Raw genomic sequence first — 72,089 nt, 5'->3', positions numbered from 1 at the left:
CTCTCTCCTGCCATTCATCATCTTCCAAAACATCACAAAAATGAGCGTCATGTCCAGTACGGAAAGTTAGTCGAGGAGGAATTTTTCACATGATTTTCTGCAGCATCCATTAAACCTTCCAGCAGCCTGTAATTCCTCTTCCCACCTGAAACAGCTCTGTAAAGAAACAGAAACCTCCTCAGTCACCAACAAAATGTGTCTAATGTTAATCTATAAATAGTAGAGAGGGAGAAGGAGAGGAGGGGGATGCAGCTGCAGCTTCTCTTTCTCTCCCTAGGAAGAACAGTGATGTCCAAAAGTGATGGGTCGGGGTACCTGGGGAGGACTGGTGATGTCATTGTCAATGTCAAGTCCCAGACTCTGTAAACTCTTCTGCTCTCGCTCGCTCTATATCATTTCATTTTTCAATGCAAACTCTTCTGCTTTGGAAAGATGTGCATGAGAGTCGGGTCAAGTCCATTGAAGACTTAATGCAGAAATGAAACACAACAGAATACTAATTGATTGAATAAAAAATGACTGAAAACGAGGGAGGAGGAGAGGAGGGAGATGCTGCTGCATCTTCTCTTTTATTCCCTAAGGAGGATGTCGATATCCAAGAGTTATGGACCTGGTGTTACCTGGGGAGGACTGGTGATCTCATTGTCTATGTCAAGTCCCAAACGGTTGACTCTGTTGAGAGCAGTGTAGACTCTTCTGCTCGCTTTCTCTCTCTCAATCTCTCTCTTCAATGTAAGCTTTTCTGCACTCTTTTTTTCCTCTCTCGTCAGTGAAAAACTCTTCTGCTTTGTAACAGAATACCAAATAAATGAATATAAAATTACAGAAAATATTCCTGAAAAATATTCCATGCACGGGGAACACGTAGCCTTTTAAAATTAGATAAAATTAAAAAAAAAGGAGAAAAACGTTGAGACCCCAAATGGTAAAATCTCCAGGGTCCCGTCCTACTGAGAGGGTCGGGGTCTCCTAGGCTCCCATTGACTGCCCTCCGTATTTACCAGAAGTGATGTCATAGATTGTAAGCTCATGTGAGCGGGGCCCTCTCTGTAATGTCTGACTTTGTTAGTACATGTACCCTGTGAATTGTCAAGCGTTGCGGAATATGTGGTGTTATATAAAAATTATAATAGAAGATATTGTTATGAGATTTATGGGCCTGGGAATGATGAGATCCAATACAGTGAAGATACAGGCAACCAGAGGTGGGAGGACTGAGCTTGTCCTGTGCCTCGTGCCTCAGTGTAGGTTATACATGACGGACATGAAACCCCATGGTGGCGTATTTACGATGGAATTCACCTCCGAGATTGCGCACGTTTTATCCTCCACCTCTAGACTGCTTTTAGATCGCTCAACATAAATAGAACATTCGCCTTCGTTGTAGAAGATGCGGTTATTTCGAGCCACAGAAAACTTCCAATCAAAACACAAAAACTTTTTTCTCATTACAGTCATCAAGGTGGAAGATGTTAACGCGTTTCGCCGCATAACTCCTGACAGCTTCTCTTCATTCACTTCTATTTATTCAAAGCTTTTTACTTATGTTCCAGCCACATTTCTGTCTGGCTGCACACGAAACCTGACAGAGAAGAAGTGAGACGCCGAGGCCGGGGGAAGGGTCTACATTGATTTTCTCACTTTTTGTATCCTTTTAAATGCATCTAACACTGCATACTGCTGATGTACACAACGATGACATCCGCATAATAAAACCGACGAGATATTGCAGCTTTTATTCTAGCGACGCATCTTACCCTTGTATTGTTTCCAAACTGACAGCTGGTAAAATAAAAATAAAAACATGTCACCGCGTAGGGGGCGGCGTGTAGACAAAGAACGTCAAATATCATAAGACGTATTATTGAAGTACGGAATTCACTCGCTAACTAGTAAATGACTGGAAAATAACGCAATAATGTGTGTCCATTATAGAGCGCGAGAACAAAGGAGAGAGGACTGATCCCAGAACCTAGGTAATTATATTCTTGTATATAGGGGGCAGTATTATAGTAGTTATATTCTTGTATATAGGGAGCAGTATTATAGTAGTTATATTCTTGTATATAGGGGGCAGTATTATAGTAGTGATATTCTTGTATATAGGGGGCAGTATTATAGTAGTTATATTCTTGTATATAGGGGCAGTATTATAGTAGTAATATTATTGTATATAGGAGCAGTATTATAGTAGGTATATTCTTGTATATAGGAGCAGTATTATAGTAGTTATATTCTTGTATATAGGGGCAGTATTATAGTAGTTATATTCTTGTATATAGGGGGCAGTAATATAGTAGTTATATTCCTGTATATAGGGGGCAGTATTATAGTAGTTATATTCTTGTATATAGGAGCAGTATTATAGTATTTATATTCTTGTATATAGGGGGCAGTATTATAGTAGTTATATTCTTGTATATAGGAGCAGTATTATAGTAGTTATATTCTTGTATATAGGGGCACAGTATTATAGTAGTTATAGTCTTGTATATAGGGGGCAGTATTATAGTAGTTATATTCTTGTATATATGAGGCAGTATTATAGTAGTTATATTCTTGTATATAGGGGCAGTATTATAGTAGTTATATTCTTGTATATAGGGGGCAGTATTATAGTAGTTATATTCTTGTATATAGGGAGCAGTATTATAGTAGTTATATTCTTGTATATGGGGAGCAGCATTATAGGAGTTATATTCTTGTATATAGGAGCAGTATTATAGTAGTTATATTCTTGTATATAGGAGCAGTATTATAGTAGTTATATTCTTGTATATAGGGGCAGTATTATAGTAGTTGTCACGATGCGGGGTGTGGACCCACTGGGCCGTACCGCGTAGCGGGGATGGCAGCTGGCCAAACCGGAAAGTACAAGTTCACTGTTTCAGCGAGAGAACCTGAGGCAATCGTAGGCAGTGGCGAGGCGGACACGTCCAGAACCAGGCGGTGGGAAGTCGTTCGGTGAGGCATAGCAGGGTAGCGTAGACTGTAGCACAGCACGGTAGGTAGCACAGTACGGCAATAGCACGAGTAGCACGGAAACGGGATACGGAATACAGGAGCAAGGTACACTGGGAGGCTGGAAGACACTGGGAGACCATAAGCAAGACGAACAACGGGAAAACTAACAACGCTCTGGCAAAGGGCAAGAGGGCAGAGCCCTTTTTATAGCCCAGGGCATCCTGGGCCAGATTACAGTTTTTACAAAAATGCGCGCACTGGCCCTTTAAGGCCGCGGGCGCGCGCACCCGCCGGAGACACTCGGAATCCGGAAGAGAGTGCCGGCGCCTGACTGGGGGACGACAATGCAGGCAGGTAAGCTGTCCATGGCCACGGCCGTCGGGGTTAACGACCGATCGACGGGCCGTGGCCATAGACGTTACAGTAGTTATATTCTTGTACATAGGAGCAGTATTATAGTAGTTATATTCTTGTATATGGGGAGCAGTAGTATAGCAGTTATATTATTGTATATAGGAGCAGTATTATAGTAGTTATATTCTTGTATATAGGAGCAGTAGTATAGTGGTTATATTCTTGTATATAGGAGCAGTATTATAGTAGTTATATTCTTGTATATAGGAGCAGTAGTATAGCAGTTATATTCTTGTATATAGGAGCAGTATTATAGCAGTTATATTCTTGTATATAGGAGCAGTATTATAGTAGTTATATTCTTGTATACAGGAGCAGTATTGTAGTAGTTATATTCTTGTATATAGGAGCAGTATTATAGTAGTTATATTCTTGTATATAGGAGCAGTATTATAGTAGTTCTATTCTTGTATATAGAGGCAGTATTATAGTAGTTCTATTCTTGTATATAGGGGGCTGTATTATAGTAGTTCTATTCTTGTATATAGGGGGCAGTATTATAGTAGTTATATTCTTGTATATGAGAGCAGTATTATAGTAGTTATATTCTTGTATATAGAGGGCACTATTATAGTAGTTATATTCTTGTATATAGGGGGCTGTATTATAGTAGTTATATTCTTGTATATAGGGGCAGTATTATAGTAGTTATATTCTTGTATATAGGAGCAGTATTATAGTAGTTATATTCTTGTATATAGGGGCAGTATTATAGCAGTTATATTCTTGTATATAGGAGCAGTATTATAGTAGTTATATTCTTGTATATAGGGGCAGTATTATAGTAGTTATATTCTTGTATATAGGGGCAGTATTATAGTAGTTATATTCTTGTAGATAGGGTGCAGTATTATAGTAGTTATATTCTTGTATATAGGGGCAGTATCATAGTAGTTATATTCTTGTATATAGGAGCAGTATTATAGTAGTTATATTCTTGTATATAGGAGCAGTATTATAGTAGTTATATTCTTGTATATAGTGGCAGTATTATAGTAGTTATATTCTGGTATATAGGGGCAGTATTATAGTAGTTATATTCTTGTATATAGGGGGCAGTATTATAGTAGATATATTCTTGTATATAGGGGCAGTATTATAGTAGTTATATTCTTGTATATAGGGGCAGTATTATAATAGTTATATTCTTGTATATAGGGGCAGTATTATAGCAGTTATATTCTTGTATATAGGGGCAGTATTATAGTAGTTATATTCTTGTAGATAGGGTGCAGTATTATAGTAGTTATATTCTTGTATATAGGGGCAGTATCATAGTAGTTCTATTCTTTTATATAGGGGCAGTATTATAGTAGTTATATCCTTTTAGATAGGGTGCAGTATTATAGTAGTTATATTCTTGTATATAGGGGCAGTATTATAGTAGTTATATTCTTGTATATAGGGGCAGTATTATAGTAGTTATATTCTTGTATATAGGGGCAGTATTATAGTAGTTATATTCTTGTATATAGGAGCAGTATTATAGTAGTTATATTCTTGTATATAGGGGCAGTATTATAGTAGTTATATTCTTGTATATAGGGGCAGTATTATAGTAGTTATATTCTTGTATATAGGGGCAGTATTATAGTAGTTATATTCTTGTATATAGGGGCAGTATTATAGTAGTTATATTCTTGTATACAGGAGCAGTATTATAGTAGTTATATTCTTGTATATAGGGGGCAGTATTATAGTAGTTATATTCTTGTATATAGGGGCAGTATTATAGCAGATATATTCTTGTATATAAGGGGCAGTATTATAGTAGTTATATTCTTGTATATAGGGGCAGTATTATAGTAGTTATATTCTTGTATATAGGAGCAGTATTATAGTAGTTATATTCTTGTATATAGGGGCAGTATTATAGTAGTTATATTCTTGTATATAGGGGCAGTATTATAGTAGTTATATTCTTGTATATAGGGGGCAGTATTATAGTAGTTATATTCTTGTATATAGGGAGCAGTATTATAGTAGTTATATTCTTGTATATAGGGGCAGTATTATAGTAGTTATATTCTTGTATATAGGGAGCAGTATTATAGTAGTTATATTCTTGTATATAGGGGCAGTATTATAGTAGTTATATTCTTGTATATAGGGGGCAGTATTATAGTAGTTATATTCTTGTATATAGGAGCAGTATTATAGTAGTTATATTCTTGTATATAGGCGGCAGTATTATAGTAGTTATATTCTTGTATATAGGGGGCAGTATTATAGTAGTTATATTCTTGTATATAGGAGCAGTATTATAGTAGTTATATTCTTGTATATAGGGGCAGTATTATAGTAGTTATATTCTTGTATATAGGGGCAGTATAATAGTAGTTATATTCTTGTATATAGGGGGCAGTATTATAGTAGTTATATTCTTGTATATAGGGGCAGTATTATAGTAGTTATATTCTTGTATATAGGAGCAGTATTATAGTAGTTATATTCTTGTATATAGGGGCAGTATTATAGTAGTTATATTCTTGTATATAGGGGCAGTATTATAGTAGTTATATTCTTGTATATAGGGGCAGTATTATAGTAGTTATATTCTTGTATACAGGAGCAGTATTATAGTAGTTATATTCTTGTATATAGGGGGCAGTATTATAGTAGTTATATTCTTGTATATAGGAGCAGTATTATAGTAGTTATATTCTTGTATATAGGAGCAGTATTATAGTAGTTATATTCTTCTATATAGGGGGCAGTATTATAGTAGTTATATTCTTGTATATAGGGGCAGTATTATAGTAGTTATATTCTTGTATATAGGAGCAGTATTATAGTAGTTATATTCTTGTATATAGGAGCAGTATTATAGTAGTTATATTCTTGTATATAGGAGCAGTATTATAGTAGTTATATTCTTGTATATAGGGGCAGTATTATAGTAGTTATATTCTTGTATATGAAAGCAGTATTATAGTAGTTATATTCTTGTATATAGAGGGCACTATTATAGTAGTTATATTCTTGTATATAGGGGCATTATAATAGTTATATTCTTGTATATAGGAGCAGTATTATAGTAGTTATATTCTTGTATATAGGGGCAGTATTATAGCAGTTATATTCTTGTATATAGGAGCAGTATTATAGTAGTTATATTCTTGTATATAGGGGCAGTATTATAGTAGTTATATTCTTGTATATAGGGGCAGTATTATAGTAGTTATATTCTTGTATATAGGGGCAGTATCATAGTAGTTATATTCTTGTATATAGGAGCAGTATCATAGTAGTTATATTCTTGTATATAGGAGCAGTATTATAGTAGTTATATTCTTGTATATAGGAGCAGTATTATAGTAGTTATATTCTTGTATATAGTGGCAGTATTATAGTAGTTATATTCTGGTATATAGGGGCAGTATTATAGTAGTTATATTCTTGTATATAGGGGCAGTATTATAGCAGTTATATTCTTGTATATAGGGGCAGTATTATAGCAGATATATTCTTGTATATAAGGGGCAGTATTATAGTAGTTATATTCTTGTATATAGGGGCAGTATTATAGCAGTTATATTCTTGTATATAGAGGCAGTATTATAGTAGTTATATTCTTGTATATAAGGGGCAGTATTATAGTAGTTATATTCTTGTATATAGGGGCAGTATTATAGTAGTTATATTCTTGTATATAGGGAGCAGTATTATAGTAGTTATATTCTTGTATATAGGGGCAGTATTATAGTAGTTATATTCTTGTATATAGGGAGCAGTATTATAGTAGTTATATTCTTGTATATAGGGGGCAGTATTATAGTAGTTATATTCTTGTATATAGGAGCAGTATTATAGTAGTTATATTCTTGTATATAGGCGGCAGTATTATAGTAGTTATATTCTTGTATATAGGGGGCAGTATTATAGTAGTTATATTCTTGTATATAGGAGCAGTATTATAGTAGTTATATTCTTGTATATAGGGGCAGTATTATAGTAGTTATATTCTTGTATATAGGGGCAGTATTATAGTAGTTATATTCTTGTATATAGGGGGCAGTATTATAGTAGTTATATTCTTGTATATAGGGGCAGTATTATAGTAGTTATATTCTTGTATATAGGAGCAGTATTATAGTAGTTATATTCTTGTATATAGGGGCAGTATTATAGTAGTTATATTCTTGTATATAGGGGCAGTATTATAGTAGTATTAAAGGGCAGTAATGATCACAGGGTAAAGAGAGTATGAAGTCTTTGCTCCTTTCTGGTGCATGATGGGTTGAATATTTTATTTAAAAAATGAACTAGCAAAACCTCTTTGTTGGTATCAATATTAATTGTGATTCTGATTGTTCTTAGCGTTTCTTCTATTAACTCACATTTTTCTCTCTCTGGTATTTGACCTTCTTTATCCCTTCACATCGTAATTTGAATTATGATCTTGTAACACAGGGGTTAATTTCGTCTTCATGGGCCGCAGCACATGGAGTGGAGATGACAGCGCAGAACACGTGAGAATTAACATTTTGGAACGGCGCATATTGTAATTATGAAGTACAGTGATTTTCACTTAGAATAAGCGCAGTGGCTCGTACAATGCAATTTTTCCTGCATGAATTATATTTGTGAAAGATTTCATCAGTTTCGCCGCGATTCCCCCGGAAACCACATTGCTACCATTTATGAAGCTTTCTTCTTCATTGAGACGTCGCGGAGATATTTAGCAGAGAGGAAACTAGGCCAAGAATTCCCAAATGATGGAATTTGCTGATTTTGGATTTTTTTGCGGTTTCTGGACTTAACTCTTTATTGCCCTCTGGCTCATTAACTAGATATTGGGGGAATGTTATGTTCTCATAAATACACTATATGGCCAAAAGTATTGTGGTTGTGTATCTTAGTTTTAAAGTATCATGCCAACGTTTACCCAAATTCCTCTTTATTAAAAATGACCATCACAAACACTGCATGACCAGAAGTATGAGCCCCCTCGAACGTCATCTCCTCGTGGTGTTGTTGATCATCTCATTCCACAACCATGGGTATTGATATGGAGCTGGTCCTGTAGGAGCCTCCTTTTTTTAAGGAAGATTTTCTACCAGACTTTAGAACATGGCTATCGGGATTTACTGGGCGTTTGTCGATTTCTATATCTCAAAGACTTGTTACCTGCGGCCTTCATACAACTCCTCCATTCTCTTTGGGGAATAATAAAAGAAGGAAATACCCTTTTAACCAATGATAAGTGGGGAGAGTGAATTAAGAATCCTAAGGAACCACTACGGGATAAGTTAAGTATCAACCACAACTAAATACACCTCCTACCGTATAGTGTATACAGCTCCACTGCAGACCTTTGTGTCCATGGTTATAGAGTACAAATAGACCCGGTGAAATCTGTGCCTGCAGTCATATGCAACTCCAGTGTCAGGCTGGAGTACCTTGGGTCCACCAGAGGAAATTATTCTTGGGGCCCACCCGTCAGCTATATCGCATAATGCAACCACTCATAATTGTGTAGTAAACCAAAGACCAATATTACCACCACATAGTGACCATATAGCGTTAAACACCAGTCCTACACAAGTGCTCTACAGACCATATAACTTGAAGCAGTTTTCCCATCTTAGACATTTATGAGATATCCACAGGAAATGCCAAAAATGTCTGATAGATGCGTAAATGTCTAAGGTGGGAAACCGCCTTTAATACAATAGAGTGAAATCCAGTGACTCACCAGTGACGTCTTCTCAGATTGGAGTCGCTCACTTTTTCTTTTCTTCTTCATCCGGCCCAAATTGCCCTGACGCCTTCTCCCAACTACAAATCGCCTCTGCAGTATTTGAAAACACAAACATCTTTGGCTTCTCGCTTCACACTCTACAAAACCCTCACCATTTATAGTGCCCAGATGGAAATAATGCCCCCTCGGTACCACACACACACTATAATAGTAACCCCTTTAGGCCTCACAATAATAATAGTGCCACACAGACAGCCCCCCTCTTGTAGATAGTGCCCCACACTGCCCCTCTCTTGTGGATAGTGGCACACACTGCCCCCCTCTTGTGGATAGTGGCACACACTGCCCCCCTCTTGTGGATAGTGGCACACACTGCCCCCCTCTTGTGGATAGGGCCACACAGTCCCGCAAACACAAAACCTTTTTTACTTGCCTAGTCCCATTACCACAATGAACGGAGCTGCTCCACAGCTTTGTGACGCCGAGACGGGACCCTAGCGTAGGCCAGCATGATGTAGTAATGTCATCACGTCAGCCTGCACAGGGATTCTTCCCAGCGCTTTATAGTCTGCAGTACAATTGAATGTGGCAGTAGCGACGCCACCAGGTATGAGGCAGCTAGTGCCACCCGGCCCTTAAATGTTATGTGCCAAGAGGCCCTGTCTAGATTGGTAAGCAGCGGGGCAGGGAGACCATTTCTCTCTGCTTCGCTGCCGGATAAAAGCAGCTCGCTGCCTGGGCTCATCCGAGGATCCTCCAGTGGGCCAGTCCGATGCTGTGTAACTCCACTTCCTCCTCTTCTACCGTCTGTGAGTTATCAAAAGGAAGAAGAGGAAGTGGAGTAACAGGACTGCAGGATCAGACTACGCAAGGTTTGTTTGTAGTCTGTAACCATGGAGATACATAGCTTTATATAAGAGCTGTAGACACAAAATGATGGGAGATTTTTAATTAAAACCATTTGCAAAGTTATTTGACCTTCTTTTTTTTATTAGATTACAATACAAATATTGGTTGCAAAAGTCTACAAACCCTTTAATGGTTATTCATGGTTTTCTAGCAAGTTCTTTTATTTTTCTAACACAGACAGCAGATGTACCCAGGTCAGAATGTTTTTTTTATATACAGGGAAACCTTAAAGCAAATTTTTGTGATAAAATTTTAACAAAATCTGTTCATTTCCTTTTAATAATAGAACCGCCATGAATCCCCCCCCCTCCCCCTCCATTTACATTAAAAAAGGATTTGATATCATTCATTTTGCAGCTCGGAGATAATAAAGACGCCTCATTTAGAAGTGCTGAGACTAACACGAGTATCGGGGGCTCTCCTGGACTCTGATTGGTCGCCCGGCGCCTGCTCTCGAGGGCCCAACTATAGCATTTTCTCTGTGGCATGAGAACATTGTATGAAGAGTGATCGACTCCGCTGACTAACGATCGTTAAACACGGCACAGAATGGAACAGAACGTCGGGAAGAGAGAAAATTACATTTTTGAATTTTTTGCTTTATTGTTCTATAAAAAAAAAAATCATTTTATACAAATCTAAAATTGGCATTTTGCATAAAAGACGCTTCAAGTTACCGAAGAATTTCTGCCATAAAAAGTCACCAGGAGTCAGGATTTAATGAGAAGGTGAATGTCACGGGCGACACAACCGGGAAGATTTTTGAAAAAGGAAAAATAAATAAGATTGTATGTAGTTGAATAAATACAATAAAATAATTGCATTCTTTCTGACTTCTCCTGGATCTATACGGGGTTATTGGTGGCGTTATGCTCCTTGACCTGCATATTCAGCGGTGAAGACGTTAAGCAATAATTGGGGGTTGTCCCCTTTAAAAATGGGAGGTCTAGTATCATTAGATCTTCTGAATGTTTCTTTAAGATTTAAAGTGGCCACAGAAGAAAACCCAGATATAGGGAAAAAACAAAACAAAAACAATTGACAGAAGAGGTTGGTTTAGATGGTGGCAAAATTAGCTATTGCCCAGGCCCCCCATTTCCAAGGGGGGCCTAAGGATGGGCCACCAGAAGCAACCTGAATTTACAATTGACCTCGTCATTGCCCTATACCACCATTTTCAATAAACCAGCCGGTCGGACAGATGACAGGACCGGCCCATGGCTTCTCATCGCTGCAGTATTTCAGTGTAAGAATATCATATTTTTTAACTTTATTGTGTCGTTCACCCCGGAATGTTCCTCAGGAGGGACTGGGAAATTTATTGGGTGAAGGTTGTTCCTGAACAAAGATATACAGAAATGATGTGTGTTTAGAAGGAACAATTCACTACTTGTCACCTGGTGTCTAAGACGCTGTCAGGGAAGTCAGCACGGAAGACACGACATTTAGGAGAAACACTACAGAAAGTGACAAGACGCGGCGTCCAAGAACAAACCAGAACCATTGTTCCAGTAATCATCCAGCACCAGCGAGGTCACAGGTAAGAGCGGAGGAGGGGAATCCCCCACATGGGAGAAACATGTCCGTCTATCTATCTATCTATCTATCTATCTCTCATATCTATCTATATCTATCTATCTATCTCATATCTATCAATCTATCTATCTATCTATCTCATATCTATCTATCTATCTCATCTCTATCTATCTCATCTCTATCTATCTATCTATCTATCTCATCTCTATCTATCTATCTATCTCTCATATCTATCTATCTATCTATCTCATATCTATCTATCTATCTATCTATCTCTCATATCTATCTATCTATCTCATATCTATCTATCTATCTATCTATCTATCTATCTATCTATCTATCTATCTATCTATCTATCTCATATCTATCTATCTATCTATCTCATATCTATCTATCTCATATCTATCTCATATCTATCTATCTATCTATCTATCAAAGAAGCTTTATTGGCAGGACCAAATACATATTAGCATTGCCAAAGCAAGTAAGAAGTAAGGGAATGAGGGATAGGGACTGAGGGATTGGGGGATAGGGACACATCTAGGGTCGGGGTTATACAAGTCCATGGCATATCATGTCTCTCTCAGTTTATGGCATGCAGTGACATATTGTGCCGCTGTGCCCACTGTGGTTTCCTCTTCACCCAGCAGGATGTAGAGTTTCTCTTGCTCTTCCATGGAGCTGAAGTCCGGTAAGAGATCAGAGAGTTTCCTGAAGTGAGTGTCCCTTACTGCTGAGTATTTGGAGCAGTGTAGCAGGAAGTGGGCCTCATCCTCCACGGCCTCCTGGTGGCACTGTTGGCACAGTCGGCTCTCCCTGGGCTTGTAGGTCTGTCTGTGGCGCCCGGATTCGATGAGCAGGTTGTGGGCGCTCAGTCTGTAGCGGCTCAGGATCTGTCTGTCTCTGGGGTTTGGCAGTTTCTCCAGATATGGCGCCAGTTTATATTCCCGCTGTAGACTCCGGTATATTGTCAGTTTCTGGGATGTCTTTATGTCGTTCCTCCAGTCACTGATATACTCCTCTTGGTTCTCGTTTATTGTCTTCTTGATTTCGGCTTTTGTGAGGCCGCGCTGAGTGACATTTTCTTCAGCCCGGGTCAGGGTGAGATGTTCTGGGGGGCCTGGCTTACCTGGGACCCCTTGGTGTAGCAAGGTTTTATGGTGATAGGAACTTTGCCTGCTGCTGTGTAGATGGGCCCAGAATGATAGCGCCCTCTTCTGGATTGTGAGGTGCAGTGGGAATCTGCCCAGATCGGCTCGACAGGCCATCTCATATGTATCTATCTATCTATCTATCTCATATCTATCTATCTATCTATCTATCTCATATCTATCTATCTCTCTCATATCTATCTATCTCTCATATCTATCTATCTATCTATCTCTCTCATATCTATCTATCTATCTATCTATCTATCTCTCATATCTATCTATCTATCTATCTCTCTCATATCTATCTCTCTCATATCTATCCATCCATCCATCCATCCATCCATCTAATGACAAGCAGTCTTCTTCCGAAAGTCAATGGTGTATTGGAACTTCTTCAAATCCAAATCAATCTCTCAATGTGAAGTTCAATGCAGGTCTACATATAATAAGTAACTTTAAAGATCTGTCCGGAGGCCCCCCATATATTGATAGTAGTAGTGTACTCTCCACACTATAATATTTGGCCCAAATTTTTAGTTGACTTAAGTCTCAGACTCCAGGATATAAGCGGCCCGGACTCCACGGTATTTGCCGGGTTTTGAAGGTAAGAAGAGTTACAAACTAGCAGCTAAAGGTCTTCAATTCTTCACTGTTAAAACATTTATTTCATTTATTAAACACAATGTTTCTCTAAAAAGTCATCAAAGAACAAATTAACCAATTACAATTTCCACAAAGAATTTTTGTAATTACTGAAAATATTCGGCTTTTTAGGCTGGAGCTCACATTTGCTCGGAAGAAATATTAGACAATGTAAATTCTACAGGCGCCTCCATTGTTGACCTTTGATCAGGATTATGAATGTCATGTACAGTGAATAGAAGCAAAGGCAATAATACAAAAATACAGAAAAGCGGCGTTAACACGCAAACCAGTTCCATTCATTTCTCTTTCTAGGGAAAATAATGTTATTTGTTTAAACGGGACCTATAACTAGTCCGGGCGCCATGGTTTTACCACTACAGCCATATGTATACTCTCTCCTACTAAAACATTCACAGGGCAAACCAGAGTAAACTGAGAATGTACTTGGTCATGGATTGGGACTGATGATGTCACCACATACGAGCAGTGACATCATCAAGGTAAGAGACTATCTAATTGACGAGTTAAGGGTCAAAATCTTTTTACTTGACATCTTCAGGAGAGGGTCTAGATGCGATGGTTCTCCAAAGCTAAAACTGATGACATCACAATGTCCAAGCAGAAGGGGGTGGAGCCCCCAGGTGCTCAGTGTCGGGGAAGGAGTACTAAGTCTTCTTTGCATTTAGAAACAGAGCTAAGGCAGCAAGCTGTATCTTTGCCCGGGGTGAAGTAAAGTCTAGCTATGACTCTTCACATTGTATTATGCCTAGTGCAGGGTCTAGGGGGGCGGGGTATCCATGGGTCATGCCCCACCCCTGAAAGGCCTGCACTAGGCATGACAGCGTTTCAGTTTTGGCAAGAGTAAGACAGCTGGTTAAGTCACCTACTGAGTGCCAAAAGCAGCCGGTGGAACATAATCTGATTATCTAACATCTTCAGGAGAGAGTCTGAGTGCCACGGCACCCATAGTGCCTGATGACATCATCACAACTAGCTGGTGACATCACTTATAGTAACAGAGCCAGCTTAGTAATCATTTTAGTGTGGTACCAATAAAGCATTTCAGCTGCCTCTGTTACCAGTCTCCCATCTTTCAACACACCTTAAGTGGCACATAAATCTGCTTTTTTTTATGTAGACATTCCCCACTCTCTCTCTTCAACCTTTTTTGACTATGTGTCAGTCTTCACCGTAGTTCTGGCATTCTATTCAGGAAATTAGATATATTAGAATGAACAGTGCTGCACTGCATGGAGTGGTGAGAGAATACAGAAAACAAGTGAATTTTAATATTAATAAAATTAAATCTATGAGCATCCTCCTCAGTAAGGGAGTCTCTGTCCTCCTGGCTACAATAGACCGGCCGCATGGAGTAGATCTTTAATTGAAAGCATTTTGTAAATCTTCCAGCGTGAGATATGGTGACAGAAGCTGTAATGCAAAGTTAAAGAGTCTTATGGAAAAAAATATTCTGCGCTAGACAAGTGGATTTTACAACGTTTATAAAGTTATAAGTCACGAGTGTGCGGCGCTCACATAGCGATTTACGACACAAAATTCACCGGTAATAGTTATAGGAAGCCACAAAATACAAACACCGAGGGCTTTGTCTTGTGTGAAAAATGGTCTTATATTAAATGTGTTTTCAAAAGTAGCGTGCTGTCGGCGGCGACGCTGCAAACCATAACGGACGGCATGGACGATTATCAATCGGAGAAATCACGTCCTTTAATGTATTTGTGCTTAACATTCTGATCAAGTCGTTAAGATCATTATATACATTTTCTGAATTGCTCTGTTGTGTTAAGTACAAGAAGTAATTACTTTCTATCACAGAAGTTTTTAGAATCCCGGCTCGGGATTTTCTCTCGACACTGTTTCTTTTTTTATTATTGAGGTAACACGTAAAAGGACGGCGCAGGCGAAAATCAAACTCTCTGGTTCCTTCAACCTTTTCTAACAGTCATTAGTTTCTTTGCTTGAAAGATTTTGTTCAGCAACAACATATTAAGAGAGTCAAACAGAAAACGGATATAACGCTGCATGTGTGAAAATATGTTGTTTTTGATGTACGAGAATATAACTACCATAATAGTGCCCCTATATACAAGAATATGACTACTATAATACTGCCCCCTATATACAAGAATATAACTACTATAATACTGCTCCTATATATAAGAATATAACTACTATAATACTGCCCCCTATATACAAGAATATAACTACTATAATACTGCCCCCTATATACAAGAATATAACTACTATAATACTGCCCCCTATATACAAGAATATAACTACTATAATACTGCCCCCTATATACAAGAATATAACTACTATAATACTGCCCCCTATATACAAGAATATAACTACTATAATACTGCCCCCTATATACAAGAATATAACTACTATAATACTGCTCCTATATACAAGAATATAACTACTATAATACTGCCTCTATATACAAGAATATAACTACTATAATACTGCCCCCTGTGTACAAGAATATAACTACTATAATACTGCCTCCTATATACAAGAATATAACTACTATAATACTGCCCCTATATACAAGAATATAACTACTATAATACTGCCCCCTATATACAAGAATATAACTACTATAATACTGCTCCTATATACAAGAATATAACTACTATAATACTGCCTCCTATATACAAGAATATAACTACTATAATACTGCCCCTATATACAAGAATATAACTACTATAATACTGCCCCCTATATACAAGAATATAACTACTATAATACTGCCCCTATATACAAGAATATGACTACTATAATACTGCCCCTATATACAAGAATATAACTACTATAATACTGCTCCCTATATACAAGAATATAACTACTATAATACTCCCCCTATATACAAGAATATAACTACTATAATACTGCTCCTATATACAAGAATACAACTACTATAATACTGCTCCTATATACAAGAATATAACTACTATAATACTGCCCCTATATACAAGAATATAACTACTATAATACTGCCTCCTATATACAAGAATATAACTACTATAATGCTGCTCCTATATACAAGAATATAACTACTATAATACTGCTCCTATATACAAGAATATAACTACTATAATACTGCTCCCTATATACAAAGAATATAACTACTATAATACTTCTCCTATATACAAGAATATAACTACTATTAGGGCATGACCACACATGGCGGAATTCCTCCGCAACTGTCCGCATCAATGCCGCACAGAATCTGCGTTGCAGATTCTGCAGCGGATCTGCACAAAATGTGCAGAAAATTGATGCGGACTGGCCGCTGCGGACTGCAGGAAAAGTGCTTCTCTTCTCCCTATTCAGTGCAGGATAGAGAGAAGGGACAGCACTTTCCCTAGTGAAAGTCAAAGAAATTCATACTTACCGCCCGTTGTCTTGGTGACGCGTCCCTCTTTCGGCATCCGGCCCGACCTCCCTGGATGACGCTCCAGTCCATGTGACCGCTGCAGCCTGTGCTTGGCCTGTGATTGGCTGCAGCCGTCACTTACACTGAAACGTCATCCTGGGAGGCCGGACTGGAGACAGACGCAGGGAGTTCTCGGTAAGTATGAACTTATATTTTTTTTTACAGATACATGTATATTGAGATCGGTAGTCACTGTCCCGGGTGCAGAAACAGTTACTGCCGATCGCGTAACTCTTTCAGCACCCTGGACAGTGACTATTTACAGACGTCTCCTAGCAACGCTCCCGTCATTACGGGAGCCCCATTGACTTCCTCAGTCTGGCTGTAGACCTAGAAATACATAGGTCCAGCCAGAATGAAGAAATGTCATGGTAGTAAAAACAATACGCTCCGCAGCACACATAAGATCTGCGGACTTCATTGCGGAATTTTGACTCTCCATTGAAGTCAATGGAGAAATTCCGCCATGAGTCCGCAACCAGTCCGCCACTGCTCCGCAACAGACAGAGCATGCTGCGGACACCAAATTCCGCTCCGCAGCCTATGCTCCGCAGCGGAATTGTACGCATCGTGTAAACGAACACTGCTAAATTAAAGTGAAAGTCAATGGAGAAACGGCTCCGCTGCGGATTAACGCTGCGGAGTGTCCGCAGCGGAATTTAAGTGAAATTCCGCTATGTGTGAACCCGCCCTAATACTGCTCCCTATATACAAGAATATAACTACTATAATACTTCTCCTATATACAAGAATATAACTACTATAATACTGCCCCTATATACAAGAATATGACTACTATAATACTGCCCCCTATATACAAGAATATAACTACTATAATACTGCCTCCTATATACACGAATATAACTACTATAATACTACTCCTATATACAAGAATATAACTACTATAATACTGCCTCCTATATACAGGAATATAACTACTATAATACTGCCCCTATATACAAGAATATAACTACTATAATACTGCTCCTATATACAAGAATATAACTACTATAATACTGCCTCCTATATACAAGAATATAACTACTATAATACTGCCCCCTATATACAAGAATATAACTACTATAATACTGCCCCCTATATACACAAATATAACTACTATAATACTACTCCTATATACAAGAATATAACTACTATAATACTGCCTCCTATATACAGGAATATAACTACTATAATACTGCCCCTATATACAAGAATATTACTACTATAATACTGCTCCTATATACAAGAATATAACTACTATAATACTGCCTCCTATATACAAGAATATAACTACTATCATACTGCCCCCTATATACAAGAATATAACTACTATAATACTGCCCCCTATATACAAGAATATAACTACTATAATACTGCCCCCTATATACAAGAATATAACTGCTATAATACTGCTCCTATATACAAGAATATAACTAATATAATACTGCTCCTATATACAAGAATATAACTACTATAATACTGCTCCTATATACAAGAATATAACTACTATAATACTGCCCCCTATATACAAGAATATAACTACTATAATACTGACCCCTATATACAAGAATATAACTACTATAATACTGCTCCTATATACAAGAATATAACTACTATAATACTGCCCCCTATATACAAGAATATAACTACTATAATACTGACCCCTATATACAAGAATATAACTACTATAATACTGTCCCTATATACAAGAATATAACTACTATAATACTGCTCGCTATATACAAGAATATAACTACTATAATACTGCCCCTATATACAAGAATATAACTACTATAATACTGCTCCTATATACAAGAATATAACTACTATAATACTGCTCCTATATACAAGAATATAACTACTATAATACTGCTCCTATATACAGGAATATAACTACTATAATACTGCTCCTATATACAAGAATATAACTACTATAATACTGCCCCTATATACAAGAATATAACTACTATAATACTGCCCCCTATATACAAGAATATAACTACTATAATACTGCCCCCTATATACAAGAATATAACTACTATAATACTGCCCCTATATACAAGAATATAACTACTATAATACTGCTCCTATATACAAGAATATAACTACTATAATACTGCCCCCTATATACAAGAATATAACTACTATTATACTGCTCCCTATATACAAGAATATAACTACTATAATACTGCCTCCTATATACAAGAATATAACTACTATAATACTGCCCCTATATACAAGAATATAACTACTATAATACTGCTCCTATATACAAGAATATAACTACTATAATACTGCCCCCTATATACAAGAATATAACTACTATAATACTGCCCCTATATACAAGAATATAACTACTATAATACTGCTCCTATATACAAGAATATAACTACTATAATACTGCCCCCTATATACAAGAATATAACTACTATAATACTGCCCCCTATATACAAGAATATAACTACTATAATACTGCTCCTATATACAAGACTATAACTACTATAATACTGCCCCTATATACAAGAATATAACTACTATAATACTGCTCCTATATACAAGAATATAACTACTATAATACTGCTCCTATATACAAGAATATAACTACTATAATACTGCCTCCTATATACAAGAATATAACTACTATAATACTGCTCCTATATACAAGAATATAACTACTATTTCCTATATTGCAGGAACGTCTTTGATTGGCTTTATTTTCTGTAGATGTGACATGTGAATGTTTTGCTCTCTATTTCTCTTGCAGGTTTTATTTTCCAGTTGCAGACAAATAATTGGAATCTTGCAGCGGTTTCCCTCGTCCCGTCCTCGCAGGTGACTGATAGTTGTCGCAGGTGTTTCTGATGATTTGGTAGCTGGAGTTGTGCAGTTTGCTGTCACGTCGCTCTGCGCAGGTGGATGAAAGATGCCGCAGAACAGAAGTAAAGTCTATTGTGTAAGTGAAATGTGTCACTTCGGAGAAGCGAACAGAAAAAATAACAAGAATTTACGTTTTGGCTGTAATGTAAATATGCGCCACGTTAAATGACTATTTTTCAATGTAAGTAAATTCAACAGCTGTATCTACTTAGGGGGATTGTAGACTCATCCTCTCAGTATATACATGCAGGAAGCGCTGCTTATGAAGAACCCCCGTAAACATGTTATATCAGGGCATATTTATGTGATATGCCCAATGGTTGTGTCTGGTATTGCAGCGTGGCTCTATTAGGGTATGTGCACACACACTAATTACGTCCGTAATTGACGGACGTATTTCGGCCGCAAGTCCCGGACTGAACACAGTACTTATGTACGATGCTAGGGGTCCCTGCCTCGCTGCAGGACAACTGTCCCGTACTGTAATCATGTTTTCATTACGGGACAGTTGTCCTGCAGCGAGGCAGGGACTCCTAGCATCGTACATAAGTATGATGCTAGGAGCCCGGCTCCCTGCACTGTGTTCGGTCCGGTACTTGCGGCCGAAATACGTCCGTCAATTACGGACGTAATTAGTGTGTGTGAACATACCCTTACAGTGAATGGGGCTGAGCTGCAATACCACACACAACCTGTGTATAGGTGTGGCACTGTTTCTAGCAGTCATATTTTTCTAATCCCGCATAAACCCTTTAAGAAAATTACCATCTAATCAGTATCAAATTTTATTAGAGCCTGAAGCAGCGCTCCCCAATAATGGGACCAATGGCCGTCCAGGACCCCACACTGGGGCAGCAGTGATACCAGAGCTATTATGGCATTTCTGAACATTTCTTCTAATTACTAACTGGTTAAAAATATCATAATATGATCTTGGCGATTTCACTAAAAAATAACAAAATCTTTTTGTATTGGAAACTTAAAAGGGGTCGTTTATTTAGCAGAATACTTTTAATTTGAAGGGGGTCTCTGACGATAAATTCATCACATGGTATCTGCTCCGACTCCCTGTGATCAGCTGCAATCTGCATGGTAAGCCAGCAGCAAGTGTTACATTTCCCTGCAGTGCCACTTCAGGGGAAAGAAAGTATTACACAGTCCCTACTGAAGTCAGTATACGGTCATTGCCATACACGGAGACGCTGGATCCTCCAGAGGAAGAAACGCTCTTTGCACCTACGCTCTGACCCAGTGATGAGGATCCTGAACAGCGGACCCCCCTCTATTAACTCAGGATTCCCTAATAGGGTGTAGGACAATGAGTTTTCTAAAGTAGACAATTCCTTTAAATGTGGCTTTACATTACTTCTATTGCTTGAATGTTCGTAAATCTCCATAGCGGAGCACATACAAGAGGAATTCCAGGCCAACATTAAAGGAGCATTTTACTACTTGGCTCACATCTAAATAAAAATTGTAATTTTTTAATTTTTTAAAATTTTTTGGGAACCCATAACAATATATTACAGTATCATGTGATTAATAAAAAGATCTTATTTCCTTTTTTTTATATAAAATGAAAAAAGCTCAAAGCATCTAATGTTCAAATTTACTCAAGGTGAAGGGAATTTTTCGTTTTTCGCTCCAATACCAGGCGAGAATTTGGCACCAGATTAGTCATCCGTAATTAAAGCTGAACCGCCGGACCCTCAGGACTCCTTTCCACAAGTGTATACTGGGTATGATGAGTAAATGCTTGATAGATGTGAAACCGCTGTAAACCATTGATTTATAGGAAGTTGTCTGCGGTAAAGATTCTTTCGTGACTTTTTGAAAAATTTAACAAAAACTTACTGCCGTGTTCTGGATTATTGTATTGTTCAAGAACGGATGTAAAATGAAGTGTGTAAATACGTGCGTGCCAACTATTGAAAAGGGAAATCAGGAAGCATCGCAGGAAGCGGCGTGCACGGCAATATTATTCCCCTTATGCCCCGCCCACATATATAGGACACGCCCACAAACGACAGCATTTTGATCACAAATAGTGCATTTGATCCCATATTTCACCCTAAAATTAATTCAGATCCTAAACAATGACCCTCCAAACACAGACATCAGACCCCATAAAAAATACCTACCCCAGAACAGACCAACTAAATACAGACCCCAAAATACAGAGACAAGACCCCTGACATAAATAAATACAGAGCCTTTGCCAGTAAATAGTGCATTGTAGGAGCGGAGATTAAAGGAACGCTAATCCACAACTGCTAGTGACGTGTGACAATGTGGAGGAGCTAAACTATCGTCCGGCAACCAACAGAGCGAAGACTGCAGCTCTGGATGTGAATGGAGTAAATGACATCAAATAAATAACTAACTCAAAATTGGTGCAAAAAAAAGTTTAGCAAATAATTTGCAAAGTTACTTAACTTTTTATATAGATTTTAAACGGAAATGTCGCGGAAAGTGTAATTACACTTTAAGTTTGTTGCGTCAATATATGTCCCCTGAGGTCACAAGTGAGACGTCATTTTCTGCATTTGTGAAGGAGCATCTGCATGAGAGCGGAGAGGTGACGTCCACCCAGGGGGCTAATAGCACAGCACCCATGACATGCACCGCCATGGTCATCTCTCAGGTAAGAGTTACAGGGGGCGCTTTTTGGGTTAAAAATTGTATTATATTTGTAATAATGGACTGGTCTTTAAAAAGTTTATAATATTTCTTAACATATCTTTATACAAGTGCTCTATTTTTTATACAGAGCTTCAAATCTCCTGCACAGAGTTACATTAAATTTGGAATTTCTACAGCCACCACTAGGGGGAGCTCTGGTGCTGACTGCATACTGTTCATACATTGAGCACAGCAATAACACAGTATGCAGTGAACTCCCCATAGTGGTGGCTGCAGGCAGTGAGAATTGATCATGTATCTCTTTGTCAGTGGATTTGGAGCTTTGTATTGGAAAAATCTGATCGCTATGGAGGTAAAAGAAGTAATTAATCAGCCCAGAAGGCTAGCTTTATAAACCAGCATGGTCTTAAAAGGTTAAAGCAATGACATTGACTAGCTAATGGATAGATGATAGCTTCGAGGGCTTCTCCAGCAGTAGCATGGGATGGAGGCGAGTCCTGTCTGCGGTTTGGGTCACGCAGTCTACAGGATCGTTGGCAAAATATGACTGGGAAATACTGATCGAAGCCAGCCGCATGGAAGGGTCCAGGACTTTGGATGACGGCTCTGATGGACAAAGACTGTATTGAGTAGTTAAAGAAGAAACCCATTCTTATCTATCTCCTGGAAAGTCATTGAGACATGTGAGAAGATATTAGGGGTTGTCCCTGGGCTTTTAACCTGCCAACTAGTGACCATGGCACCCCATAGTGCACCAACTGGGCACACATTTCTACAACACCATATTTTTGTACACGGTTTGTTTGGAAGTGGCGCGCTGGGCTGGAGAGTCACAGTTCTGTCTCCTGAACATGGCAGAGGGCACGGAGCCTGTATGGCAGCCCATGGAGTCCCTACGATTCCCTACTATAGAAACATGTGCTGCAAGATGGCACCTCTCGGGGTCCATGCCACAATTTTTATCTGTCCTACGGTATATAGGATTCATTTATAACAATATAGGGGTGTGCAGGGGGTCCATTACCGAGCCTTGTGCCCCCTTTGCTCTGTAAACCAGGGGGGCTACCAGTATATGGGCCCCATCATGAATAACCATTAATTCTTGGAGAGGAATATCCAACTTAAAGAATTTTTACCAAATTGGGTCTCATGTTCTGGACTGATAATTTCATGGCTATTGTTCTCCCGTCTGCCGTCTCCAATTACGGCTATTTATGACCCGCGGCTCTGAATACTTGACGGACGACTGGATTAATGGAGTATTTTTCCTACTTTTGGCTGCTAATGCTGCGATGTAAATTAGTCTTTTGCTGTCTACTTCATCATTTGCGCTGTCAGGTGTTCTCCAAAATTCGGCTCAGTACCGTCTCCCAAGAAAAGGCCTTCTTTGTATTCGAGTCAATAGCTCTGGCTTGGATATCCATCAATCTATTCCATTTATATTATATAATGCATTGAGTTCTACGAAAAGAAAATGACTGGTATGGTTCAATGTCGGGTATTTATTAGTATGCAATGAGTTTCTGCGGCATGGAGAGTGTACGAGCCGCAGTTATAAAGGTAAAGACGAGAGCCCAGAGCCGCGATATCCTCCGCTGCTCTACTACACTGGACAAAGAATAATGGATTCCGGAAATTAACCCCCTCCTAATACCAACCCCCCCTCCTGTCCTATTCATGAGGCAGTGAAACGCGTGGGCTCCATTCCATTTAGGATTAAAATGAACATTAAGCGAAATTTCTGCAGTGTTATTGTGAAACAGAAAATATATCGTCAGTGAAATGCAAAGAATAGACTGAGAAAAATAATAAGATTACTCCCTGGTAGAATGGGAATTAGGGGGAGTTGCGGTTATCTGCGGCTTTGAGCGGTGTAGAGTTGCATTGCTAAAAAGTTTGTATGCTGTGGTGTGGCCGGGGATAGCAATAGGTGGAGGGACCTCGTAGGGTGTAATATGTGAGGTGTACACATATCAATGCAGCTCGAATGTCACAAGAAGCAATGCATAAAAGAAGGGAGCGGCTGTCACATGAGTGTTGCTCCAGATCTTATTTTCTTTAATGGATCCTCCTTCTCCGGGGAGAGAGCTGGGCAAGAACAGCTGCCAAACAATGACAACCCCATTATAATAGTGCTCATGGGCTTTCCTAGTGGCCCATTTATAAGGGTTATCTTATGACTAATAGGACATATGAATGTCATATAGGGGATACTTGGGAACCTCTATATTAACCACTATGGATTCATTTAGTTCAAATGGGGGCTTGTAATCCTACACTGCTCCTGCGGAGATAATGGCTGTTCAACGGGCGTTTCAGAAGCCAAATCCGTATAGATCAGGTGAATTCTGGCCCAGCTTCAATTTAAGAAGGGCCCAAATAGGACGTATGGATTTGGGATCTCTTTCTATTAGCTAGACTGGAGAGCTGCAGCCAAAATTTGTGCCCCCTGCCACAGACCTCGAGCATCAGTTATACAAGGACATCTAGTGATGTCACTGGGCGCTGAGTGGTACCTCACTCTACAGGGGAAATGAGGACCTGCCGCTCCTGTTTGTCCTGCTTGGGTAAAACTTGCCGTATACAATGGATGGATGTAGATTAACGCACATTCAATTTATGATTGAGGCGGAAAGATAAGCGGCTGCTGGCCATGTTTAGTGCCACTGTCTTGGGATGCAACCAAACGTCAGATGTGTAAAGTTTTGTAAACACCCAACTAGTTCTATCCTTGTTTCCGCTGACAGCAGATGTTGGGGGAGAGTCTGAAGACCTCCATCAACACTAACTTGTCACTGGATTCCATCAATATTAGTGGGTTCCACTAACGAGAGCCGTAACGTGAAGATCCAGAAGCAGAATCGGCAACTGGGCCCCCACGTACCATATGCCATTTAGAATAGTGGTGTCTTCTTATGTGTCAGAGGGGCATTTGGCCCCCTCTGACACCAGAACCTGGGTTTGATACATGGGGCCCTGGGCAATTAATGATTTAGAAAACCCACATAACCTATTTGTAGCCCTTCCTTGGTGTCTAGACCTGGAAAAGGGTTAATAGTAAAGTCCCCGGTGGTCCGGGGCAGTGAAGGTTTACATGTGCCACTCTTAGGTTGCTCCTGGCGTCTAGTAGGTGGTGATCCCATAAGAAATGGGGGTCCTGGGCAATCACCCAGTTTAACACCCCCTATAGCTACACCCCTGCTTCGGAGTAAAGTCTAACATCTATGAGCAGTTTCGCTGTCAGTCTTTTGCTGTTCGGGTCTAGAGACAATGTTTCTATATATTTGTATACAATGTTGCGATATATTTGCCTATAAGGGTTCAATATATTTGCCTACAATGTTGCGATATATTTGTATACAATGTTTCTCAAGAATAAATGTAACAATTTCTCCAGATAATCCTTATGTCGGTCGTATCTCAATAAGTGTATATCGAGCTCCGGCCCCTTAGCCTTGAGATGTTTTCTTTTCCCCTCGTAGTCCCGCCAGAATGCATTGATTAGATACAGTTGGCTACACCCGCAGTCCCTTTCTACATTATGTCTTTCTTGCTTTACATTCTATGATCATCGTGTTTCGGTGATTGTTTTTGAAATTGTCAGGTGAGACGTTTATTACGGCGGGTTGAGCAGGAGGATATTAGGGCGAGGACTGGATTACCCCGGTTGAGCGCATCTCTCGACCACCTCTCGTTTCCCCTCAATTAGACGAGCGCAGGAGATTGCTGCTCAGCAGGTTAAGGCGGCGAGATCCGGGCACGATACAAGTGTTGGCAGCTGGCAGAAGACCTGTTGTAATTTGTAGGAACAGATGCAGGAACACCAGATGTTCCTCGTCCTCGGTGTTCTGAAGCTTCCAGGGAACACAAGGGAACAGGATATTAATATAAACATGAAGATCTCAAAGTAATTCCACCTTAAAGAACTGGAAATGAACACATTTTTCTGTTATTACACCTGACGCATTTCGAGGCCTGTTAAGTGTCAGATATAAGAATTACGTCTAAAGGTCAATAATAATCTTAGTGGGATAAATCAGGACCATGTTGAAGACGTGCTGGCGCAGAAAATAGGACAATTATAGTGGAAATGTCCAATGTAGAACAGAGTGGCCTCAATGCATAGAACCTGCCAGACGTAGTAACACGAGTATAAATATAACCACAGCAAAGAAAAAAAAAAAGACTAAAAATTACTAAAAAACGAAAACAACAAATACTAACATTTTTCTACAGTCATAAATGTATCAATAGACACTAGATATCAATTTAAAGTTGAATTTAAAGACACATCCTCTGTACCCGCCTTACGGTATGTCCACATACAAGAAACTTTGTTTTCTAGTGTTCTGTTATCAACACAAAACAAACTTATATACCAGCTGTACAGATATAATTATATACAGAAGATACCCAGGTTATACCAGCATGCTCCATATCACTGTATACAAGAAGATGTATAACTTATACCAGCTGTACAGATATAATTATATACAGAAGATACCCAGGTTATACCAGCATGCTCCATATCACTATATACAGGAAGATGTATAACTTATACCAGCTGTACATATATAATTATATACAGAAGATACCCATGTTATACCAGCATGCGCCATATCACTATATACAAGAAGATGTATAACTTATACCAGCTGTACATATATAATTATATACAGGAGACACCCAGGTTATACCAGCATGCTCCATATCACTATATACAAGAAGATGTAAAACTTATACCAGCTGTACATATATAATTATATACAGAAGATACCCAGGTTATACCAGCATGCTCCATATCACTGTATACAAGAAGATGTATAACTTATACCAGCTGTACAGATATAATTATATACAGAAGATACCCAGGTTATACCAGCATGCTCCATATCACTATATACAGGAAGATGTATAACTTATACCAGCTGTACATATATAATTATATACAGAAGATACCCATGTTATACCAGCATGCGCCATATCACTATATACAAGAAGATGTATAACTTATACCAGCTGTACATATATAATTATATACAGGAGACACCCAGGTTATACCAGCATGCTCCATATCACTATATACAAGAAGATGTAAAACTTATACCAGCTGTACATATATAATTATATACAGAAGATACCCAGGTTATACCAGCATGCTCCATATCACTATATACAGAAGATGTATAACTTATACCAGCTGTACATATATAATTATATACAGGAGATACCCAGGTTATACCAGCATGCTCCATATCACTATATACAAGAAGATGTATAACTTATACCAGCTGTACATATATAATTATATACAGAAGATGCCCAGGTTATACCAGTATGCTCCATATCACTATATACAGGAAGATGTATAACTTATACCAGCTGTACATATATAATTATATACAGGAGATACCCAGGTTATACCAGCATGCTCCATATCACTATATACAGGAAGATGTATAACTTATACCAGCTGTACATATATAATTATATACAGGAGATACCCAGGTTATACCAGCATGCTCCATATCACTATATACAAGAAGATGTATAACTTATACCAGCTGTACATATATAATTATACACAGAAGATACCGAGGTTATACCAGCATGCTCCATATCACTATATACAAGAAGATGTATAACTTATACCAGCTGTACATATATAATTATATACAGAAGATGCCCAGGTTATACCAGCATGCTCCATATCACTATATACAAGAAGATGTATAACTTATACCAGCTGTACATATATAATTATATACAGAAGATACCCAGGTTATACCAGCATGCTCCATATCACTATATACAAGAAGATGTATAACTTATACCAGCTGTACATATATAATTACATACAGAAGATACCCGGGTTATACCAGCATGATCCATATCACTATATACAAGAAGATGTATAACTTATACCAGCTGTACATATATAATTATATACAGAAGATACCCAGGTTATACCAGCATGCTCCATATCACTATATACAAGAAGATGTATAACTTATACCAGCTGTACATATATAATTATATACAGGAGACACCCAGGTTATACCAGCATGCTCCATATCACTATATACCAGAAGATGTATAACTTATACCAGCTGTACATATATAATTATATACAGAAGATACCCAGGTTATACCAGCATGCTCCATATCACTATATACAAGAAGATGTATAACTTATACCAGCTGTACATATATAATTATATACAGAAGATACCCAGGTTATACCAGCATGCTCCATATCACTATATACAAGAAGATGTATAACTTATACCAGCGGTACATATATAATTATATACAGAAGATACCCAGGTTATACCAGCACGCTCCATATCACTATATACAAGAAGATGTATAACTTATACCAGCTATACATATATAATTATATACAGAAGATACCCAGGTTATACCAGCATGCTCCATGTCACTATATACAAGAAGATGTATAACTTATACCAGCTGTACATATATAATTATATACAGAAGATGCCCAGGTTATACCAGCATGCTCCATATCACTATATACAAGAAGATGTGTAACTTATACCAGCTGTACATATATAATTATATACAGAAGATACCCAGGTTATATCAGCATGCTCCATATCACTATATACAAGAAGATGTATAACTTATACCAGCTGTACATATATAATTATATACAGAAGATACCCAGGTTACACCAGCATGCGCCATATCACTATATACAGGAAGATGTATAACTTATACCAGCTGTACATATATAATTATATACAGGAGATACCCAGGTTATACCAGCATGCTCCATATCACTATATACAAGAAGATGTATAACTTATACCAGCTGTACATATATAATTATATACAGAAGATGCCCAGGTTATACCAGTATGCTCCATATCACTATATACAAGAAGATGTATAACTTATACCAGCTGTACATATATAATTATATACAGAAGATACCCAGGTTATACCAGCATGCTCCATATCACTATATACAAGAAGATGTATAACTTATACCAGCTGTACATATATAATTATATACAGAAGATACCCGGGTTATACCAGCATTGTAAAATATATATATTGAATATACTATGAAGATAAAAAGAAGAAGACTCAGAGACTTATTGGAAGAATATAAGTTATGAGAATCATGTTCGCTGTGGCTGCTCATCAGAGTCTCTCTACTCCTGGAGGGTTCAGCAGAAGACACTGAAGACTTTGAGGTGAGATGAAGAGATTTTCTTGTCTGGAGGAGAAGATTGTCAATAATATTTTTGTGCCTTATTACTTATATTTTCCTCTTTATTTCTGTCTGTGTCAATTGTTTTGCATATTTATTCATCATAAAAAGTTTTACAAAATTGGAAAGTAACATTTTCTGTGCCTCGTAGCAAACCCCGTGATTCTTTACTTCTTCATTTTTCTATTAGAGTTAAAATGTGAAAGCTTAATTCTGATTGGATGCCATGGGATCACGCAACATAGTAATAAGATATCAAGATATTTTGTGTTATTTTGTATCTTTTTGGTCTTTATTATAGAACGACTGTCTATTCCATCATTATTAGAGGTTATCTGTACATAGGGGAATGTAGGGGGGACACAGATCGTGTCTTCCCAGCATCTCCTTTACCTTGCGAGTGTAAATCATTTCCCCCGCTCCAGTGCCGTGCTCCCGCATGAGGCTGCCGGCAGCTTAAACCCGTCACAGGCCACGTTGTCTTTTCGCGATCGTCTGCTCTCCCTAATGACGTCTCGGAGTGGAACATTGAGCTGCTGAACATCACCCATGAATCAAGATCAAGTCTTCGGAGAGGCTTTACTGGCGATATTGACCCGGAATCTGATCGGGACCTAAACTTTAACCTGTACTACATTCTGGTCGTCTCACTGCTTTGGATTTGTCGCTTGGTACTAGTCATTGGACCTCTATGTTTTGACCTCTAGTCCTCTCTCCTGTAAAGTGTAAGCTCTTATGATCAGCAGTGTCCTCTCTCCTGTAGAGTGTAAGCTCTTATGATCAGCAGTGTCCTCTCTCCTGTAGAGTGTAAGCTCTTATGGTCAGCAGAGTCCTCTCTCCTGTAGAGTGTAAGCTCTTATGGTCAGCGGTGTCCTCTCTCCTGTAGAGTGTAAGCTCTTATGGTCAGCAGGGTCCTCTCTCCTGTAGAGTGTAAGCTCTTATGGTCAGCAGGGTCCTCTCTCCTGTAGAGTGTAAGCTCTTATGGTCAGCGGGGTCCTCTCTCCTGTAGAGTGTAAGCTCTTATGGTTAGCAGTGTCCTCTCTCCTGTAGAGTGAAAGCTCTTATGATCAGCAGTGTCCTCTCTCCTGTAGAGTGTAAGCTCTTATGGTCAGTGGTGTCCTCTCTCCTGTAGAGTGTAAGCTCTTATGGTCAGCGGGGTCCTCTCTCCTGTACAGTGTAAGCTCTTATGGTCAGCAGTGTCCTCTCTCCTGTAGAGTGTAAGCTCTTATGGTCAGCAGTGTCCTCTCTCCTGTAGAGTGTAAGCTCTTATGGTCAGCGGTGTCCTCTCTCCTGTAGAGTGTAAGCTCTTATGATCAGCAGTGTCCTCTCTCCTGTAGAGTGTAAGCTCTTATGATCTGCAGTGTCATCTCTCCTGTAGAGTGTAAGCTCTTATGGTCAGCGTGGTCCTCTCTCCTGTAGAGTGTAAGCTCTTATGGTCAGCGTGGTCCTCTCTCCTGTAGAGTGTAAGCTCTTATGGTCAGCAGTGTCCTCTCTCCTGTAGAGTGTAAGCTCTTATGGTCAGCAGGGTCCTCTCTCCTGTAGAGTGTAAGCCCTTATGGTCAGCAGTGTCCTCTCTCCTGTACAGTGTAAGCTCTTATGGTCAGCAGTGTCTCTCCTGTAGAGTGTAAGCTCTTATGGTCAGCAGGGTCCTCTCTCCTGTAGAGTGTAAGCTCTTATGGTCAGCGGTGTCCACTCTCCTGTAGAGTGTATGCTCTTATGGTCAGCAGGGTCCTCTCTCCTGTAGAGTGTAAGCTCTTATGGTCAGCAGTGTCCTCTCTCCTGTAGAGTGTAAGTTCTTATGGTTAGCAGTGTCCTCTCTCCTGTAGAGTGTAAGCTCTTATGATCAGCGGGGTCCTCTCTCCTGTAGAGTGTAAGCTCTTATGATCAGCAGGGTCCTCTCTCCTGTAGAGTGTAAGCTCTTATGGTTAGCAGGGTCCTCTCTCCTGTAGAGTGTAAGCTCTTATGGTTAGCAGTGTCCTCTCTCCTGTAGAGTGTAAGTTCTTATGGTCAGCAGTGTCCTCTCTCCTGTAGAGTGTAAGCTCTTATGATCAGCAGTGTCCTCTCTCCTGTAGAGTATAAGCTCTTATGGTCAGCAGTGTCCTCTCTCCTGTAGAGTGTAAGCTCTTATGATCAGCAGTGTCTCTCCTGTAGAGTGTAAGCTCTCATGATCAGCAGGGTCCTCTCTCCTGTAGAGTGTAAGCTCTTATGGTTAGCAGTGTCCTCTCTCCTGTAGAGTGTAAGCTCTTATGATCAGCGGAGTCCTCTCTCCTGTAGAGTGTAAGTTCTTATGGTTAGCAGTGTCCTCTCTCCTGTAGAGTGTAAGCTCTTATGGTCTGCAGGGTCCTCTCTCCTGTAGAGTGTAAGCTCTTATGGTCAGCGGGGTCCTCTCTCCTGTAGAGTGTAAGCTCTTTTGATCAGCAGTGTCCTCTCTCCTGTAGAGTGTAAGCTCTTATGGTCAGCGTGATCCTCTCTCCTGTAGAGTGTAAGCTCTTATAGTCAGCAGTGTCTCTCCTGTAGAGTGTAAGCTCTTATGATCAGCAGGGTCCTCTCTCCTGTAGAGTGTAAGCTCTTATGGTCAGCAGTGTCTCTCCTGTAGAGTGTAAGCTCTTATGATCAGCAGTGTCTCTCCTGTAGAGTGTAAGCTTTTATGGTCAGCGTGATCCTCTCTCCTGTAGAGTGTAAGCTCTTATGGTCAGCAGTGTCTCTCCTGTAGAGTGTAAGCTCTCATGATCAGCAGTGTCCTCCCTCCTGTAGAGTGTAAGCTCTCATGATCAGCAGTGTCCTCCCTCCTGTAGAAGGTGTGCTCTTATGATCAGCACTGTCCTCTCTCCTGTAGAGTGTAAGCTCTTATGGTCAGCAGTGTCCTCTCTCCTGTAGAGTGTAAGCTCTTATGGTCAGCAGGGTCCTCTCTCCTGTAGAGTGTGAGCTCTTATGGTCAGCGGGGTCCTCTCTCCTGTAGAGTGTAAGCTCTTATGGTCAGCAGGGTCCTCTCTCCTGTAGAGTGTAAGCTCTTATGGTCAGCAGTGTCCTCTCTCCTGTAGAGTGTAAGCTCTTATGGTCAGCAGTGTCCTCTCTCCTGTAGAGTGTAAGCTCTTATGGTCAGCGTGATCCTCTCTCCTGTAGAGTGTAAGCTCTTATGGTCAGCAGGGTCCTCTCTCCTGTAGAGTGTAAGCTCTTATGGTCAGCGGGGTCCTCTCTCTTGTAGAGTGTAAGCTCTTATGGTCAGCGGGGTCCTCTCTCCTGTAGAGTGTAAGCTCTTATGGTCAGCGGGGTCCTCTCTCCTGTAGAGTGTAAGCTCTTATGGTCAGCAGTGTCCTCTCTCCTGTAGAGTGTAAGCTCTTATGGTCAGCAGTGTCCTCTCTCCTGTAGAGTGTAAGCTCTTATGGTCAGCGGTGTCCTCTCTCCTGTAGAGTGTGAGCTCTTATGGTCAGCAGTGTCCTCTCTCCTGTAGAGTGTAAGCTCTTTTGATCAGCAGTGTCCTCTCTCCTGTAGAGTGTAAGCTCTTATGGTCAGCAGTGTCCTCTCTCCTGTGGAGTGTAAGCTCTTATGGTCAGCGGGGTCCTCTCTCCTGTAGAGTGTAAGCTCTTATGGTCAGCAGTGTCCTCTCTCCTGTGGAGTGTAAGCTCTTATGGTCAGCAGTGTCCTCTCTCCTGTGGAGTGTAAGCTCTTATGGTCAGCGGGGTCCTCTCTCCTGTAGAGTGTAAGCTCTTATGGTCAGCAGTGTCCTCTCTCCTGTAGAGTGTAAGCTCTTATGGTCAGCAGTGTCCTCTCTCCTGTAGAGTGTAAGCTCTTATGGTCAGCAGTGTCCTCTCTCCTGTAGAGTGTAAGCTCTTATGGTCAGCAGGGTCCTCTCTCCTGTAGAGTGTAAGCTCTTATGATCAGCAGTGTACTCTCTCCTGTAGAGTGTAAGCTCTTATGGTCAGCAGTGTCTCTCCTGTAGAGTGTAAGCTCTTATGGTCAGCAGTGTCTCTCCTGTAGAGTGTAAGCTCTTATGGTCAGCTGTGTCCTCTCTCTTGTACAGTGTAAGCTCTTATGGTCAGCAGTGTCCTCTCTCCTGTGGAGTGTTAGCTCTTATGGTCAGCGGGGTCCTCTCTCCTGTAGAGTGTAAGCTCTTATGGTCAGCAGTGTCCTCTCTCCTGTAGAGTGTAAGCTCTTATGGTCAGCGGTGTCCTCTCTCCTGTAGAGTGTAAGCTCTTATGGTCAGCAGGGTCCTCTCTCCTGTAGAGTGTAAGCTCTTATGGTCAGCGGGGTCCTCTCTCCTGTAGAGTGTAAGCTCTTATGATCAGCAGTGTCCTCTCTCCTGTAGAGTGTAAGCTCTTATGGTCAGCAGTGTCCTCTCTCCTGTAGAGTGTAAGCTCTTATGGTCAGCAGGGTCCTCTCTCCTGTAGAGTGTAAGCTCTTATGATCAGCAGTGTCCTCTCTCCTGTAGAGTGTAAGCTCTTATGGTCAGCAGTGTCTCACCTGTAGAGTGTAAGCTCTTATGGTCAGCAGGGTCCTCTCTCCTGTAGAGTGTAAGCTCTTATGGTCAGCAGTGTCCTCTCTCCTGTAGAGTGTAAGCTCTTATGGTCAGCGGGGTCCTCTCTCCTGTAGAGTGTAAGCTCTTATGGTCAGCAGTGTCCTCTCCTGTAGAGTGTAAGCTCTTATGGTCAGCGGGGTCCTCTCTCCTGTACAGTGTAAGCTCTTATGGTCAGCAGTGTCCTCTCTCCTGTAGAGTGTAAGCTCTTATGGTCAGCGGTGTCCTCTCTCCTGTACAGTGTAAGCTCTTATGGTTAGCAGTGTCCTCTCTCCTGTAGAGTGTAAGTTCTTATGGTCAGCAGGGTCCTCTCTCCTGTAGAGTGTAAGCTCTTATGGTCAGCAGGGTCCTCTCTCCTGTAGAGTGTAAGCTCTTATGGTCAGCGGGGTCCTCTCTCCTGTAGAGTGTAAGCTCTTATGGTCAGCAGTGTCCTCTCTCCTGTAGAGTGTAAGCTCTTATGGTCAGCGGGGTCCTCTCCTGTAGAGTGTAAGCTCTTATGGTCAGCAGGGTCCTCTCTCCTGTAGAGTGTAAGCTCTTATGGTCAGCAGTGTCCTCTCTCCTGTAGAGTGTAAGTTCTTATGGTTAGCAGTGTCCTCTCTCCTGTAGAGTGTAAGCTCTTATGATCAGCAGTGTCCTCCCTCCTGTAGAAGGTGTGCTCTTATGGTCAGCGGGGTCCTCTCCTGTAGAGTGTAAGCTCTTATGGTCAGCAGTGTCCTCTCTCCTGTAGAGTGTAAGCTCTTATGGTCAGCAGGGTCCTCTCTCCTGTAGAGTGTAAGCTCTTATGGTCGGGTACCTTGCCTTTTCCCATTTGTTGAAGATCACATGTTCTCATTTCATAATCACGAGTGAAAAAACAAAAAAAGTTTCAAACGTCTTAAACTTTCTTAATTATTCTCCTTTCCCCCCAATATCTGCAATTACAGCACTTTAAATGAGAACATGGAGAACGGATAATTTTTTCTTAATTAGTTTGCAAATATCTTTGAAACATGAATGAATATCCGCGTCCCAACGTCTCTGTAAATTACCGCGCCTCGCACTTTGTCACACGCGCTCATCCCAATCAGGTGCCTTTGTTCTGGCGTGACAACGCACGCGGCGAGTAATTAACCAGCCAATGCTTTGCCTGCCTGAAATGAAGACGTTAAGATCCTGACAATTAGAGTCATTTCTCTGCCCCTGCTCCTTATCGGGAGTGAAATTTGATGACTGAGAAAGGGCTGGAATTAAAAAAATTCTCTCCAGCGATGAAATCGAGAGAAAAAAGCCGAGATCAAAAGATAAAAGCGATCTCATCAGCGCCGCCACCGCCGCCGCCACCGCCGTCCCATTGTTCATCTTTTGTTCCGTTTTGAAGAGAAGTTTCTTAGAAATTGAACTTAATTGGATGACAAAAAATAATAATGAAAAGCTAAAAATGTGATTATTGCTCCTCGGAGTCGATCTCCCCGCAGCGGAGGATTTGCAGATGCAGGAAATAATGAAGTCAAATTGGAAAAGCTTAACAGGGGAATTGAATAAAAGCTCCGGGTCCAATTCAGGATAATAAATCTCTAGGTCTTTCATGTTCAACAAATCACCACCCGGAAGAAACATTTTTGTTTAATTGCGTTTCTGTTCTCCGCTCCGTCAGATCGCGACGTTCGAGCGCAGGTCATAAAAGCCGTGTTTTCATTGAACGCGATGTAGACTGATTCTAATACCGCGTACGAGGGGCGAGAATACTTACAGTAATTGTCATCTCCGCCAGTCATCAGGTAGAGCTGTAATCCTCGCCGCCATTGTAACAAAAAGTTTTTCAAAGCGTTTATGAAGCTTCAGAGCTGCACTTCATTTCCATTGTACCGATCCGACATAGGAGCAACCAGGGGCGGACATACCGCATGTGCAGCCGGTGCAGCTGCACAAGGGCCCCGCGTGGGAAGGGGGCCCGTTCAGTGGCGTAACTACCACAGTAGCAGCCGTAGCAGCTGCTACGGGGCCCGCGGCATGGGGGGGCCCGTGTCGCCCTGACAGGCACATTACATTTTATGTACCAGGCCTGGCGGCACGGGCCCCCTCATGCCTAGTAGCATCACAACACTAGGCATGAGGGGAGGGAGGGGGCGGGGGCCCGGTGATAGCCGCCACACTGCACTACCAATCGGGAGGGAGGGGGCGGGTGCCCGGGCCCGGTGATAGCCGCTACACTGCACTGCCAATCTGGCACAGATGAATAGGACAGGACGGCGATGCTGGTGGTAGGAGGAGCGCTCAGGCAGGGGAGAGGACAGGGGGCGGTGCGACGTAAGACTTCGGGCGGCTGGACAGTACAGTCAGGACTGCCGGAGAACTCATAGGATGAGCGGAGGACAGACACAGGACGAGTGGAGGACGTGCAGACTGCAGAGGACAGGTAGATGAAGTTAAAAAGTTCATGTCAGAAGGGAGAAGTTTTTATGTAGAAAAATCTGCCTCATAATTCCTTCCGGAATTTTGAGGCATATTTTGACCTGCCGGTAGAACACTTCCCGCGTTTTTCATTGCGTTTTTTTGTGGCGTTTTTCGGCCATCGGGCCGTGGGCAGGGAAACGCAGCAAAAAACGCATTTTCTGCCTGCCATTGTTGTCAATGGGAAGTCAGAGACAGAAACGCCCGAAGAAAGGGCATTGCGCTTCTTTTTCCCGCATGCGGTTTTTACTGCTCGCAGGAAAAATTTCATGGATTTCAATGGGAGGCACTTTCTGACGTTTTTCGCGAAAAAAACCTCAGTGTGAACTCCCCCTAACACAGGGGCGTAACTACTGCTATAGCAGCCGTAGCGGCTGCTACGGGGCCGCGGCATGAGGGGGCCCGCGTCACCTGCCGGCACGGGCCCCCACCTTGGCCGGAATCTCCGCTAGCTGCCGCTATGGCTGCTACAGCGCGATGCCACGGAACACTACGGCAGAGCAGGGAGTATCTCCCCGCTCTGCCATTAAACATAAGACATGTATCCCCTATCCACAGGATAGGGGATACGTGTGTGATCGCTGGCATTGATAGGGAGAACGGGGGACCGAAAGTCCCCTGAAGTTCTCCATCACAAACCTCGGACTTCCGGGGTCTGTGTCGGCAGCTCCGTAGAAATGAATGGAGCGCCGGTCACACTTGAGCTGCGCAGACACCGGAAGTCAGAGGTGAGTGATGGAGAACTTCAGGGGACTTTCGGTCCCCCGCTCTCCCTATCAATGCCAGCGATCACACATGTATCCCCTATCCTGTGGATAGGGGATACATGTCTTTTGTCTTTTCACACTGTAGGTCGCATTTTTTTGAGTGATTGGGGGTGTATGGCGTTCCCTACAGGGGGGGGGCTGTATAGCGTTCCCTACAGGGGGGGGCTGTAAGGCGTTCCCTACAGGGGGGGCTGTATAGCGTTCCCTACAGGGGGGGCTGTATAGCGTTCCCTACAGGGGGGTCTGTATGGCGTTCCCTAAAGGGGGGTCTGTATGGCGTTCCCTACAGGGGGGGGCTGTATGACTTTCCCTACAGACCCCCCCTGTAGGGAACGCCATACAGAACCCCTGTAGATAACGCCATACAGACCCCACTGTAGATAACGCCATAAAGTCCCCCCTGTAGATAACACCATACAGCCCCCTGTAGATAACGCCATACAGCCCCCCTGTAGATAACGCCATACAGCCCCCTCTGTAGATAGCGCCATACAGTCCCCCCTGTAGATAGCGCCATACAGTCCCCCCTGTAGATAGCGCCATACAGTCCCCCCTGTAGATAGCGCCATACAGTCCCCCCTGTAGATAGCGCCATACAGTCCCCCCTGTAGATAGCGCCATACAGTCCCCCCTGTAGATAGCGCCATACAGACCCCCCTGTAGATAGCGCCATACAGACCCCTCTGTAGATAGCGCCATACAGCCCCCCCTGTTGATAGCGCCATACAGTCCCCCCTGTAGATAGCGCCATACAGACCCCCCTGTAGATAGCGCCATACAGTCCCCCCTGTAGATAACGCCATACAGCCCCCTCTGTAGATATCTTGAGATTCAGTCCTGCTTGATAGGTAACAGTGCAGTAAGCTAAGCATGATAAGATCATCTAAATTATTGCATCTCAGTTGCATGAGTGCTTTGTGTTATATTCAATGATTCAATTTAACCTAAGTCTCTAAATGTGGGCAAAGAAAATAAAAAAACTATACTCACCTCCTCCCTCGCCTCCGTTCACCCGCCGCAGCCCCCATCCTCCTGTCTCGGTCTGTGTTACAAGTGTACAAGGCTGCACTGGTGACGCGCTGCCGATGGCACGTGACCGCTGCTGCCAATAACTCCTCATTGGTGTGCTGCTGAGGACAGTAGTTCCACAGCAAATCGCTGTTGAGGGCATTGATTGGCTGCAGCGGTCATGTGCCATCGACCGCGCGTCACCACAGCAGCTTTGTAAACACAGAAAGGGATAGGGGCTGCGGAGGGGGAACGGAGGCGCCGGAGGAGGTGAGTATAGGTTTTTCATTTTCTTTGCCCACATTTAGGGACTTAGTTTAGATAAGAATTTAACCCGGAAAAAAATGTGTTACTTGTGTTCTAAACTGGTAATAAAATGTACAATATAAATCTTCCTTCATAATTTTTATTAGTAAGGTTTATTTTTATATGCATATATATGTTTAGGTAACTTTGTCGGTATTGGGGGGGGGGCGGGGGGGCCCTGGCACATTATCTGCACAGGGGCCTTTTGCAGTCTGTGTCCGCCACTGGGAGCAACGAAACAACGGAGGTGACCAATCCGAAGCCTGATGGACCCCCAACGACTAGAATGGGTTTTCCTTCCTGAGGTCCATATCGACCGGGGTTTTCTTCAACCCTTAAATTTACCTTAACCCCTTCCTCCCTCATGCATTGTGGGCCGTAGCAATTTTTTTACGTCTCATTGAAAGTGCTAGAACTTTTTTATTTTCCCGTGGACACGGCCGTATGAGGACTTGATGTCTGCGGGATGAGTTGTGTTGGTCAATGGCATCGTTTTGGGGTATGTAGAGTTTTTGGATTAACTTTTATTAACTTTTTTTTTTTTTTGGGAGGGAATATAAAAAACAGCAATTCCACCAGCGTTTTCTGCATCTTAAATTTACGTCCTTCACCCTGGGGCGTAAATATCACACTACCTTTATTCTACGGCTCGGTACGATTACGGCGATACCAAATATGTATAGTTTTTTATGTTTTACTAATTTTGCAGCATAAAAACACTTTTGACCTAAAATTATTTTATTTTAAATCGCCGCTTTCCAAGAGCAAATGTCGCCATATGGGGGCTTGTTTTTTGCGGGACGTTATTGCTACCATTTTGGGGTACATCTTGGGACTTTACTGTGCGATCTCTTGATTGCTTATATAATGCTTTGGTGCACTTCGTATAGTGTAAGGGTACGTTCACACGCTGTGTTTTCAGCCGTTTTTCGGGGGCGTAATTGCCTCGAAAAATGCCTGAAAAAAACGGAAGCTGAACGCCTGCAAACATCTGCCCATTGATTTCAATAGGAAAAACCGGCGCTTCGTTCCGACGGGGCGTTTTTTTACGCTGCCGTTTGAAAAACCGGCGCGTAAAAAAAACCCTATAAAAAGAAGCGCATGTCCCTTCTTGAGCCGCTTTTCATTGTGTCAATAAAAAAACAGCTCCAAAAAACGGCCGCAAAAAACGCATCAAAAAACTTTGATACTTCAAAAACGGTTGAAAATCAGAGACTGTAATCCCTTAAAAACATCTCCGTATTTTACAGCAGTTTTTACTTTAGCGTGTGAACAGAGCCTTAAACTGACCGGCAATCTATTAGGAACGTGCCACCCCCTATGCCCGGTTTGCAGATACGGATATCATAAAAGGTCACAGGGAGCTTGAGACCCTCCTAAATGAGCCTCAGAGAAGAATTGCTAAAGCCCCTTTTACTCCGGCCGATGCAGCGAGCGCCGATCATCGAGACATCATTGATCGGCGCTCGTTTGCTGCTGTCACACGGAGCTATGGATGGGGAGGAGCGCTCGTTACTCCGATCCCTCGTCCCCGTACATTATTATCATGTCGGCCGCGCGTCTCCCTGTTTACACACCTAGATGAGCCGCCGACAACCGGAATATTTCACTTTTTTAAAACGATCCGATCAGCGGATGATTGAGCATTTGATCGTTCACCTGCTGATCGCTGATCTGTTTACACTGAGCAATTATCGGCAACGAGCGTTATATGAACTAATGATCTGCCTGATAATAGTTTTGTGTAAAACCCCCTTAAGTAAGAGCAGCTCCCGTTCCGGCAGCCCCTGTATGTGAAATGTACGGCCCAATGAAACCTCCCTGCAGGGGGCTGTCTATAGAGAAGGGGCAATATATACATTATGTATAAATGTAATATAGTATATGTGTATATTATCTGGATATATATGTGACTCCGAGCGTAGTCATGACAATCAGAATTAAAAACCTCCATTCTTTACACTGCAGGCTGCATCTACATTACTGGAAAATCGTGCAAAATAAAAATCTAGTTTATATTTCTATTCTACACTCAAAAACCTTATAAAAGGCCGAATCTAAAACTCCTGCTAATGAAATGATTATTACAATTCTCGGCTGAACCGGGGACGATCTTTGCGCCCGTGGCCGGCTTCACGCATTTTCCTGCTCTTTTTATTTGGTTGTATAATAGAACGGATTGCTTTAAAAGACAAGATAAGAGATAACGGGATCAGACGTTTGACATTTCTGTTCTCATAATAAGTAATTTGTGTAATAAAGCTGGGAGGAAATTGAACTTGTCAGTATGTTAAGTGCATTTCTCTCATCAACCTCAATAAGCGGCGCCTGGGAAACGGGGAAAAAAATTGCAGCTGAATTCCCTGTGATTTCAAATCTAATTTGTCGCCCTTCCCTCTGCTTAATAAAACAAACAACAAAAAACACACAATTTAATTTTCTTCACATTCATCCCGGGTTGTTCTCTCGTCTTTGATTGGACTCCCACGTTCAGCCCCGATTGGGCAATCGTCGAGCGTTGCGGCTGGAAGCTTCAAAACTCTTCATTTGTTTGTTTGATCAAATATCAAAGTTAAAAAAATCAAACAAAAAATCAAAAACAAAAAAAAACAAAAAACTGCGGAACGACATAAACCACATCAATGGATTTCGGCTCGGACCTCGGGAATAGAACTCGGTGTTTTGTTGATCATTCTTTATCCGATTAGCTCAGCCAGTAATTTGCAAACTTCCTACCATGGGGAACCCCTGAAAAAAATGCCCCTTCCAGGGAACCCCAACAACTACCCCATCCTTACTGTAATTGTGGCAGCTCTTCCTGTTGTTGTCTTTATGGGATCTCTTAAAGGGCAACTAAACTTTTTAAAAACTTCGTCAAACGTTTTGATTGGGGGGGGGTCTGAGTACTGAGACCCACACCGATCGCTAAAACGAAGCGGATGACCGCTGTGCTTCATTTGTTATTGGCTTTCCACAGACAGCCGATCATGGGGTCTGCGGACTCATAGTCTTTCTATTGAGTCGATACTCCCCTCTGAGAAAAGGCAATGAGAAACTAAGCGGCACAGCGCTCCGCCGAGCGCTTCTACTGCTTCGTTTTAGCAATCGGTGGTGGTCTCAGTGCTCGGACCCCCACCGATCGAAACTTCTGACATGTCAAAAGATTTTTTAAGAGTTTAGTTACCCTTTAATGGAGTGGTCTCAAGAGAAACAATCCCTTTCAATTTTACAGCCCCCTTGGTTCAGCTTCCAGCCCCCCTTAGCCAAAATCTGATTTTGCCGGGGAAAGTCTTCTCTGCATAGATATTTCGCCTGCAGCAGCCACTAGAGGGGAAATTTAGTATTACATGGAGGCCATTGAGTAAATACTTGGATGGCTCGAGTCCGTTCATTCTGGCTCAAAGAGGGGATCCCGAGAGGTGGACCCCCTCTATGTCATCCATAAGCTTTAATAAGGCAAATGGACTGGTGTTGTCTTCATGAAACAACGTCTTTAACCCCACACATTACTTTTCACAGAACCCTGGAGAGAAATTCTAATCTGTGGGACCAGAGATTGATGGGAGCGTTTTTTTTCTTTAACCCCTTCAGGACCCAGCCATTTTTGGGATTTTTCATTTTAATCTTTTCCTCCCCACCTTTAAAAAGCTGTAACCGGTTTATTTTTCCATCGATATAGCCATATGAGGGCTTGGTTATTTTCGGGATGAGTTGTAGTTTTTAACGATGCCATTTGTTGTACCATTTAAGGTATTGGGAAAGTGTAAAAAAAATCTTTGTGGGATGGAATAGAAAAAAGAAACACGGCTTAACAGAAGATGAAGAAAGGCAGCCCCTGGGGGCCATCATTAGGCACCTGGGCTGCCATGACTACCATTGGTGCCCCCGATCGCTTTGCAGGAGGGGGTGAGCCGTCAGAAGTGGGCACCTGTTTGTAACATCTTAGAGGTTGTAATCATGCATGATTGCAGCATCTAAGGGGTTGAATAGCCAGGAACAGCGCAATCGCTGTTCCTGGATATTATTCCTGGGTGTCAGCTGTAAAACACAGCTGCCACCCACTGCGTACGGATCAGGCTTAGCGGATGAGCCTGCTCCAAACATCATCCCCCCACCACCACCTCGCAATAGTACGTCGTGGCGCGGGAAGATGTTAAAGAAGACACTACTTTACTTTGAATGGGTGGAAATGAAGATCTGGGTGACAGTGGACGACTTCTTCTGTCAAGATGATGTCGACATTAAGGTGGGTTCTACATAGCAACATTTGGTTGTGCGCTAGTCATGGTAACATGGTGGAAACACCATATGGGACACAAGGTCACGGGAGGGCCTTAGAGATTTGTGGAAAGGAGTTTTTGCAATGGTCGGAAGAAATAGGAAGACATTTTGTTCGAGACCTATGTACGACCTGCCGAAAAAGTCCCTCTACCACTTAAGAAGACACCAGTATAATGAATGGCGCACGGTAGGGGAGGACCCGGTTACAGATTTTGCACTAAGGTCCAGGAGATTCACGTTACACCTCAGGCTTTAGAGGACACGCTGCTCATTGGAAATATGATTGGGCTCAGAATAGTTACAGGAGAAAAGTGGACAAATCAACCGTAGGGTGGATGGAGACATTCACAAAAATCATGGAATACATCATAAAAAAGCCAAAAAGATCCAACCACCAGAGAAGACATTCTGGAGAAACGCTATTCAGGTGTCTCCAGTGGAGGGGTAGAAGATGGAACATGAAGAAGCCACTTCAAGGGTCCGGACTTAGGTCCATTGAGGGGACAATTTATATAGTAAAGAAACCGGCAAGAGGTAAGTCTTCTGTGTCCAATATAGAGACAAGATCTTGTTCTTGGACTTCATCTCCAGAAGATCTCATTCTTGTAAGTGCTTGGTGGCCAAGTCTTCCTATGTAAAATAAGGAGTGATCCTCAAGGAAAGATTAATGAATGGGGTCAGCCATGATCCTGTAGTTTGGGTGAAGGTCCAGAGCTAGTTCCCATCTGGCGGTAGCGTAAATTTATCAGTCAATAGGGACATTAAAGACGGACAGGTCATTGTACAGAGGGTAGACACAGGAGATTGGGTCTCAAAAGGACAGGAATCTAGTGGTGTACATAGAAGAGAGGACGCTCAATAGCAAAGATCAAACTGGTTCCTCTAGTATGTTGTTAAGTGTCATTACCCAGGACAGAAGGGCATGGGGTTTGTTTCCCCCTTCACACTGTTGTTATGACCCTCGGGCCAATTCCCTACTCTGGTGTTTGGTAACGTGGCTGTTCCTCTGGATAGCAGAGTCCTTCACATGACCACCATTTAAAAGGAACGGGGATGAGACCAACCAGAGCTGGGCCATCTCTCTCCAATTGCCTCATGGCAGCCCAATGGGATTTCTCTAGGATATGTTTGCCCTTGCCCCTATTGCCACATCTTAACACACGGTAAACTTCTGCCCAGAGTAAACAATGGGTTTCCATTGGTCATGCTCTTTGTAGGACATATACAACATAGACCAAATGGTTAACCTTGGTCAAACGTTCAGGGTGGCAATACTGGAGAACCCCTTTAAATCTCTAAAACAATTGTACATTCAGTATTACGAGGGTGACATTACCCATGGGGACCCCAACCATAGTCTTATATCTTCTAATAATGTCTATACCGGATGACAGAAGGTCAATTTTTAATTCATTATTGATCGGCGTTTATGTGATTAATTTAAAGGAACCGTTGCATCCTTTGACTGATCCCCCCCCTCACCTTTCCAGACTCTTTTTGTTGTTTTTATTGATAATGCTATTATTGTGACACGACAGTCCTCGCTCAGTCCCGGCCATCCATCAGACTAATCCAGCGCAGTTAATATAATTTATGGGTGAGGCGCACGGTTCCCAAATCTGCTGGGAATATGTGAAAAATACAGAACCGGGATGGAAATATGACGGAGACGTCACACAGAATATGGAAGTCGGGCAGCTGCTGGCATTTCTGAGTAATTACATCAATTAATAACATAGTGGATGACAACGTCGCGTCTCCTGCAGCTGAAGATGTCCACGACGCTCACGAATATTGCGCCATAGACAGGGAGACGGAGCCTGGAAGAAGCTGCGCAGCCCTTATTGACATCTGGACAAGACTAATGACTTTATGCCAGTGGAAAGTCATTTAACGGATCGTGCCGATAAATCTAAAATAAATGTCAGGTGCAGAGATATGAGCTGGAAAGACGGAAAGGAGGAGGTTTTACTCAAAATGGCTTTGTAGCCTTTTTAACCTGTTCTCCCACAGATAAAAGCCTTCTTTTAAAATTCTTCAGCCTCCTATTTCATGAATAGAATGCCAGACCTACAGTGAAGACTGACACAATTGCAATAGAATAGAGGAACCGAGTAAATGCAACTCTACATACTGGAGATTTATAGATCATTCATGGTCTCTGGAAATCTGGCTGACCCCTACGTAATTGTTGTGATTACAAATTTTCACCAAGCATCGGTTATCCCTTTTTCTTTATGCAGCTCCTATAAAGACCTATGTGTCTCCATGGTAACAGACTACAGACAAACCGTTTGTAGTCGGATGCTGCAGTCATTCTCCATTTGGTAGATTGGCAAGATGTGGGGGGAAGGTGGATGGCGGTTAAACTGCAGGATCAGACTACACATGGTTTGTTTGCAGTCTGTTGCCATGGAGACATATTTGTATAGGAGCTGTATGCACAACACAATGGGAGATTTTTAATTAAGACAAATTTTCGATGCAATGGAACGATATAAAAAAAAAAAAAAAAAAGCTTGTGAAGGTGGAACTGCCCTTTATAATTCTCTGCAATGCGGCTCGGCTCCCGGTTGTGCAGAAGGGATTGCGACCAAACCCTTATATTAGGAAAACGCATGGGCAGCAATTCCATAATATAATATTTAGACTGACCCCCAACTTCCTCTGGTAACCACTTTGCTTAGCCGGCGGTGTTCCTGATGCCGCCGCACTCCTCCAATGATTTGTATCTGATCCCTAATTAGTCCCCGCCCCATGCAGCATAGGTCACCGGCTTTCCTTACATCTCGAAACGGAGACAGATCTGTGTGATCTCCTCCATCCTGATCACATTGCTATAGACCCGGCTCTCAATTCGACGCCATTCTTGTCACACAGAGATACAATGGCCGCTGATAACGTTGGTTAATAGGGAAGCAGATTGGTAGTTGCACATTGAGCGGCGGACACGCTCTAGACACTCGACTCTACGCAATGGAAATATCTTATAGCGGAGACGTGGGCCTGCGCCCTGAAACTCTGCGGTACCACAGGCTCATCCTACATGTTCTATGAGGATATTGAAGTTCTCCCTGCTGTACAGTAGACTACCTCTCCAGGCTGCACAGACTTGTTTCGGATCAATCCAGGAAGTAGGAGAAAACTGCACAAGAAATCAGGCAGCGTTGGGATACAAAATATATACATACATATATATATATATATATATATATATATATATATATATATATATATATAAAAATCAGCAAAGACAAGGGAGAAGAATGAGGAAGAAGAAAGATTATAACTCACGGGTTATGAAAGGTTAGGGGTAGATTACTTTTTAAAGGGCAAGTCCGCTCACTATTTTAATATGGCGGGTGAAAGAATTCATAAGTTACATAAGAGGAATTTTCTAAAAGGCTTATTCAATTCCGTTAGTTTGACTGTGAATGTCCCTTCCGTCATGGCTCAGAATGCAGCTGTAATGTCGGGGTAGGGAGATAGACAGGTGAGCCCTAATCTACCCGCCACTCAGTCCCTGCCTACTTGCAACGGCCCGTCCTAGGCGACGGCGTACAACTGGTCGACGGTCCCTACGCTCAATAAGTGCACGACAGACAAACAGACAAGGGTACACAGAAGCAAGGGAAATGGGGCAGTTGCCCACGGCAACACCGTGCGCAACAAGAGTGGTGAACGAGCCGAGTCAAACCAGGAGTGTACGAGGTACCAATCGCAGAGCAGGAGAATAGTCAGTAAGCCGAGTCAAACCAGGAGTGTACGAGGTACCAATCGCAGAGCAGGAGAGTAGTGAACAAGCCGAGTCAAACCAGGAGAGTACGAGGTACCAATCGCAGAGCAGGAGAGTAGTGAACAAGCCGAGTCAAACCAGGAGAGTACGAGGTACCAAACGCAGAGCAGGAGAGTAGTCAGTAAAGCCAGGGTCAAAATGAAGCAAAGGACAATAGTACAAGAAGCTGCAGCAGGGCCAGGAAACAGAAAAGAATCACAGGCAAAGGAAGAGCAGGAAATGAAGGCATAAATAGACCGAGGGCGGGAGCTGGAACCGTCTGGCCAGGCTGTGATAGGCTCTCCCACTCCTCAGCCTCCCAGCCTGAGTGGTAGCAGATCGAGTCACTCTATCAGACCTAGGAGCAGATGCAGACTGATTAACCACGGGCGTCGACACAGAAGCTGTGTCTGGCAGATCCTTTACAGCAGCACAGATTTTATATTCTCCGTATTGTGGGAGGAGCCATCTTTTGCGCTTTATGTTATCAGCTGCTGGAACGCACTTTGTAGAAGTTACCAAAAAAAAATGGTCACCTCTCCTGTTAATTTATGGTTCTCGGAAAACCCTTTTAAAACCTTAAAGTCATATTCAACCCTTGAATATTATTTACTATTTTTTTTTTAGAATTCGAATCGGTCCAAAATCTGCACTGGTTAATTTCTTAATATATCTTGATAGAGGTCGGAGTTCCATTTTTTCTGATACAGAGCTCCAAATCCAGAGTTACATGATAAAAGTCTGTCTGCAGCCACCACTAGGGGGAGCTCAGGAACTTACTACAACGGTATACAGTGAGCTCCCCCTAGTGGTGGCTGCAGATAGACTTTTATAATGTAACTATGACTATGCAGGTGATTTGGAGCTCTGTATCAGAAAAACAAAGCTGTGACCGCTATAAAGATATATTAAGAAATTATTCAGCAGAGAATTTTGGGCCAGAAAACAACAGTCTGATGATAAACGCGGGAGATTTTCTCTTGTTCTATCGGTGGATTCATTATTTGCTCGTGTCACAATCAGTTTGAAGGAGAGAATATGAACGTTTGCGCACATCTCACGCTCGCCGGTTAAGACGGGGCCGACACGTCTCCTATTACTTAGAAGACGCCGGATCTGCCCGATCACGTATGCAAACCAATTTGTCTTCTGAGTGATGGGATAACATCGCAAACTATGAAATTGTGTTTTTGATGAAAGCGGCGAAGTGTTGACAGCAGCAAAATCCACACTGTTCCTTTATGAGATTTCATGAGCAGCAACAAGAGATCTGTGTTTTTTTTGGAAAAAATTTAAAGAGCCTGCATTCACAAAACCTTAAAGGGGAATTCCACTTTTGGCAATAAGGGGTTAATCAGATGGGTACATGTAGTTCTGGAACTTTGTTATGTAAGCAGTGTCAAAATGCGGTCCCCAAGAGCGGATATCGGGGACCATGGCTCCCGGAGGCTCAGTGTCCGTTTCCAGATCCATTTTCTTAAAGCGACAGATACAGAATAGAGGTCGGTGTCGTCTTTACAGCAGTGTATACGGATGGGATATGCCATATACAGTGCTCATATCTCAGCCATGGACCCTTAAGATCAGCTATTTGGGGGCTGAATTTTGGGCACTACAGCGACTTTACTACTTCGCTCTGTATTTCAACTTCATTTTACAGGTTAAAACTCTATATAAAGTTGAATGATTATGTATATACTTAGTTTTACGCCTCTTGTACGGATCTTGGGTTACATCAGGTCTCCAGTCACATCTAAAGCTGCATTCACACTTACACGGATTTATATCCAAGCTTCATAGCAACACAATGAAAAGGTTTCAAAAATTGCAAGCAACTATCTCTGCTGCCCCCTGCTGGTGCTACTACCAAAGAGGTTGTTAGAGTTAAAAAAAAACATGGCTGCAATGACACACCTGTTCACAGGTTATATGTGGTATTGCAGCTCAGCCCCATTCACTTTAAATCACGTTGAGCTGCAATACCAGGCACAACCTATGGACAGGTGTGGCGCTGTTCCCGGAAGGAAGCTGCCATGTTTTTCTAATCTTAGACACCCCCTATAAGTTCATCACAGGAGGGGTAGTCCTTACATTGGCACAGTAAAGTAAAAAAAAATATTACCCAGAATTCAATGCTTTTAAAATGGCAGGGAATTGTTGGATCATAGAGAAGTGTCTCTGTTAACTGCTGGTTTGTCTAGACTGGATACAAATGTAACAAACCGATCAGCCTCGGGATGTAAAGAAGAGTGTCTATTCACTGACCGCAAGCAGAAATCTTAAAAAAAAAAAAAAAAAAAAAAAATTTAACCGTTTTCTTATTCATAGAAACCTGGATGACACAATATGAAAAATGTCATGTAATGTTTTAAAAACAAATTGAGATCTTTAGTCCCAACCCGTGACCTTGACGCTCGGCATTGTCATTGAGTTTATTCTCTTGCAGATTCTATAAAAGCCGCCAACAATGAGCCTGTGGGAGTGAGGCGAATGCAGAAAGAAGATACTCGCAGGACAAGGTAACATTCATTTTTCCGGATTACTAAAAGTTAAAAAACAAAACAAAAAAAAACAAAAAAAGACTTTAAAAAACTTTGCAGCGTTCACAAGTCCATGAAATAAGGCAGATTGTTCGGAGGTTTCACGCTCAGGCCGGTGAATTAAGACTTCTGTTCCCTTCTGGACGGCCGCGGTTTAATTGATCCACGTAACCCCCAGCAGGACCGCCAAGCAATTTGAGAAAATTACGCCGCACGTAAGATATCAATTTTCTTTGAATTGTTGGAACAAATTAGGTTTCCAGGTGATTTATTTCTAATATCTGGCTGTGGTTTCAACCTCGGGGACTGGGACGGAGAACGTGGCGGAGGAACGAGCGACATAAATGAATCTTAAATAATACGCTCTCCGAACAGCGAGTAACAGGAGAGATGGAGTCAGTAAAACACCATCAGAGATGAAGGAACTGGCGACAATATGGGGCACGAAAAATCCTGGAAATCGCTTCTGGCGCAAAAGGTGTTGTTCAAAATGGCGCACGTGTATCTGACAAATATATGAAAGCTTTACCTGGATGGAGTCGGCTGTGCTACCAAAGTTTGTGTAGTTCTTTTGCTCCTGGCCAAGTTTCTGGTTGTAATTTTGAGGATTTTCCAGGACTTCTGGTCCCGAGTTTCTGGTCTTGTGAATTTGGTTGTTCCTGGGCTCCTGGTCCCGAGTTCCCAGTTCCTATTTTTTTGTGTTGCTCTGGTCCCAAGTTTTAGGTTGTAAATTTGTGGTTGTGATTATGATCCTGGTCTAGAGTCTCTGGTCCTGTGTTTTTGGATATTCCTGGGAACCTGGTCCCGAATTTCTGGCCCTAAATTCCTAGTTGTTCCTATAAACCTGGTCCTCAGTCCCTAGTTGTAAGATCTTGGTTGCTCCTGTTGCTTTGGACTCAACTTCCTGGTCCCAAGTTCCTGATTCTTCTTCCAATCCTAGTCCGGAGTTGCTGTAATCCTGGTTCTGCGACCCGGATAGTGTTTTTTTTTTCTCCTGTATGTCCCTAGTTCTAAACTCCTGGTCCTGAGTTCCTGATCGTTTTTGATCTCCTGGTCCTGAATCCCCAGTTCAAAGACCCTGACCGATCACTTGCTCCCCATTTCTACGTTCCTGGTTGTTCCCATGATCCTGGTTTTGGGTTTCTGGTCTCGTGTTTCGGGTTCTTTCGTAATTACGGCGCCATTGACTTCTATTGCCCACTGACACCTTCCCTTATATTTCCGTGCCGTATAAAGGCTCCGCAAATGATAGAACAGGTCCTATTTTTTTGCTTTTTAACCCCTTAACTCATCACATAACTAAGCGCGCTCCATACACAGAGGGTGACGGCTATGGGGGGGGGGGCGACCCCTCAAACACGCCATCTCGCCCCCCCTCCCCGTGGCACGATCGGCCAGTTACACCGATTGTTATAGTAAACTCGTGGCCTAATGAAAGCCCCCAGGTCCGCCATCTTTTTACTCCTTTGAAGGTCTGCCTCCGGTCAGTATCACGATATACTGCAATACATTAGTATTGCAGTACATCATGCGGGTGATCTAACGATCACTGGTTCAAGTCCCTTAGGGGGACTGATAAAAAAAGTAAAAAGAACAGTTGTTTTTTTTTGGAACATAAACGAAGTATCAAAAAAAGTTAAAAAAATAAACAAAAAAACACCTTTTCATTTTTTCCCTAAATCAATGTTACAAAAAAAATAAAAAAAAGTTAACATAACTGGTATCGCCGCGTCCGTAGAAGTCCAAACTATCACAATATAGCGTTTAAGCCGCTCGGTGAACGGCGTAAGAAATATATATATATATAAATAAAACACGCAAATTGCTGTTGTTGGTCACCTTAGCGCTCCAAAAAAAATGAAATAAAAAGTGATGAAAAAGTCGCATATACCCCAAAATGCTAAATCGGTGAAAACTACGGCTCGCCCTGCAAAATTCAAGCCCTCACGTCGCTAAATTGATGGGAAAAATGAAAAAGTTCTGGCTCTCCGAACACGGCAACACAAAAGATGTTTTTAATTTATCAAATAGTTTTTTTTTTTTTTAAAGTGGTAAAACATAAAACAAAAACATATAAATTTGGTATCGCCGTAAATGTATCAACCCGTAGGATAAGGTGCGCGTGTAGTTTTTACCGCTTGACGGGCGTCATAGAACCCACAAAACCCCCCCAAAAAATTGCGTAAATCGCTGTTTTTTGCCCATTTCACCCCACAAATATTTTTTTCAACTTCCCAGTACATTATGCAGGACAATAAATGGTGCCATGAAAAACTACAACTTGTCCCGCAAAAAAGGAGCCCTCGTATGGCGATATAGACGGAAAAATAAAAAAAATTATAACTTTTGGATGGGGACGGAAGAAAAAACAAACCGTGAAAATCTGAAAAATGGAGGAGGGAAGGGGTTAAGGACCGTGCTCCCATACTTTATATGGGAGCAGGGCTCGCAAGTGAGGGTGGCTGTCCGCGGCCGGCCGTGCCTGTAATCATGGGCCGGGATTACGGGCACGCTCGTGCGCAGGGGGCCTTAGTGGGCAGCGGAACGACGTCTTATTTGTACCCAGAACGGGGTGAATAGTTGTTTTTTTTTACACCTGGGATTAGGATTCGGCTGCTATGAAATCCACCGGAGGCGAAATCCAGAGCAGCAAGAACACCAATAATAAAAGTTTGTTTTATGTGCAGGAGATTACATTGGGAAGGATTTCGCTCTCCTTCAAGTCACTGAGCCCGTTATATTAAACCTAAAAAACCGAGGACATCGTCGGAACGTCTTGTCTGTAATAACGTGCGGCGCACATCCTGACAGCAGAGAGAGCCGCGCACCAAGGTAATAAAAATCTCGTCCCAACGTTGAGAGAAACGACATTCTCCTGTCTCATTTCAAAGTCCGTGAAATCCCACAAGGGTCAAATATTAAAAGAAGAAAAAAAAAAGAAGAAAATCTAAAAAAAATATAAAATAAATCTCATTTTCGTCGTCATCTCTTGATCGCTGCTCTGGAATGGTCGTTAATCTCGTGAACCGGCAGCCGCGGGAGACCAGAAATGGGATTTTGAGTGATGCCTCGGGTCAGATGTGATTGTTGTGAAGTTTTTCCTTCATTTTGTGCGAGCGGATTGTGTAACGGATATCAAAGCTGGCGCAACAACACAAAGCTCCGGCCTTAAAGGGATTGTCCGGGATTAGGACAACGTTGGCTGCTTTCTTAAAAAAAAAACAGCGCTACTCCTGTCCGCAGGTTGTGTTTGGTATTGCAGCTCGGCTACAATACCAAACGCAAACTTGGACAGGAGTGGCGCAGTTTCTGCAAGACAGGAGCCATGTTTTACTAATCAGGGACAAGTCCTTGAATCCAGACATGACCTACTGATACATGGATGACGTCCTGTAGGAGACCAACGATGGTCGAGAATGAAAAACGGTAAAACAGAAATTGCCATATGCCTTATATTATATTTGATATGTGTCCAATGCTGCATTATATCCAACTATCCCGCTCTACATGTTCCTCAAAGTGGGTGGAGCCTAGAGGTCACATGACTGTAAACCCGCAAGCTGGAGACCAGTGCAGACTAACATAAGTGGGTGGAGTCTAGAGGTCACATGACTGTAAACCCGCAAACTGGAGAACAATGTAGGTTAAATACCATAAGTGGGTGGAGCCTAGAGGTCACATGACTGTAAACCCGCAAACTGGAGATCAATGTAGGTTAAATACCATAAGTGGGTGGAGCCTAGATGTCACATGACTGTAAACCCGCAAACTGGAGATCAATGTAGGTTAAATACCGTAAGTGGGTGGAGCCTAGAGGTCACATGACTGTAAACCCGCAAACTGGAGAACAATGTAGGTTAAATACCATAAGTGGGTGGAGCCTAGATGTCACATGACTGTAAACCCGCAAACTGGAGATCAATGTAGGTTAAATACCATAAGTGGGTGGAGCCTAGAGGTCACATGACTGTAAACCCGCAAACTGGAGATCAATGTAGAGTAAATACCATAAGTGGGTGGAGCCCGACACCCACCCTGTTTGCTGGCATGAGAAATAATTCTGGAGACAAGTTGCTACAATGTAGAAACCAACCTGTAACTGGGCACAAAACCTGTACAATGTGTAGGGGAGGGGCAGAAATTAGAACTATAGGGGATGCTTGTTGTATGAGGGGCGTAATGCACCTTCACACCATTGGGGGCATACGTCCCCCCTCTGCTGTACACGGGCTGCCTACTTACTGGTGGTCTCCAGATCAATGTATTTTAAAGGGTAACTTACATTCAACAAACTTCTGACATGTTATAGTGACATTATATAGTAATGTTGAAGTTCCATCTTAAAGGCAACAATATGTACAGACATTGCGTATTTAAAGGAACGCTCACAAGCACATGACTTTTTTTTCTCAATACAGTGATTTCTTATTAAAAAGGTTTTCCCAGCAGGACAACTTATCCATAGGAAGGTAATAAGTGATCGTTTGGGGCCCCACCGCTGAGACCCCATCGATCAGTAGGATGGTGGTCCCGAGTCCCCTGTTTGAACAGAGTTTTTTGTTTAAAATAAACTAATTTGTATCCAAAATTTTACAAAAAAACAATAAAATTCCAGAAAATATCACGTAATATTCTAATGATGTTGTCCCTTTAAATCTGGACTTAGTTTGATCCGTGGCCCCTAGTGAAGGAAGTCCCGGTTTTTGGTTGGTATTTTCTGCGCACACAACTCCCGCTGATTGCGATTTTGTCAGCTCTAAATATATTCGGTTTTTATTCCCGGTGCAGGTTTTAATATTCAGAGCAAAGACTCCATCATTGTGTCAAATAAAATGCAAAAGGTAAAAAAAAACAAAAAACAAACACAACAGGAATATAGAAAACCTTTTAGGGGAGATCTTCATCTGCTCCCAACAAAATGGAAAGTGAATTGCGGCCGAGATAAAGGTTCAGTTCTGAGACATCGACTATTCAGAGTCTTATGATTGGAAACAGAAATGATGAGAATACAAATGATGGGGAGACGTTGCTCTCGGGGACGTCTGAGGATCGGACTTTGACCAGAGGGGTCCCAATGCAAAATCGGTACCAGGGCCCCACCTACCAAGTGACATTTATAATACTGGTATCTTATGTAACAGAGGGGCCCCCTCAGCCATCCCCATCACTACACCACTGGCTTTTGAAGGGAATTTGGGACCTACTGTGAGGCTTCCACTATAGGGACTAATATGAGGTTTCCACTATAGGGACTAATATGAGGCTGCCACTATAGGGACGAACATAATTCTTCCACACTAGAGAATAATATGAGGCTTCCACTATAAGGGACTAATATGAGGCTTACACACTAGGGACTAATATGAGGCTTCTACAATAGGGACTAATATGAGGCTTCCACAATAGGGACTAATATGAGGCTTCCACAATAGGGACTAATATGAGGCTTCCAAAATAGGGACTAATATGAGGCTTTCACACTAGGGACTAATATGAGGCTTCCACAATAGGGACTAATATGAGGCTTCCACTATAGGGACTAATATAAGGCTTCCATTATAGGGACTAATATGAGGCTTCCACTATAGGGACTAATATGAGGCTTCCACAATAGGGACTAATATGAGGCTACCACACTAGGGACTAATATAAGGCTTTCACTATAGGGACTAATATGAGGCTTCCACACTAGGGACTAATATAAGGCTTTCACTATAGGGACTAATATAAGGCTTTCACTATAGGGACTAATATGAGGCTTCCACTATAGGGACTAAGGCTGGTACAGTTGTGACTACAATAAGGTGTGAAAATGGGGACTTCTAGGAGGCTAGCACTATGTGGGCTATTAGGAGGCTAGTACTGTTGGGTTTACAATAAAGTTGGCACTACACGGACTGGTCTGAGACTCCCACTATTGGGACTTCTGAGGCTAGTACCATAAGGACTTCTGAGGCTAGCACTACGTGGAATATTAGGAGACCTGCTCACAATGGATTCTCCATCAAGTCCTCTTTGGGGAAGGTCATTTCAGTGCTTTAGGGTCATGTACACGTTCTACACTAGTGATCCCCTCAGGGGGATGGGCTGGAGTAGGAACCAGTTGAGAACGTGCAGGGTGGATGTTGGTGCAGCCCATTATGGGCCCGCACACTGGACCTCATTAGGATTTTGCCGGGACGTCTTAAGTTAACGCCCCCGAGAACCAATTTTCTTATTCAAATTGTAAGTACAGGACCCTCTTAACTCGAGCGCCTATTATCCTTGGCCGCTGCCCCGATACTATTTCTTGCATCGCCGTCACTTTTCCTGGGGCTTTTGCATTAGGAGAGAAGCGGACGTGGCGCAGTATAATTGCACGTTAGTGCTGATCACCCAGTTAATGCAGCTTATAAACATGATGCATGAGCGGTTTTGTAGTCCCTGACAGAGGAATATACAACCATCTGCTGCTGGTTACCGAGTCATTAGCGCAATGAACATAATGGTACAATGTTGACGGCTGAAACGTCCTCATTTTCATTAGATCTCTCAAGAAAAGAAAAAAAATACAGATTATATTTTCACCGCTTTTGCTGTAGGAGTCAGAAATGTACGGTCAAATATTTCAGGCGCCGCAGTGACTATAGATACCGCAGTGACTATAGATACCGCAGTGACTATATATACCGCAGTGACTATAGATACCGCAGTGACTATGGATACCGCAGTGACTATGGATACCGCAGTGACTATGGATACCGCAGTGACTATAGATACCGCAGTGACTATAGATACCGCAGTGACTATAGATACCGCAGTGACTATAGATACCGCAGTGACTATAGATACCGCAGTGACTATGGATACCGCAGTGACTATAGATACCGCAGTGACTATAGATACCGCAGTGACTATGGATACCGCAGTGACTATGGATACCGCAGTGACTATAGATACCGCAGTGACTATGGATACCGCAGTGACTATAGATACCGCAGTGACTATGGATACCGCAGTGACTATGGATACCGCAGTGACTATGGATACCGCAGTGACTATGGATACCGCAGTGACTATGGATACCGCAGTGACTATAGATACCGCAGTGACTATGGATACCGCAGTGACTATGGATACCGCAGTGACTATGGATACCGCAGTGACTATGGATACCGCAGTGACTATGGATACCGCAGTGACTATAGATACCGCAGTGACTATGGATACCGCAGTGACTATGGATACCGCAGTGACTATGGATACCGCAGTGACTATGGATACCGCAGTGACTATGGATACCCCTCTTGACTATGGATACCGCAGTGACTATAGATACCGCAGTGACTATAGATACCGCAGTGACTATAGATACCGCAGTGACTATGAATACCGCAGTGACTATAGATACCGCAGTGACTATAGATACCGCAGTGACTATGGATACCGCAGTGACTATGGATACCGCAGTGACTATGGATACCGCAGTGACTATGGATACCGCAGTGACTATGGATACCGCAGTGACTATGGATACCGCAGTGACTATGGATACCGCAGTGACTATGGATACCGCAGTGACTATGGATACCGCAGTGACTATGGATACCGCAGTGACTATGGATACCGCAGTGACTATGGATACCGCAGTGACTATGGATACCGCAGTGACTATGGATACCGCAGTGACTATAGATACCGCAGTGACTATAGATACCGCAGTGACTATAGATACCGCAGTGACTATGGATACCGCAGTGACTATGGATACCGCAGTGACTATAGATACCGCAGTGACTATAGATACCGCAGTGACTATAGATACCGCAGTGACTATAGATACCGCAGTGACTATGGATACCGCAGTGACTATGGATACCGCAGTGACTATAGATACCGCAGTGACTATAGATACCGCAGTGACTATAGATACCGCAGTGACTATGGATACCGCAGTGACTATAGATACCGCAGTGACTATAGATACCGCAGTTTATTATGGATAGAATAATTGAGATATAGGGTTTTATCCAGGATATCATTATCTGCTCATGAGGGGTGAGAGAGTCACTCCGCCCGAATACAAAACGACCGCCGCATCATCTGAACCACAAGTAATAAATCTATCCAGTGATCCCGTGATTTGGCTGCACCTTCAAGAAATACATGCGGTATAGGGAATAGAAAGGACTGGTCTGAGCAGAAAGACCCATCTAGACTAGAAGATCATTCTAAAACAGTGCCCCCTAATGTTTTCATCGTGAATTTATAAATTCTCCGTAAGGTCAAAAACTAAATAATACAGTTTATCCATCGTCATCAAACTCGTCCAGGTTACAAAATGCATTTTAAAGCCATGTTAAGAAATTCTCAGTTAATAGAGGGGGCTCCCATCTATTGGTCAGAGAAGAGGAGGACTAAGAGAGACATCACTCATGCTGGAGGACCCATCATGTCTATGGACTGCTTGGACAGCCCATTTGGACACACTGTAATGCTTAATTTGCCCTGTGGTGGTGCTGCAGGGAAATTGAACACTTTCCGCCAAGTATAAAAGACAATCAGTGGGAAAACCGGTGATTAGCAGGTTCTAACAAAAAGAGATTGTCCATAACAGATCAAGGGCGGATCCAAACCAATTGGTAATTCCCAGATGTGCTACCTTACAGATCCAGGCTTACGGGGTCATCTGTAACAATAGGTAAAATAATAGGATGACTTCCCAAAATTATTGTCAGCGCTAGACCACTTGTTTCGGGCTAGAAAAAGAAGACGGCCCAGCACTAAACTTGACCTCCACCCTGGCTTCTGTCTTCTCCAAAGTTGGCTGGTGATCATCCAATTTTGATGCACCTTCTCGTAAAAGGCTACCCTGGGGGTAAGGTCACGACTAGCTAAGAGAACTGGAGAATTTTCCAACACTGTCCCAAGTGTGTATTTGGTCTGCAAATTAATTGGGCAGAAAAAAAAAAAGCGTTGGCCGAATACTAAACTTCACATCAACCGTTTTTTAGATCTTCTCCATAGTTGCCTAGTGGTCATCCAAGGTACTGCAAGTTTGATCCAGAACTCCAACATTGGCCACCATGTGTTTGGTTTGCAACCTACTTGGGACCACCAATCATGAACCTCGGAGGCCAAAGTTGCTCGGCCATTTGGGCGCATTAATCTTTATCGGACTCCATAATTTGCAAATTGAAGTAGAAAAAACTTCTGTATCCAATGAGGACTCTTAAAAACAAAGTAATTCTAGTAAAACTTTTATAGAACGAGGCATTCGCCTCAATCAAAGTGTAATCCCGGCACTTATCAAGGTCTACCTGAAAGACACAAGGTTTTTATTGGCCAAACAGCGAGAACAACATTTTTTTATTGCGTCCTACAGAAAGCCGCATAAGTTCATTTTGCTTCACAGCGGGTTCATTTATCGTGAATGTGCGGACAGATAATGCCTTGTTTTATCAGGGTCTGTTCTCAATTAAAAATAGTCATTCTGCGCCTGGAACGATCAGGTGAGGCGGACGAATGATCTCCCGTTCTAAATTCAGGAACTATTAATTATTTAAACAGTTGTGAGACTAATAACACACTTTATTAGTGGCAATATTGCATTAGCAGTACGGCTGGCGAAGACAGAGCCAGGTCATTAATTTTAATGGACTGCACATTTTATCGCCTAGGGAATTTGATCAGATCAACATAAAAGTGGAATCACTGCAGCAAACGCCGGGTCCGCAAACCGATTTGGAATGATTTTTTCTTTTTTGAAATTTAACCTTTTACTTAGAACCCTCTTGGCAGTGGCGCATATAGAAGACGGGGGGCAATGATAAAAATAAGCCCCCTTTCAGCAGCTGCTTGACACCACCACAATCTTAACCACACGTAACAAGAAGTCCTGGTGCCCTCCATATAATTTCCATGAGTCGAGTACATTTTTTAGTTCCTGCAAATTCCCTGTTAAAGTATACGGAGTTAATATTGAGTTTCTTTAGCTAATGGCTCGAATAGAGACTGGCTACAAAGAGCGTCTCTCACTCTGGAGGACCCACCATGTCCTGCATTACATGGACATCCCATTGATTCAGCACTGTGTAATACTTTTTTCCCCCTGCGGTGGTGCTGCAGGGGGATCGATCGCTTGCAGCTTGTTCCCTTAAAGAGAACCTTTCACCTCCCCATACACGTGCAGCAATGGGGAGGGCTGCACAAACCCTGGGGCACTTTACATTTTTTTTCTACCTCCCTCCGTTATTTAGATATCGGTGCCGTTATATTTGGCGCCCGATATTTAAATAACCCCTTGAACAGTCAACGGGGCGTGTACTGGAAAGGGGGCGTGTACTGGCAAGGGGGCATTACTATGGCTGTGACACTGTCCAATCAGATATGGACAGTGAGACAGATTACAGATGATCCATTGGGGGTCCCGGCAGCAAGAAACCCTGCGATTAGCATATCATCATGGGACGCAACTAACCAATAATAAGAATGGTCTACAGCAGACGACCTCTTTAAGGCCGGATTCAAACCAACGAGTGCAAACTTTGACGTGAAAAACTGCCGTTTTCCACATCCGAGTTGCATCCGTGCAGGTCCCGATTTCACGGATCCCCATAGACTGGAGTATCGAGGGATCCCTGAAAACGGAAGAAAATAGAACATGTTCTATTTTTCAATGGACCCTTCACACGGGTCGTTGAAACAATGGCTGTGGGAACGGCCCCATTGAAATTCATGCGTCCGAGTGACGTCCATCACACAGATGTATACTGAATTAGTCTGAATTCGGCCTAAGGCCGTTCAAATATCTGAACCAATTCGTAAATGTTAGGTGTCTTGAAGACCCAGATTTGCTATCACCCCTCTGGTGGACCAAGGCTCGGACACAATAATGGACCTTAAAGGTTCAGAACAAGTCAACCCCATTTGGAGGCGACTTTGGAGCAATCACTTGCCACTAGGGTTTATTTCTTATGGGATGATACAAATAACCCGAGACCTTATTGATGATCTGTCCGGTGTACAACGATGACCACAAAGACTGCGATGCAAGTTTATGGCGTACGTGCACATGTCCTGTATAGATGGAGGGTGGGACCTTTTGGTCCCAAAAAACCTCAACCCGATACTGCTCACTACCCAATGAAGTGTGAGACCAAGCGGTGATGGGCCCTCTCTCTCCAGGGGCCCCATAGCTGCTGTATTGTGCACCTCCATGGTAGGGACGCCCATGTCTCTTATGCCTCATTCACACGACAGGGTTTCCCGGCCGGGTGCCGGCCGTTCATAAATCGGCTGCCCCTAATGGGGCTATTCACACAACCGATTTTTTGACGGCCGGGAAAACTGGGCGTCAAAAAAATGGGACATGCTCTATTTTCGGCCGGATACCCGGCCGCCCGGCTCCCATAGAAGTCTATGGGGCCGGGTAATACACGGCCATCACCGGAATGTGTCCCGAGTGATGGCCGGGTTTTCCGTGGCTTGCGCACTATCTCCTCACAGCGCAGAGTGCATGTGAGGAGGAGGAGTTGATGCCATTCGGACGAATGGCTGTGCGCTGTACACTGTGTGGCAGGGCCGGGGTGTACAGCAGGTGGAGGGAGCGCTGCGCTGGCTCCCTTCCCCTGCTTGTTTTAAAAGCGCCCTGGCCCGGTGACACCTTCCATGGCACCGCTAGCAGCTGCTGCGGCTGCTACTACTGCAGCGACGCCACTATAGCAGAGCAGGGAGGGGGGGGGGAGGAGGTATCTCCCCGCTCTGCTATGTGCTAGCTCCATTTTAGCTCCCTGAAGGAGCGGAATCCCCGTGTGTTCGGGGATTCCGCTCCTGGACAGAGCGCTTGATGTCTTTGTCCATATCTGGGCAGTGACATCAGGGGAAACTCCTGAAGCGGAATCCCCGAACACATGGGGATTCCCCTTCAGGAGTTGCCGCTGATGTCACTGTCCAGATCTGCCCGGCCCGGAACGGATGCAAAACTTTATGCAAACCGGCCGGGCAAAATGGCCGATTTTACCGGCCGACACTCGGGCTCGGGCAGGACCCGGTCGTGTGAACCCAGCCTTAGAAATTATAAATGTACTTTTTTGTTGTCCATAATTAGGCCCCATGCACTCGACGGTAGATTTCATCCATCTGTAAATCCTGTCCGTAAATATGGATCGGTCATCCGTAAATCATCCACATATACGGAACTGGGTCCGTAGTGTATCCGTATTTATGAATGCACAAAAAGAAGAAAAACCACAAATGATGTGCAATATCTGAAAACCTGGCGTCGCCTGCCAAGGCTTCTGTAATTGCGGACGGCTACGGGTGCACATTCGTAGCCGTCCGTAATTACGTAAGTGCCCATAGACTTCTATGGGGAGTCTGTGCCGTAATTACGGACAAAAAATAAAAAGACATGTTCTATCATTTCTACGGCACAGACACTCATCCGTAAAAATACGGAAAGGTGTCCGTAGATCATAGAAATGAACAGGTCCTTAATTATGGATGTGTGCATGGGGCCTTAGTCCTAGTCATTGCCCAAACCATAAGGGTGAGTAGGAAGTGGGCCAGTTCTTCCCTTGGGTCTTTAGAGAGGTCCAAAAATTTTCCAGGAAGGGAGGAATGTGGTGGCACCAGGTTGGCTATCCATGGGGTCCCCACTGTTCAATAGGGGCGTCTTTCTACAGTATATTTATTGCTATTTTAGTTTTTGGTTTCTTAAAATTCCAGCCTTCTCTCCATTGTGGAGTTTTTTCTGGCAAAAAAAAATATAAAAAATTTCTTGTATTTTTGTGTTTTCTTCTGGAATTTGCAGACTTCGGCTTCCAGAGAACCAGACTGTTCAGTGAGTAATTCTACGTTCTCAAGAGCTTTGTGATCAGTTAATTAAATAGTAATAATCCCTGTGATTTCAGAGCTGGGAAAGGTCAAGGTGACCTTATAAAGAAACCGCCGACTCCGATGTCAATCACACAATCTCTCTTCTGATGGTGGCGTCTAATTGCTGCCGCTCTCACAAAACTTTCATCAACAGTGATCAACTCAGATCTACGGCAAGTGACGCATTTCGGGTCTTAAAACGGCAGGCGGCTGCCGCAGCGACTCCGCGCCGGGCTCTGGAATAATTCGGAATGTTACCTCCATGACGTCGACCTGTTGCTTTCGATCAGTCATTTGTATTCACGGTGATTTCTCTGTTGAGCTTCATTTACATTTCTATAAGTATCATGTTGATTTTTTCATGCTCTTGCCTCACGCTGTCCCTGAACGCAGACAACGCTCGGTGTGGCTTATACTACATTCTATTAGAAAAAAAAATTGGATATTTATTTTTTAGGATGGTAAATATATTACCATCCTAATAGGGATATGTTTTACCAGCATTCCTTCTAGGGAGGGGAATGCTTCCATAATATGGTGTCCAGTATGCCATGATAAGGACTCTGTGGGCAAGGGAGGAAGGAAACAGGTCAGAGAATATTGCCTGATGGAACCTCAGTTGGGTAAGATTTTGTTGGGTGGAAGACTAAACCTACTTCAGGCAAAAACTCAGCATTGTGTCCAGAGTTACAGTTGTAGTGTGACCGGGCCCGTGGGATAATCCGTCACGGGGCCTGGAGAGGGTGGTTTAAGGCTAAACCATAGAGTAAAGTCTAAGGGCACCCATGGAACTCACCCTTTAACCCCCTATACAGGGATCTGTAAACAAGAAAAAAAAACACCCGGCGCACATCGTGCATCATCTCTTGTTTAAGGTGATGAAGGGTCGGGGACAGGCAGTTGTGCTTACCTTGTGGTGTTGTGCTAGGAGCACAACACCCAGAAGTGCCTATATGGTCTCAATGGACTGCAACTGGTAAATCCGTGCAGGGGCTGTCAGGGCTCCCTCAGTAGATCGAGATAAATGGAGAAAAAAAAAAAGGGGGATTATACTCTGCAGCGCTGTCCAAATGTTGTGGAATTGAAGGATTCAATCTAACGCAGGAAGTTTAAAGAGACTCTGTCATCACATTATAAGTTCTCTATATTGTACATGATGTGATCGGCGCTGTAATGTAGATAACAGTGGTCCTAGTAATAAAAAGAGTCTCTGTCACCACATTATAATTGGCCTATGTTGTACATGATGTGATCGGCGCTGTAATGTAGATAACAGTGGTCCTAGTAATAAAGCGTCTCTGTCACCACATTATAAGTGGCCTATCTTGTACATGATGTGATCGGCGCTGTAATGTAGATAACAGTGGTCCTAGTAATAAAGAGTCTCTGTCACCATATTATAAGTGCCCTATCTTGTACATGATGTGATCGGCGCTGTAATGTAGAGAACAGCAGTGTTTTTTATTTAGAAAAACGATCATTTTTGACGGAGTTATGACTTATATTCGCTTTATACTCATGCGTTTCTTAATACCCAACTGGGCGTGTTTTACTTTTTGGAAAAGTGGGCGTTGTACAGAGGAGTGTATGACGCTGACCAATCAGCATCATACACTTCTTCCCATTCATTTACACAGCACATAGTGATCTTACTAGATCACTATGTGCAGCCACATATACACACATTAACGTTATTCAAGTGTCCTGACAGTGAATATACATCACCTCCAGCCAGGACGTCATGTCTATTCACAATCCTGCCACTTTGGTAACGTTTGTGGTTGATTTACAGCACAGCAGGCCTAGTCTCGCGAGATTACGCTTGCCTTGCTGTAAATCTCACACAAACGTTAGCGAAGTCTCAAGATTCTGAATAGACATCACGTCCTGGTTGGTAGTAATGTCTATTAACTCTCAGGACACTTCAGTAACGTTAGTGTGTGTGTGTATGTGGCTGCACATAGTGATCTAGTAAGAACACTGTGTGCTGTGTAAATGAATGGGGAGAAGTGTATGACGCTGATTGGTCACTGATTGGTCAGCGTCATACACTCCTCTGTACAACGCCCACTTGGTCAAAAAGTAAAACACGCCCAGTTGTCCATTAAGAAACTCATTAGCATAAAGCTAATATAGGTCATAACTCTGTCAAAAATGATCGTTTTTCTAAATAAAAAACACTGGTGTTCTCTACATTACAGCCCCGATCACATCATGTACAAGAGAGGCCACTTATAATGTGGTGACAGAGACGCTTTAAATAAGATCTATGTTTAATGGATAAGAATGCTACGCATTATGAGATGGGACCGATCTCTTCATCAGGCAAGAAACATACATCTGTTTCTTTGCCTGATGAAGAGATCGGTACGCTCTCGTAACGCCCCCTTTTTCCCCATTTATCTTGATATACAGGGATCTGGACTTTGATGCTGTGGAACCCCGGTCGCTACCTCCAGAGTAGTCTCCCTTGGTGACTGCAAACGTAACGGGTGCAGTGCAAGTTCAAATACAAGTTTTGTCACAGGTCACCAGCCAGAGATCAAGACAGACGGCAGAGATTCATCAAGGATCACTAGCAAGAGGTTAGGTCAGATGACAGGTATGTCACCGGTCACTAGCAAGAGGTCAGAGCAGGTGGCAGAGGATCATCACAGGTCACTAGCAAGAGATCAGGTCATACGGCAGAGGTAGGTCACAGGTCACTAGCAAGAGGTCAGAACAGGCGGCAGAGGTACAAGCGGCAGAGGTTCATCAAGGATCACTAGCAAGAGGTTAGGTCAGACGACAGGTATGTCACCCGTCACTAGCAAGAGGTCAGAGCAGGTGGCAGAGGATCATCACAGGTCACTAGCAAGAGGTCAGGACAGACGGTAGAGGTACGTCACTAGAAAAAGGTCAGGTAGGGCGGCAGAGGTACGTTATAGGTCACTAGAAAGAGTTCAGAGCTGGCGGTAAGGCAAGGATGGTCAAAAGTACGGACGGAGGCCAAACACAGGTAATCCAATAAATGATGTAGCAGAAGAACACAAAAATCATTTAGAAGAATCAAATAGCTCAGGCAAGTAGCACAGGGAGGGGAGGACCTTAAACACCCAGTAAAAGCTGGGTGAAATAATTTGGCGCCCTTTAAGAGAGCGAGAGTCAGCATACACATGCGCACTAGGACCCAGGTCAGAGCATCGGTGCGGACCTCACAGAAAAAGAGCTGCACCTGCCAGGAGTGGAAGCCGCTGGGTGCAAGCCCTGATGTATGCGGGGGCCTGAACAGCGGCGTAGTTAAGGAGAAGCCGAATGGGCATTTGCCAAAATGCTGGGTGCCACGGGCAGGGCGGGACACCAGTATCTACTCTCGCCTCGGCCAGAGTATTCAGACACAGTGGTAGGGCAGCAAACGGAATCTTTGCCCTAGGTGAAGGAAAGACTAGCTAGAACTGGGCCCGAAGACGCTTTGCCACATTTGAAGCCAGAAGCTTCAAGTTCCGCCACTGAGACCGTTGAACATGAAAGCTCCTGAAGACCCGCTGACCAGACAACCAATCATCGCAGTGAATAGGGACTCAAGCTGAATCACTATGGACAAGATGCGCTCTTCATCATCCTCCTCCTCATCATCATCCTCCTCATCAATAGAAAGAACAAAGTCCGGAAAATATTGTTACTTTTTATATTCTATTAGATTTTATTCATTCTCGAGGCTTTTAAATTTCTCCTGGAGGACGACTTTTGATACATATTTCAAGGACGCCTTATCTTGAGTGAAGTTCGTGTTCGGAGCGTTCGCGGCACAATACCTTTATTTAAACAATGAAATGAACATGGGATAATAAGCTGCTCAGAAACGTAATAACTCCTTTCAGTTCTTCCCGATGGTAACATCCTCTTGTTTCATTATGCAGCTGGCATTTCCTTTGACAGATCATGTAAGACTTGGCCTCTGTTTAGAATGTAAAAGACCAGAAACTTTCAAAATCAATGAAAACACGACGGTGGGAATTGACGTTTTTGAAGAGAAATTAAAGTTATGTAAAGACGAGAGGTTAACATTCCAAAACCTTTATTAAAATTTAAAATATGTAAAAAATGATTTTTTTTATCTTAGATTGGGGAGTGAATTGTGAATATAGTGTGAATAATTAAAGGGCTTGTCCAGGATTAGACCTGCATAGCTACTTTCTTCAAAAAACAGCGCCACGCCTATCCTCAGGTTGTCTTTGGTATTGCAGCTCAGCCTCATTCACTTCAATGGAGCTGAGCTGCAATAACAAACACAACCAATGGAGAGGAGTGGCGCTGTTTCTGGAAAACAGAAAGCAGCCATGTGTTTCTAATCCATTTAAAGAGAGTCTCCAACCAATATGAAGCCTTTCCTGAGCCCCGACTCATTTTGTGTTACTCACCATGACCGTTCTCCCGCTCCCGTTAATGGCTCTCTTATGTCCGTACTTATCCGTATTCAATTTTTATGGCATCCGGCATGGCCTATTTCAATTCCAATTGGCCTCTTGGACGTCAAACAAGTCTTTTGTGTTTTTGACAGCTTGCGGCATCACCTTGTATAGAATTTTCGTGATCCGGTTTCTGTTCATGTCCTGACCCTTGACTATTAGGGTTACAGTTACCTTTCTGGTTGGACCCTTTAATATCGACCTCAGCTCCATCTTCTGGCTACGTCTCAGATCTTCCCTGGTACTTTTGCCCAACTCCGTTCCCCTTCCTGGTATGGACCCATAGGTACCCTTACCTGCTCATCTGTATCACCGACACGTCAGCGCCTGGCAATCTCAGCAGCGCATCTGTCGCATTTTGGCGAGTACTCCGGGGTTTACGACCTTGGGATATGACTGAGAAAGTCCATACCCTGAGGGGGTTAAAAGTAAAGAATAGTAGGGTCCCTATGACTCCGTGCTCTGTTATTCAGCTCCAAGCCAGTTGCGACACGACTGGCTCCCTATCTTGGCGAGTCCTGTATCAATGTGCAGTAACTAGGCAGTCGTTTGCTCTTGTAACTTAAACTTTTTGTGATTTAGACTTTAGTTTCTGGGACAGGAAGTAGCTGTCTGAGAGATATGATGGTCAGTCATATCATCTGTCACGGAGCAGCTTTTTCCGTCACCTGGTCATCCCTCCCTATCTCAGCTCGGCACAATAAAGAAACTCTCTCCTTTTCCTCTCACTGTGCAGAAATATGTGTCATTGAATCTATGTGATCGGGTTTAGTCACCACATTTTAAACAAGGTTCTAAATAAAGGAATGCTGGGAAGTGTAGTTTAATAGTGACATCAGTGAGAAAGGAAGTAGCTAACTTTTCCTCCTATTTGAGTTTTACTAGAAAAAGAAAGGTAAGAATTGAGATTTATAACATAGAAAAAAACAGACGATTTACTGCCCATCAGTTTTTTTTGTTCAATCAGTTATTATTACGGTCAGGCAATGTATATAGAGCGATTGTGTCAGGCCAAAGTGTACGTATCCGTATATTAAGTGCCCCCTCATAAATCACCATTAATTAGAGTGACACTCCCGACGTGACACGGAGCCTTAATAGTGGGAGATCTGTCACCTCTTTATCCTCCTGCGGATGTAGGACTTGAAAGGAAGGAGATCTGGGAGAAGGGACAGATGTTCCCTCGTTAATGGTGACAAGTTCCCCGTCTGTTCCGTCAGTTCTGCGCCGGCTGATTTGAGCCCTGACCCAAATTCCTAAACACCAAGCAGATGGTGGGCATCAAAGGGCCTGGAAGACACGGATAGGCACGGAAACAGGATTTCCACATCATCTCATTCCTGTTCAGCATATGCCGGCTGCTACAAAATTTGCATTTATTTCAATTTTCTCCCTTTTTCCTGCTTTAGCGAGTTGACTTTTTGTATAAAGTGTTTCGCCGGATCACTCGACTATAATATTTATAGGAAACAGACGACGGCAGCAAAAAAGTGAAGAAACCTGATAATTATGTTAATAACATCCCGCAGACAAATATTTTATTAGCGGTGTGAAGTGTCAGAGAATTTAATAGAAATGCATCAATGAAAATTAAAAAGCAAAAAGAGAGATCTGAGAATGTGGAAAATTAATTTGAAAAAACGATCGCTGCAGGAATTCTTCAAGCTCCTTAAAGGGGCAGTGGGTACATTTTTGGGAATATATATTTCCTTGCCAATAAAAACAGGTGCTGTATTCAGATTTCAATGCAATGAAAGCTTCCTGTAGATTAGGGTTCCTAACTTGTGGCGCTGTTGCACTGGTGTCTATGATAAAAAACACCATTCCGTAATGTGGTGAGAAGCGGTACTGCAGGTGTTGAAGATGGACTTCCAGACTCATGATTTTTTTCCAGAAATAGCCCATGGATAGGAGTATAGCTATCTCTAGTATTACAGCCCAGCCTCATTTACTTAAATGGGGCTAAGCTGCAATACCAGACACAGCCCAATGACAAGAGTGGCGCTGTTTTGTTTTTATTTTAAAGCAGTCTTTTTTCTAATCCCTTATAACACCTTCAAATCCCTTTATAAAATTGTTAAAAATAAAATCTATTTTTTTCCTATCAGTGATAGAAGCTGCGGACCTTCTGTGTCCCAATAACAACACTTCTGTTTCTGTACTCTGGCTATTCAGTGTTATCATAGGAACATTACATATAATGGTCAAGCAATAAAGATCTACAGTTCCCACTTCATTTTATTAGCTCAAAAAAAAAAAAAAGAGGAGAAAAGATCTGTTCGGTTGCTGTGAGGCCCAGTTTCCCTTGATAACCCTGTCAGAGCACAGCAGCAGGAAGTGTTGTCATAGGGGCGCATGCAGAGTAGCTCTTCTCACAGGAGAATTCAACTGCTGATAACTCGATAAAGGGGCTCGGTTATCGATTTTTTGATAGTTCTCCCTTAAGTTGCAGTAATATCTGAAGGAAGCATTCCTCAACCCTACATCCCAACAGTCCCAGATTCAGCGGGACAGTCCTGGATTCCGGGCAGCTGGGGGTATGTCCCGCTGTCAACTGTATCTGCATCCTCAGTTGACCCCCAATTCTGAAGCAGGGAACAGTCAGCTCCCTGCTTCAGAATTAGTTCCGAGCGGAGGAGCAGAGGGAGCGCCTTCGCTCGCCGAGGACTCCCCAGCACAGCGCTACTTGAAGCGCTGTGCTCTGGGAAGCCCTTGACATCACAGCCCATATATGAACAGTTACGTCAGTGGCTGCTCCTTCAGCGGAATCCCCGTTGCCGGTGATCTGGCCTGGGATTCTGCTCCTAGAGGAAACCCCTGAGGTCACTGTCCACATATGGACATTGCCGTCAGGGGCTCCTCCTGTATATTGTATGGTGGCAGCTATGGGGGCATTATACTATACGGTGGCAGCTATGTGGGCATTATACTGTGTGGGGGCAGCTATTTGGTATTATACGGTGCGGGAGGCAATATGGGAGCACGATACGGTGTGGGCTGAACCGGGTGTGTATGGGCGGAGATTGGGTGGAATTAGAGGCGTGGTTTAAAAGAAAAAAAAAGCCACATCGGTTGTCCCTCTTTGTGATACTTGAATGTTGGGCGGTATGCCTCATTTCATGCAGCTTTCCCCGCTTAATAGCTGGTAAAGCTTCTGAGTGCCGCGGAGGGTCAAACATGACGCCAGTCCCAGAATAACACAACACGATGCTCTTTAAGATGCAAACAGTGTCCTTCGGAGTACAGCTCGTTTAGAATAAAACTCAGACTCTTCTCACTCGGACTAATGAATATTCACAATTAATCTCATTTGTTTCTGCTGCTGCCAAAGGGTTAAATCCCGTCCATTTTCCTAAATTGATTATTTAAAGGGTTTTATGTAAATATATCTTAATCAGTGTATAGTGAAAAGCCCGGCAACTTTAGAGCAGCCATGTTTTTGTAATCATGAAGAACACCTTTAATTCTGCTCACAGCTGAGGGTTTGTTACAATTGTATCCAGTCTAGACAATTTTCTGTGAGCTCAATATCAGCAGCAACAATCACCTGCTAAAAAGGGGTTGTAGAGAAAGTTTAAAATGGATGGCGCCACCTGGTGGAGGAAGTGGATCTAGTCCCAATGCCTAATCTAATATATATTTTCGAAAGTTTGTTTGAAGCCCGATTTTTTATTGGTTTAAAAGCAGTCCATGTGACCGCTGCAGCCTGTGATTGGCCTGTGATTGGCTGCAGCCTGTGATTGGCCTGTGATTGGCTGCAACCTGTGATTGGCTTCAGCCTGTGATTGGCTGCAGTGGTCACATGGGACGAAACGTCATCCCAGGAGGCCGGACTGGAATAAGAAGCAGGAGTTCTGGGTAAGTTGACTTTTAACTCCAGTGGTAGTCACTGTCCCGGGTGCTGATAGTTACTGCCGATCAGTTAACTCTTTCAGCACCCGGGACAGTGACTATCGCCTGACGTCACCTAGCAACGCTCCCGTAATTACGGGATCCCCAATGACTTTTATGGGCCTGTCTGTGCCGTAATTACGGCCTGAAATGGGACATGTTCTATATTTTTCAACGGCCCGGGCACCTTCCCGTAAACAAACGGGAAGGTACCCGTGGCCAATAGAAGTCTATGGGCTCGTAATTACGGGCGTTCTTACGTTCGTGTGCATGGGGCCTGACTCTGTAATGAATATATCGCTTCATTTCATTTATTTTATGCTTCCAATAACATTATTTACACTCTCTAGCAATTTAATTCATACTGAGAGGTATTTAAATAGTGAGCTATTACTCTATCCATACCCGAAGTCAACCTCCCGAGCAACGCCGGGAATAAAACTAGTAAAGTATCAAGTAAAGGAGGAGTCCGGCTTTAATCAAAACAGGAGACACTGAAAGGTTGTTTCCCAGGTAGATAACCCCTTTTATAAATGAGGACCCACTGGCGATCAACTGGTCCAGGGACAATGGTTACCGCCGGGGAGAGACGCACACTTCTCCTGCAGTGACCTCTGCAGGGGAAATGTGGTATTACATGGCGCCAATTTATTTGAATGTACGAAAATGTAAAACATGGTCGTGGTGAGTCCTCCAGAGCAGGAACCACTCCTCTCTGGCTAACATAGGGGGGCCTGAGCAGGGACCCCCTGAGGTTCATATGCCCTAATAGGCAACATAGACAAGAGAACAACACACATATATTATATATATATATATACACACACACACATATATATATATATATATATATATATATATATACACACACACACACACATACACACGTATATATTACACACACACACACGTATATATTACACACACACACACACACGTATATATTACACACACACACACACACACACACACACACACACATGTATATATTACACACACACACACACACACACACACACGTATATATTACACACACACACACACACACACACACACACACACACACACACACACACACACACGTATATATTACACACACACACACACACACATATGTGTCACACACACACACACACACACACACACACACACACCATATCACTTTTGGAATAAGTCACTTTCCCTCAAGTACAATGGACTTTTGAAATGTGTTTCTATTAAAGTGAAGTGTTTTTGTCGGTTTGAAAGTTTTTGTTGGTGAGATTTTTTCCGCTTTTGTTCCTCTGACTGATCGATGCTCCTTCCCGATGTCACATAACAGCGTAGATCAGACATTGGCTTCTCACCTTGTGTCACCTGAGGATCCGGGAAGCAGGAGGAACAGAGGGGTGACCGAGCAGACACACTTGATGTTTAATTTCATGTATCGCTGAACACTTGGGCTACATTGTTCCTCTATTGAAACGTCTCCTCATGTGTCTTATGGACTACAAAGTAACTCCCGGCTTCCAACAAACTTTTCAATTAAAGGGAAAGGCACACATTATTTTTTTCTGTTATGATAATGAAAATTATTATTCATTTTACTAATCTGGGGATTTCCTATTTTAATTTGGAGTCTGACAACATCCCGTTTATTACTTTTATAACCCATCATTTAGACTAGTCATAAAAGGAAATAGGGTGGGTGACTGACTTTTGTGATTCTTACCATTACCAAGAACAA

The sequence above is a fragment of the Rhinoderma darwinii genome, chromosome 13 (assembly GCF_050947455.1).
Source record: "Rhinoderma darwinii isolate aRhiDar2 chromosome 13, aRhiDar2.hap1, whole genome shotgun sequence".
Lineage (NCBI taxonomy): Eukaryota > Metazoa > Chordata > Amphibia > Anura > Rhinodermatidae > Rhinoderma > Rhinoderma darwinii.
This window is presented reverse-complemented; position numbering follows the sequence as displayed.